The sequence below is a fragment of the Pelmatolapia mariae genome, linkage group LG13 (assembly GCF_036321145.2).
Source record: "Pelmatolapia mariae isolate MD_Pm_ZW linkage group LG13, Pm_UMD_F_2, whole genome shotgun sequence".
Taxonomy (NCBI): domain Eukaryota; kingdom Metazoa; phylum Chordata; class Actinopteri; order Cichliformes; family Cichlidae; genus Pelmatolapia; species Pelmatolapia mariae.
This window is the reverse complement of record NC_086238.1, coordinates 3173668-3235000: the sequence shown is the minus strand read 5'-3', so window position 1 is coordinate 3235000 and position 61333 is coordinate 3173668. Positions and strand designations below refer to the sequence as shown.

Genomic DNA, 61333 nt, shown 5'->3' with positions numbered 1-61333 from the left:
AGCTTGTTAGTGTCGGTAATCGTGGTTGTAGGTATCATCCGTAGTGCTGCATTAACATCATCTAGCAGATCTTCTGAGGGTACTTCACGTAATCTTGGTAACCGGCTACGGGTGATCCAGGTTTCAAGATTGGCCATGATCCTATCTTTCAGGTCAGTTCCTCTCGCACTCAACGATCCTTCTCCTATCGCACTTGGGGCTATGTACCCAATCTCGGGTGGGGGTGATGATATCTCCCCCCTGACCTGGCGTCCTGACTCCTCCTTGCCATAGCATTTATGTTGTACCTCGTCAATCTCTAGCTGTGAGAGCAGTCCCTTCTTTCGAATGTTGGAACACTGAGCTACTAGTTGTTTCGCCGTCATTGTGGATGTTGGGTATCGAAGAGTCCATAGGTCCCTCATCCTATTCATGTAACCCCTTCCGCCAGGGTTACTTGTGTAGTAGCATTCCAACAACGCCCTGTTTTCGTCTCTTGCCCACCGATGCCTTCTTGTTCCAGTAGCCCACTTGTCGTCAGGGTGCCCTGGTTCCTCAACACCTGACGCGGACCTTGTTGATCCGGGCGACGTCCGAGCCGGCATGCCTTAATATTTATCTGCCTATCCAGATAAATATGATCCAGCTGCATATATGTATGTGTGTGTGTGTGTGTGTGTGTGTGTGTGTGTGTGTGTGTGTGTGTGTGTGTAATGCTAACAAATATAGCAGTCATTTCTAGTTAGTGTTTGTTTTTCCTGGAAACTTTACCCTTGAAAACATCAAATTCACAACATGAGTTCATCATTCCCATCATTCAATATTTTCTAAGTCCAAAGTCCACAGAATTTTCTTTAATATGCACAGACATTTATATCAGCCTTGCAGGTTTTAGTAGACATAGACATATTACCATAATAGCTATTACACAATATACTGTACTTGGCAGTGAATACAAACAAGCTGCAGTAATCATGGTTGTTATATATAGAACAGCATGAAATTGTCTCTGCCATGGTCTTTCTTTATTCACTTTTTAATTTTCTTCTTTTTCTGTACAAAGTGGTATATTACTTATTCACTTCACCTTTAAGTTCAACTGAAATGTACAGCTGCAGGACAATTCAAATGTCTTCTGGAGAAAAATTTATGGTTAGTAAAGGCAAAGATTGAGCTCTGTGGCCACAATGACAAGTGGTATGTTTGGAGGGGTAAAGGTTAGGTTAGGTTTCCTACGATTCTTCTCTCTCTCTCTCTCTCTCTCTCTCTCTCTCACTCACACACACACACACACACACACACACACACACACACACACACACACACACACACACACACACACACACACACACACACACACACACACACACACATCATTGTATATGATGTAGGCAATCTAAGCACAACAGAAAAGAATCCATAGAGGTGAAAACACTGCATGCAAATGTAGCAAAACAAAGCACAAAGGACTAAGTGTCTCTACCACAGTAATTAACACAACCATATGAAAACTGAGAATATGAGAATGGCGAGCAGGAATGGATAGTCTGCTGGTAATGAGGCGATAAGCCACAGGTGTTTGTGCTGACAGGCACTCAGACGGAGAAGGGCGTGGCTCTCCTGTGACTCACACACGAAACGAAAAGAAAACAAGTGACAAAAGGAAAGGGAAAATGGAGGAAACAGGGGAGGAGGTTATGACTAGGGGCATGCTATTTATTAGTCCAAAATGGATTAATAAAATGTTGGTCATATTTGTACAATCTGTACATCTCTTTTCATGTGGAAGCCTTATACCAGCTTTATTCTATTGAATTTACCATAAAGCTATGAATTACACCTGACTCTTTATTTATTTTGATTTGTATTTATATATTTATGTATTTTCATGTATTTGGTTTTTTTTTAAAAGTTTGAGTGCTGCAGAAGTCCTAAAGAGTTTTCCTGCTGCACAGCATTAACCTAAGCAAGAAGAACTGTGAACTCTACACTGAAAGACCCTGCATGGAATCAAACCCAGAACCTGCTTGATATGAAGCAACAGTGGAAACCATTAATCTTTCTGCTGTTGAGCTCCCAGCAGGCCATGATCTAAATACTGAAAATCAATTCACTTTGTAGGCCAGATATTTGTTTTATTAACTATTTGTTGTCATGTCTGTGAAGATTCTCAGTCATCCAGGTCATCGTAGTCTAAGGAGCGTCTGGACTTCTTTAAGTTGCTTGAAGACGTTTCACCTCTCATCTGAGAAGTTTCTTCAGTTCACTTCGGATGAGAGGTGAAACATCTTCAAGCAACTTAAAGAAGTCCAGACGCTTTTAGACTATTTGTTGTAATGATCTCCACAAAAGCAATAATTATATAAAATAATAAAATAACAATAGTCACAATGTTATAATAACAGGTTTGAAGTATGTTTGGTATTTAATGTGGGCTGATTAAAAAACCCAAAAAGAGTATAGTTGCAAATGAACATGAAAAAACAAGAAGACCCCCTCCCCCCTAAAAAAAAAAAAAAAAAGTAGATCAACCCCTATTAAATGGGTTTAACATACCCAGGGTATCTTTCTTATTTGTGTACCCTGACATCAGCAATCAGGATATGCAGTCACATGAAGCTGGCAATGAACTTGATAAGATAACCCAGGGTTTCCCAATCCAGCAACGAGTCTGTTCATATAAAAGGGGTGGTACCGGCAGCATTTGACCAAAGTCAATTATCAGTAAGTATACTGGCAACAGAGCTGCTTATTTATTTATTTTTTTTACTTTTTACAAAGAGATTAAAATAAAATATGGGGAAAATATGAATGTCAAACATAATATACAGACTGAAAGCAACATAGCAGACAGACAGAGCACTGCTATGAGTGCCCTTAACAAGTAAAGCATTAGTTTATTATTAAAAGCACTGTATGAATGTGTGAGCACTTTAAGTGCTTTGCTCAGTATGACTGGAAAAGACCTGCTATATTAATAAAGCTTAAACATCATCCCTACAGTGAAGCACGATGGCCACAATGGTGGCAGCATCAGGCTGCTGGGATGTTTTTCAGCAGCAGGATCTTGGAGACTAGTCAGGGTTGAGGGAAAGATGAATGCACCAATGTAAATAAACATCCTTGACGATTACCTCCTCCAGACCTTGGACTGGGGCGAAGGTTCATCTTCAACAGGGCAATGATACTAAGCACACAGTCAAGATAGCAAAGAAGTGGCTTCGGGACCACTCTGTGAATGTCCTTGAGTGGCCCAGCCAGAATCCAAACTTGAATCCAATTCTGGATTGATGAGACTTGAGGCTGTAATTGCTGCCAGAGGTGCTTCAACAAAGTATGAAGCAAAGGTTATGAATACTGATTTATATGTCTTTTTTTTTAATAAATTTTGAAGAATTTCAAACAAACCTGTTTTATGTTTTAGTATAATACATTTTAGAATAAGGGTATGGGGATCTTGAGAAATTCTGTAAGAAATAAATTGCTGTGAATGCTTTCAGGGTGCACCTTAGATACAGTATGAGGTTTAGCATTGTCTTGCTGAAATATGCAAGACCTTCCCTGAAAAAGGGGTAATGTGTTTTGCTGTAAAGCCTGTATATACCTTTCAGGATTGTGCCTTTCTGTGATTCCTTTTCAGACGTACAAGCTGCCAGTTGCACAGGTAGTAATGTACCCCATACCATCATATATGAAGGTTGTTAAACTGAGGCCTGATAATAAGCTGGATTGACCCTCTCCTCTTAAGTTTGATGATGATGTAGTGTCTATGCTTTCCAAAAAAAATTTCAAATTTGATTAATCTGACCAGTTATCCGTTTTGCTGTATTATGCTGCTGAGAAAACTGCATGGTTTCTGGATCATGTCAACATCTAGCCCTTTCTTTGCATGACGGAGCTTTAACCTATATTTGTGGACACAAACTGTGTTCACAGATACTAATTTCTGGAAGTGTTCCTAAACCCATGACTGATTTCCATGACAGAATCACGCCTAGTCTTAATGCAGTGGCGCCCAAGGGCCCGAAGATAATGGATATGCATTACTGAATTTTGGTCTCATCCCTTGTGCACAGAGATTTTTCCGAGCTCAAGGGCTCTTTTGATGATATTATGTGCTGTAGATGATGAGATATTCAAATTCAGCTTTACACTGAGAAACATTAGTCTGTAGTTGTTACACTGAAACTGCAATTTGTGGATGTAGTTTTTTGTATCTTTACTTCTGAGAACCTTTGCCAGTCTAAGTTGCTCTGTCATGCTGCTGACCTGTTGTGAGTTAACCTAATTGGTAGAGCAAAGATTCTTCTAGCTGTTACTTTTCCAACCTTTTGTTGCCTCCTTCCCAACTTTTTTGAGATGTGTTGCTGCCAGGACAATTGAAAATGAGCTAATCTTTGCCATGAAATAGTAGGAATTTTATCTATGTTTTATTGTGGAAAAAATGTGGGTTAATGTGATTTTAGTTACATTTTTGACTTTTTTGGAACAGAATACAATCATGGGCTTAGTCTCTGCACAACTTTGATATAAGGTCAACATTTTCTTGTTTTAGGGTCACATATTAATGCTTATAAAACAATAAAATTGTTGTTAAATTGTTTGTTGCCAACAGGAAAAAAGTCAAGTAATAAAATTGTCATACTTATTTATCTAATCTCCAGAGCAGGTTAGGTTTGCAACAGGAGTTACTGTGGCGACTTACCCCAATATAAAGTGAACCAACAAAAAGCACTCAGTTAACTCTGAAGCAACCTGGATATGGTGAACGCCCTCTTTATAGTGCAGGCCTGAGAACAAAAAATGATTTTTTGTCTGGTCTGAAGCAGGCTAACTCTCAATTTCCATGTCTTCCACGAAACATTCTGCCAGAATAGTAAGAATATCCTCACTTAATCTACTTTAAGCTTTGTACTTTGTGTTTTTACTAGTCCCAAGAATGCACAACGGACACAGCAGAAGGGTAAACAATAAGAAACTCAAGGGAGTTGTTCCAAAATAAAAACAGGAAGCACAGCAGAAAATCTAAACCATTACAGAGTGTTTTGGCTGATTGGCTAGCTAGCTGCAGGCTAGTTGATTTGGTAACTGATATGATCTATTTGGTCTGCCTGTATTTCCATGGGGTTTTTTGTGTCCAGGTTGTGTAGCCTTTGTTTGATTTGGGTGTTTTGATCTGGATCCTGTTTGTGGACTTGCCGGGGCTGCTTTTGGTTTGATTTACTCTGACATGTTTTGTCCTGGGCTGGAGTATGTCGGACTGTTGTAATTAGTCTCATTACCCAGCATTATCACTCATGCGTACCAACTGCATGTTTCTGTTTGCCCTCTTACATGTCACTGTTTTTCTTTGCTGTGGGTTGTTTAAGTTGGTTTTATTTCCTTCACTTGTGTTCACTTGTGGTTTGTCCCCTCTTTAGCTTGGATTTGTTAGTTTGACTCTGGAGTGGCTAGCTTGATTTGCCTCAGTGAATCTGGTGGTACATGCTGGCTTGGACTATTCTAGAGTGGCATATCTTCCTCAGTGAAGCTGATGTAACACTGAGCCAAAGAGCTGCAACAGTGTGCCTGACACTGCGCTGCTCACATGTAAAGATGCTTTGATACATGACCAAAACAGCTCATATGCTGTATGTGCGTAGACATACACTGAGACAGAGAAAGATTCTCTTAGAAAGCCACATCCTTCTGAAGAGCAAAGTCTTTTTTTTTTTTTTGCAGTCATCAAAGGGAGAGCTTGTATAATAGGAAGCACTCTACATTTTAATGAGGAAACATGAATATGATGTTAAAAAGTAAAACTCTGCACAAGGAAACATGCCATGAATAGAATATAACAGGAAACAACAGCTTCCCTACAACTCACTGTTTTTAGCCACATTCTTCTCTTGAATGTTGTACATACTGTGGGGTATTTCCACTGATACCGGGTGCATATTGATGGGGCCCAAGAGAACAACTTCCTTAAAGTGGACTTGCCCTCACTCACCCTTACAGAGATAAAAAAAAAATCTTCCTTTTGTTCTCTCTGAATTTCTGTCCTGATGCTAGATATGGCTAACCAGTGTAGCAGTGTATTCTTCTTATATTTTTTTTTCCCATATGGCAAATACAACCACAAATCAAAAGTCATATGCCCATTTCTTTCTAAATTTTGTATCCGACATGTTAAAGTCACAAGCAAATAGGTGATTGATTGTGTGCATATTGGATTGGATGCATATACAAACAGGGTTAAAGACAAATTCATGTCTTCTTGTCTTGTTCTTGTGACTAATGCATAATTCTAATTGCACTCACCATGTATTTTGCTGTGATTCTTGAAAACCATTCAGGCATACATAAACTTAAGTTTAAAATAAATTATTTCAAACACACAAAACAAAACATACTATGCTAGTAGGCACCATAGGAATATTCATTAGAATTTGCTAAACCAAACAGCGGTCATATAGGCCTAGTGACTTCCCAGGAACCCTAATTCCTTGCCACTTCCAGCAATTTTGAAAAACTAAAATGAAAATATTAATTTGATAGGTGGTTGTTGCCGGGGAATACACATTTTTCTCTTGTGACCAATAGTTGCCAGGAGGTCACCGACTGCTCTCTAGGCCTGTGTGAATAGGGCTTAACCAAACTTACATCTGCAGTTCTCTTCCCTAGCTCTGTGGGCTTTCCAAACAGCAGCTTTACTGTTCTCCTTCAGACAGAAAAGGCTTTGATGAAACCTTTATGCTAATGCTGCCAAGCAACAAGGAATACTTAACCACTGAACAGCAGAAGCTTTAGCAGATAGATAACTAGATATTTCCTTCCAGAGATGATGGAAAGCAAAACCAGACCGAGCATAAGAATTAATATCGGACATGCATTCATCAGCTGGCTAGAGTTCAGGTTGTTGGAAATCTTGCTCAGTTACATCGTGTATTACAAGCAGGACTGAGTCATTTCTTTATCTTTTTAACTGCAGTTACTAAAGTGTGTAGATGCATCACAAAAAATGAATATTATTGCATTAAGCAGCAGCATCGCAGCCTAATGCTAACTAAAATTAATGTTGTTATGAGAATAAATATCCAGGTATATCTATTAAATAGTCTAGTAAATGTGCATAAATTCTAGGCATTGTCTGTGGAATTTTTTTACACAGCATATTTGCATTGTTTTATCATAAAATGTCTCAAAAGCATTCCAGAGTCAAAGATGAGCACATCTTGTGTCATTGTTGCTTATCTCTTTTAAGTACTTAACATTAAGATAAGACATTAGATGTATAATGCTCTAAGCATTATGTATGTAGTTTCTCTGCAGCTGGGACTAGCAAGGCCATTGTGTTTCCTTTTCCCAAGAGCACTGTTATGACAAACTGAGACTACCACACATAAACAAACCTCTTCATCATGTTTTCTGCTCTGTTTTGACCTCAAGTAACAGAAGATTACAGGAGACGTCATTAAAATTGAAGACCTAACTTACAATCACCCATGCTCATCTTCAGTTTTACCATGCTTGTCATGCTCTTTTCATGCCTATATTGTTTATTAGACTAATATATAAAGTATGTGTATGTATATTTATATGTACGCAGTATTTTTTGTGCTGCTGGCACTGAATTCAAATTTAACACATAAGAAGTATTTTTCACTCATCAATATTTGGTTCATGACTATTTGTAGCTGGGTCTGAAATTTTAAAAATGCTGCATTTTGTTTTTATCTCAACTCGACGTGTTGCATCGCATGTCTCTCTGAAGTTTGAGGTGTGCTGCAAGTACAAATGAGTGGTTTGCTGTAAATACCTATAAAGCTAGCATTTTCTCAAAAGGCAAAGGTGTAAAAAAGAATCAAAGCCTGATAACATTTTGATGATGGAAGTGAAAAAAAAAAATAGAAGTTATTGTCGTACTAGAAAACCCAACACTAAAGACTAAGAAGAATCTCTTTATAGCCAAAGGTTTGTTGTATTTAGAGGAAAGCTGGTCCTATCCTTTAAAGGTTTTGCATGCAAAGTATTTGCCCCTGAAGCTATATATATATATATATATATATATATATATATGTATGTGTGTGTGTGTGTGTGTGTGTGTGTGTGTGTGTGTGTGTGTGTGTGTGTGTGTGTGTGTGTGTATAATATATTAGTTACATTACATTACAACAACAAGTACTTTAATACTTATTCCACTTTCATCAGCAGTATCATCAGTCAGAATCAGGCAGATTTTCATGAAGTTAAATTTTGCCACAAGCATGAATCAGTTTTTGCATTTTACTCTTCCTACATGGACTTGGTTGTGTGCGTCAGCAGTCAAAACTGGGAAACAGATGTGTTCTGATATCTCTGTGATCCTCACTCATGTAGAGGGTTAGCTGCCACTGACTAATCCCGACTGAACCCACAAGCTTTGTGTACAGCTATCTTATGTAAAAAGAGAATATCCACTAGGAGATACTGATTATGAGTTCTGTTATGAAAAGATGGCTAATCTGTTTGTCGCTATAGCTGTACTGTGCATTGTGAGGCACAAGGAAGTCAGAGTCTTTGTGGGGAAATTTGTTATTGTGACATATCGCCTTTTACAGAAAGCTTTCTTGTATGTAATGTTTTAACCATCCATGTATGGTGTCTGTGTGTGTCTGTGTGTGTGACAACACACAATAAATGAATAGAGAAACACCAGAAAATGCTTTTCTTATTTTGTTTTTGTTGTTTTTTCTTATTAAGTAATTATGCTTAAAAAGATTTTCCAGATGTACTTTGCAATTTGTGAGTACAATGTGATGCAACAAAAAGAAAAAGTTATCATATATTTGAACATAATACAGTTTCTGAAAGATCTGTAGAGTATGTGGAGCGGTGGGATGATGCATAAAATAGTAGCTGAGGGTCAGCAGGATACTCTACTAGTGGGTGTAGTTTAAATCTATATTATAATAAAGCAGCAACTTTTACGGCTAAACAAACAAAAAATAAAAGCCTGTGTGAAAGTGCCAAAAAATACAGCTCCTGAAATAGAGACTATAGGCAAAGCAAGTCCATCTCCATGCCCACATTTCCATAAGAACATTAACTTTTGTACAGAATCACAGAAAAATGTCTTAGTTACTATAGCTTATTTCTGTCTACCAGTTCAAACGAAGACTTAAAATTTTCATTATTTGTGGTGTGGCTGTTTTAACTGACATGTTGCACCACTAAAGGCTACTATAGCTTCCTGAGACCCTTGATACTTATATGGAGACATTGAATTGTGGCTTTTCTACACCCTGTACTTCATTTTGCTCAGTAAAGGCTACATAATGAGATACTTTATTTTACGTTTTTAAAAAATTACTTTCTATTCAAATATTAAGGTTATTTTTTTGAACTTATCAGATTCAACTTTTGCCAAATAGAAGAAAAATTTAAAAAAAAATCCCAACCAAGAGTTTAGGTTTGTTTTGGTGAATGAAGAAATTCCAGCATTTTATTAGTTTGTTAAAAAGCACTAAACAACATGTTTACATGTCCTTGTTCATATACATTTCAAGATCTAGATTTTGCTCAGAGACATGAAGTTCACTAAAAGTGCTGCTGGAGTCATAAGTGTACATTATTTACACATGCAGGTGCTGTTGTGAAAACTTGAGTGTCTAATTCAGCAGAAATTCACCAGACTTAACAAGTTCACTTTTTCTTTTTAAGTTATGATTTACAGGAACATCTGTTTTTTTATACTGACAACTGCAAGTAGTTTCCATCTTTGTTCTACTTGAGTGTATACATTGTCTTGCACTTGTGGAAATGTAGTTATTTTGTACTCTATACTTAATATAAAAACTTATTATAGGTAAGCCAAAGTTTTACATCAATTAGATGTGAATACTTTTATGTATGCTCTTTGTCGATAACACTTGTATACTTGCCCCTTAAATGCAGGACTTTTTTTTTTCCTGTGGTTCACTTTTCACACAAACAGCACTCAATACAGGAAGAGAATAGACTGGAGGTCTCTGACCACAGCATCCTGAATATGTCTCCTCTTGGCCCTAATACAGAAAGAACTCTGTTACACTAGTTGTATGTGTGAAAAGCAGCAGTGAGGAAACTATGTGCACACCTGGTTCCTGCTGTGTTTTACACAGTAGGTAGTGTAGTCTGAAGGAGACAAACCACAAACCATTTTTATAAGTACTTCCTATATAATCATAGTGTGCCCAGCATGAGTGCCACTGTTGCCAAAAATCATAATCAAAATACTTTTTCAAATTTAGTGTTACATTTTTATTGTTGAAATTGCTTCTTATTAGCAGGAATTTCTGACAATTGGCCCTAAGTACTTTAGAAATGTCAACAAACTGTTGGTTAAATGACTGCAAATGCACCAAAATTGCAGTATGGTTCTTTGATTACGCAAACATTTTTAAGAATACGTCATGTAACGATGAAGTCCCTGACCTGCCTTATAAAACTGAGATGGGGCATAAAGAGATAATGAATCATGGCTGTTGATACTTGGACTTTAGTGATGCATAATCCAAATTTTAAAAACAAAAGCACACTTGTTTTCCCACAAACCAGTTGCTACTTGAACCATTAAAGTGACCGTCCTGAATCACTGTTGGCGCAGCCTAAGTAATTATCTTCAGACACTGTACCTTCATACTGAAGGTGACTGATAGCACTTTTATCAGGTCAGCTGCAATACACAAAATGCTACTTCCTTGTTAAAACTACTGAAACCAGCGTTACAAAAAGTGAAGCATTCCTTTACCACATTACACTCCGAGGAGCTAATTCATTCTCTTCTTTTAGAAACAAAAAATACAATCAAGACTTTGTTGATAAGTTAAGTCTGACCTGTCCTGATCCTGAAAGGGGCAGTGGTGTTCTTAGGCAAGGGAATAGTAGATGCAATAGAATCAACATGTGTCATGGTTGTGGATTAGGCTTTAAGGGTCTATGTCAGGGTTCCCCAATCCCAGTCCACGAGGGCCGGTGTCCCTGCAGGTTTTAGATGTGTCCTTGATCCATCACAGCTGATTTAAATGGATAAATAACCGTCTTTAAGTTCTCCAGAGGCCTGGTAATGAACTAATCATGTGATTCAGGTGTGTTGACCCAGGGTGAGATCTAAAACGTGCAGGGACACCGGCCCTCGTGGACTGGGATTGGGGACCCCTGGTCTATGTAAAACATTCAGGGAAAATAATTTCTCAAAAGAACAAAAGTCTGTAGTACTGATTATGAAACAGACTAAACACTAAATATACGACAATTCATTGACCTGTACATAGGACATTAGTGCAACTGAAGTGCATGTTGAACTTCTAAAGAGTGCACACCATATAATACTGAATTATGTTTACAAAGCAGATCTGTATGCTGTAGCAGAAAACAGTCATACATTTTCATTTTAGTTGAACTTTGAGCAACACAAACCTGCTATATGAAAGTCATTTTAGACACATTTTGTTCTCTTACCTTCAAACCACTAAGAGTTAAAACTGTTACTTCTCTCTTTCTCTACAGATGGAGGAATCCACCCCGGCTGGACTACAGTTCTGACTCACACACGTGTATGAATGTGTTTGTGTTGGTGTCTGTGTGTGTGTGTGCCTGCAGGCGTGCAGAAACCATTTGTGTGTGTGACCAAGTGTGCGTGTGTTAATGAGTTGTGTATGTGAGTCTGACTGTGGAAGACATATAATTATCTGAGCATGTGCTTTTGCCAAGTTGTGGAAGGCACCGTACTTTCCGTGTACTGCAGATGAGCACACGAACACACGCACGCACACAAACACAAAAGGAAAAGGAAAAAAAATATATATTCAAATTCTGCTAAAGGGAAACAACTTTATTTCATTTCTTTTTGAGGTTTTATGCCAATAAACAAACTGATGTTTGATCAAATACAGATCTCATGAAAATAAAATATATTTGCTAATAAAATATATTTTGCTTCTATAATTTCTTTTCTGAAAGATGTACATAAAGAGATTTTATATGCTTCACTTAGATGTTTCACTAATACTTCCAAATAAAGTGAGCGTATTGTATGTGTGTGGATGTGATATAAAAGCCTTCAGCTGAGTATGGCAAACAAGTATCTCCCAAAGTCATAGTCTTGAGGCATAAAATTCAGCTGAATGCAAATGGGCTACTGGGGAAAAATAGGGGGATTCTCTTTTCTTTTAAAAAAAGAAAACGCACACGTGACTGCCTCAAACAGAAATTCTGACCTTTACATTGGTTACACATTCACAGTTGTTCATAAAAGAACAGACGTATTAACAACTAAATTTTATTTAAATAAACAACTTTCTATAACCAAACATATGCAAATTAGAATAAAAAGATGGTTTCTATTGACAAATAATCACACTGCTCTGATTTTTTGATTAAATTGAATGTAAAAAGCTTTATTTAAAATTGAAGCAATAATTACAATATGTTCAGTGTACAGTTACAATATTAACAAAAGACAAATTTGCTACAATTTTACTGGGTCATTTGGAATTGTTTGTCTCAGTTCTTGTACAAACAACCTCCATCCAAGAGATGCATTTCTGTACAGCACTTGCAGCAAAAGCAAAATAAACCGCTATGTCTCTGGGTCCACTATACTGTGTGTTTTATCTTTTTAACAATTCCACTGATTTTTTTTATCTTATTTTCCTGTCATGAGAAGAGTCTTAATAGTCTGGCTTTTTTTTTTTTTTTGGCATATCTGCATTTCATAAAATGCCTATGGATAAATGTACTATGTAATTTTTCCATGTAAGTAATTTGAGTGGAAAAGGTGTTCGTCACACCTTCAAAAACCAGAAGATTTCAATCAGGGGTTAGAGCCACCTTAAATTCCAAATAAAGGCAGACTGATGCAAACTGAAGTTTTCATAAATCTAAAAGTTGTAATCACAAACTTTGAAGGTAGCGCCTATAATTGTTGGCATCAACATGTATGCATCACTGGACCTCAACTGTATTTATTCATTCATAAAAAAGCCTTTGCTGTTCCCAAACAAAACAAAACTCAAGACAACAAACAGAAACAGGGGAGATTTTAACTTCTCAGCCTATCCAATATCAATTCTGGAGTATAGTGGATAATAATTTTGCTGTTGATTTCCCACCTAGGTTATTGTCTAGCCTGCCTGTCTAGTCTTTGATTCAGCTCCAAATATGTTTACCTTTCAGCAGCCCAAATGTGCCATAAATTATGCCAGTCTACTAAGGAATGCCTCAAAAAGAACATGTTGAGGGTTATGGATTTGATTAACCATGAAAGGTCATATACAACAACCCAAATATGATCCCATTTAAAAGTTATGGGGGGATTAGAAAAGTGCAGCAATATCAGTAAAACCCTTAAAAACTTTTGCAACTTTAGACATTTAGCGAGGACAATTATAACAATTATACAAAACACCTGCTAAAAATGATTTCTGCCGAAGGGGACCAAGAGCAACGGTGACTCTCTTTCTCCACACATCATTACATCTGTTCATGTTTTTGTCAAATTCATGATTGAAAAATTCTTGTCACGTCGACCACCTTTATCAGTCGGCACTGAAGATATGCCAAAAAAGCCAACAATTTGCAACTTGCTTTTTCACATAACTGTATGTAGATAATAACTGTTATCTTAAAGCCCCAAAGAGCACAGCACAATATGCGAACGCAGCCCGAGCAGTGTTAAAGCGAGTCAGTAAAACCCTGAATGTAATACAAGTGTTTCTGTGCTCTAACACCTACAAATGATAGGCGGAGAATCTGCACATTGCCAGGTTTCCATATCAGTTTCATAAGCCGTTAATTCATCTTTCAGTTTCCTCCCTGCCATGCTCTTCTCTCACACTCCAGCTGTAATACAGTACTTCAAAATGAGGTTGTAGGTTTCACATGGCACGATATCAAAAATCAACACGCAGTTACAGCGATCTCAGTGTCACAGCAGAGACAAAGCAAAAGCACTTAGGTTTGGTGCACACGAACACACACCTGGAACATGTGCAATTCCAAACAGAGACAAATCAGAAAGGTTACATGGTATGCAATACATTACTCCAACAGGAAAAGATAGAACAATGAGGAAATACAACCAGAAACAGAAAGTAGTGTAAAACAACGTTTGCATTTTCTGTTTAGGTTGCGCTGTGGCAGTTTTGCTAATAGAAGGGGACAAATGTGGTTCTCGGAAATAAACAATACATTGGTAAGAGCTCTTTGTGGTTTTCTGTGGTTATGTTAAATCTCTTTGTATCTTTTATATGTATTTTTTATGGCCATTAATGTCTCTTTTTTGCGATTTTTTATTTTAATCTTGTAGTGGTATGTTTCTAGTAGCCCGTAATACCAATAAGCCAGATGTGTACGGTGATGTTTATATGACAAATATAATCTATATGACACTGCTGTCAGAAGTGGATTTTTAACAATACAAGTACAGATTATTCTAATGACTTTATCCACTACAAGTAATGCTAAATATCTTTAGATAACGCCTGCAAAACCTTCAATTAGTGAACAGTCCTAAACCATCTCATCATATCATAGGAGAAAGCTTGAAAATGATCACTTGTAGCTGATGAATAGCTAGAAAGATTACACAGTTGACAGAGTAGCTGAAATTCTTATGTAGCAGAGATAAATACCAGCACATTAATGTATCAGTGATTTTCAGTGGTGTTGACACAACTGTGCAAACGTACATTTGATTATTGCTGTGTTACAACAAACTTTTGGGCTAACCTCACAGGGAGTCGTCAACAGTGATTGAACTACGTTGTTTCTGAAGTTTTAAATCAAACACATGTATCACACATAATAGCACAGTACATCTCCAAGGTTGCTCACAGGGGCATAAAACATTCTTCCCTATTTTTGTTTGTGTCATGCTTAAACAAACATGCACACTAGGTAATGTCATTTTATTATTATTGGTACCGATCAAGTTAACGTATATTATGTCAATGAATTTGGGAATATTCAACTTGTACCATTCAAACCAACATGGAAAACATGAGTTGTACACAAATATAATTGGTCAGTGTTCACATTGGACCTTTGAAATACAGTGTTTAATGCTTACTACTCCAACCAAACCTAGTCAGTCTGCTTGCTTGGTAAAGTTTGTCAGAAAAGTTCAAGGAGTTGGCTGTGTACCATGCTTTAAAGGAGGTAGGGATGTTGTGATTATTCTCAAAAAAGCCAGTTAAACAGAGCAGGAATTCTATCTTTGTGTCTTTTTTCTCTAATTTTCATGAATCATGTCATAAGAAGTATTGGTTGATTTGGTTTCCCACCTCCAATAAACTGTAGTGCACAGTTTATCCTTCAACTTTCCTAGTAGAAGCATGCACTTTTGGTATTATAAAGTGCTTTGGACAAATGTATTTTTGCATAATCCTTTGACACCACATTATATTCAGATAGCAAACAATGTTCAAAGTCAAGAAAATGGACTGATGTATATTTACCCTCAACATTCAAATGGGAGTAAATTCTGATATTTGTAAACACAGACAAGAAGAGAACTTTTCGGAAAAAAGCCTCCTCTCTCAGTGTACTCAGTTGTTTGTATTTACTTCAGATTTAATCAGGATTAAGTGGTAACATTTATTTTCGTAACATAAACCAATATCTTTTTTTTTAAAGGATTATGAATTCTTACATTATAACACAACAAAAGTTTTCATTGGCATCAAGAGTTCAATGATACAAATACATGTTTTTAATCTGAAGCCTCTATTTCCGCTGTTCGCTAATCGCTTATTTAAGAGTCTTTGACTCGCACTATTCAGTGTTTGGTGTCTGTCCAAAACTCAAACTATTTAATGACCTGGCAAGCGTAAGGAGACTTGGCCAGGTCTGAATCACTGTGCTAATATACGGATATCGTGACCTTGTCAAGAAACCATTGCACTCTGCCTGCTAATGGTAAAACCAGATGCTTAACGAAGAAGGTGGAAGACAGTAATGGTTCATTCATTTAAATTTAAAGGTTGCATAATGCATAAACAAGACACTATGAAATGACACTATTTAATAGTTTTGTTGTTCACTTTGTTCATCAACACCACTCTGCTAACTGGATTTCAACTTAGTAACAATTCCTCCAATTTTGTTATTGAACAAAAATGGAACACTCACATTCAGATTTTGGTTATTAACACACTCTTTTTCTTTGCTTTAATGCTGAATACAAAATGACCAAAGAAGAAAACTGTTATTGCCTTTTGATGTCATCTTGTAGGAGGCCATGTACACAGATAGTATTTGATGGTATAACCCATTTTTGAGTTCTCTAGTGGAGACTGGAAGACTTGTATCTACTACTGCAGGAAGTTGGTTCAATATCATCTTGTGTTATGATTAAGGGTTTTTTGATAAAGTCTAAAAGATGCAGATGGTAAAATCTACTTGGGTGGGCTCAGTTCATTATCAGGTTGTGCTGTATATTATGTACCAATTGTTGTTAAAGTAGTCATGAAACACAGTGATAAAACATCAATTTTGCAGTTTTAGAAGCCAACAAATTTCTATGCTATATATGTTTAGAAAACAAATGAAGATTCATACAGATGTCTCCTGCTATATATCAGTAACTTAAAAGTACCTTTTAAGGGATAATAATCCAGATTATAGATTCAAGAAAAACATAATAACCAATTCATTTGAGTTCTAAAATGCTGGTGTGCTGTCAATCTGCCACAAGTATTTTTAAAAACAAGTTGGATACTAATGCAAGTCTGGTCCGGCTGATTCCTACAGAGGTGATGAGTCTGCTGCATGATGGCAATGAATGTGATGCAGGTGCAATTCCAAACCAAAGTCATCCATTTTGACAGATATTTTGACCTGGGGAGAACATAATCTTTGTACAAAAAAAAAATGTATAGAAAGCTAGCGAAGTAAACGAGAAACTGTTCAAGGCACATTTGAATTTCCACAGGCGTCATTTTGCAGAGGCATATTAAGGTATTGCGACTGCCCCTGCCCACAAAGAAGTGCAAAATCTTGCCTCTTTGGTAGCATCACAAAATCTTTGAGGCCATGACGGAAAAACATTGGTGCAAACACAAAAAAAGGATTAGAGTTCCAGGAGACAACAGGAGTCTTTTTTGCGAATGGAAAAGCAGAGAGTAGAGGGTAAAAATGAGTCCCCCCCCCACCAAAAAGTAGATCCAAAAACAGTTAGTAAAAAAATGCTACGTCTGCCGGGTTTCTAGGTCTACCACTCTCATTTTAAACCTGGGTGTCCTGGGTGTTTGTATTGCCTTGTATCCAAATCCATCGCCCAATCAGTATCAGCAGTAGGCCTACACAGATAAGGGTGACAGGCTCCTGGTGGATATGAGGCACTATGTTCGGCAGGAGAACAACCGGTCTTGGTGCCCTCTGGAACAGAAAGAACAGAGAGAAGAAGAGATATTTTAGTTAATGACAGTTGTGCTTCATAGAATACACATGTGGCTGCATTAAAATGTAACAAAAACTCAGTTATTGAAACAAAAGCTAACTCCTTGTTCTTACTAGAATATCTTGTTGTATATAGGTGGGCTTATATAAAATCAACCCAATGCTCCATGAGTTGGTTAACAAGTCTGGTGTTACTTAACTTTGCTTCTTACTGAGTTATTTGACAACAACAACTCTGTTTGACATGTCTTAAATATTCACTTTAGAGCTTCTTGATGTGGAACTATAGACTAATCATTGTCTAATCAAGAGAAAAAGGTAAGTATTTTAGGGTGAGGGTGCTTGATGCTAATCCTTGTGCAAGTAATTAACAAGAAAGTATTTATTGTATGTAGTTTTATATGCCTTAACTTAATAAAACTGTTAAACTGTTTTATTTAACAACATGTACAGTAAAAATATATATGTATATATATTTATATCTACATGAAGAATTTGCATTAGCATTTGCATAGTGTGTTGCCATATCGCAAAATGTTCTGAGTGTGCAGTGATGTAGATCAAAAGCTCATGTAAACACCCTGTGATCACTTGACGTTTTAAATCAAAGGGGCAGACACCTACTGTATGTTTACGTCTACAGGAAGCACGTAAGTATAGTTCTCAACATCCTGCCACAACTCTCTTTTTACTCTCTCCATCTCCAGGTGTGAGTGCATTTTTGAATGTACGTGTTTATATGTATATGTCTTTTTATATTTTGGGTTCGTATGAAAGCTTCTGATCTTTCTAGTTCTGACTTTTTTAAAATCTTTTTTTACATGTTGCATGACAGCAGAATTTATACAGTTGATCACACCCTGAGACTACCTTTACATGAGAGCATACATACACATTCCCGGAACAAGGAATGTGGTACTGTAACAAAAGCTGTCACGGTCCTTTCACTCCAGCACACACTTTTAATTAACAGCAGCTAACCTGAAAGTTTGCTGCAGCTGATATTAGCAGCACTTCAAAAGCCCCATCTACTGCCCAATACTGCCTGATAAACTCCATGTTACCGTTTGAGAAAAGCCCACAGCAGATGTCAAACATTAATGCTGTATGTATTCTACAGTGACAATGAAATGGTTCAGTACAGGAATGTATTAAAATGGTAATTTAATGTTGCACTTCCATACAGTAGTGGAAAACCAAGCAAGATACAAAGATGTGAAACAGGAAAACCTCTAAGGTTAAGTTTAGGAAATGCCAGATACATTGACTGAAACTCGACAGCAAGTGCCGAAATGCCAAGCATAACTGAAGATGATTGGTTTGATATAATCTGAGCACAGAAGATGTTTTTACAAACACATATTGTGTAAACTGTTAAAATAATAATAATAAAAAAATACTAATGAAATTAGTTATATTTGTCTTCTGCTACTGTTACATTTCATAGAGTTTCTCAACTTTTTTGTGAATGAGGGTGTGCTACTGTACTCCTAATTAGTTAATTGCTTTATAAACTGTTCAGTCAACTCTGCTAAAAAGAGAATTGTCAATACAGCGAGTAAATTAAGTACTGAACATGTCACCAATTTTCTATGTATTTGTGCTGCTGAACACATGAAGAAAGGGAGGTGCAACAAAGCATGCAAAGTCATGACACCAGCTGAAATCTATTAGTAATTAAAAAGCAATCCTGCCAATTTTTGCAAATTAAAATCAGCTGCTTCAGTCCCAACTGATTGGCCTATAAAAAGGTCTCATTACCAGGTGTTACACAAGAAACCTCTTGTGATCGGTAAAGTTACCGAGCATACCTTTGTAGCCTTGATGTTGCGAAACATTCTGATGGTGCTGGTTACAAAAGAATTTCTAAACTACTGAAGGTTCCAGTGAGCATTGTTGGGGCCATAATGTGAAGTTGGAAAGAACATAATTTCACCGTGACGACCACAACCAGGTGCTCCCAGCAAGAAGAATGAAAAGAGTTATCAGAATGTTATTTAAGAGCTAAGGAACATATGTGGGGAGCCACAGGAAGATCTGAAATCAGCAGGTATAATTGTTTCAAAGACAAAACAATAAGTAATGCATTCAGCCGCCATGGCCTGTGTGCTCGCACACCACGTGAGACTCCATTGCTGAAGAATAAGCATGTCGAAGCATGTTTAAAGTTTGCTGAACAACATTAAGACAAGCCTGTGAAATACTGGGAGAATGTAGTCTGGTCTGAGACCAACGTTAAACTCTTTGGATGCCATAATACACACAAAGTTTGGAGAAAATAGGGCACTGGATATCAACCCCAAAACACCAACAAAACAATTTCACTCATAACTGAAGTTTAGAGGTGGGAGCACCATGGTGTGGGGCTGTTTTTCAGCATACGGCACTGGCACATAATTGAAGGAAGGTGGAATGGAAAAATGTACCATGATATTGTGATTAAAAAAATCTGCAGCAATCTACCAGGATGATGATGATGTTGAAGCGAGGGTGGACCTTTTCAGAAGGACGATCGTCCCAAACACACTGCCAAGGAAACTCTCAGCTGTTATCAGGGATTCCCAGGGAATGGCTCCCAGTAGTCCAATTCCTTGGAATCGTTAATTTGCCTGCCTATTGATCCCGCTTATTGGTTCTTGCAGTCTCGTTACATTTAGCTGATTTTAGTTTGTGTGTAGGAGGAGGAAAATAGTGTTGCAGTCTGCAGCATGGATATGGACATTACTTTTATTTTTATTGCAGAAAAGGATGAGAGCGTGATGGTAAAGTGGAAACCGCTCCAGGACAGAAACAACTGCCTTATACTTTTAACATAACTTTGGCTCTTTGCAGGCACCTGTATAGATAGCATGCTAACGCTAAGCTAGCCAAGAGCCCAGGGTGATGTTAAAGCTGAGTAAATGCGGACCCCTGCACAGCACCGTGATAAAGTGAGCTATCATTTGTGGTGAAATCAGCCACTGCTGTTCAATTTTCTACAGTAGAATCACTGTGGCGATCACTCTTTGTGCTGATTTTAATATTTGATTTGTGTTGTCAGCTTTGTGTTCATACCTAAATACTAAGAGTAAGCTCACACGTGTCTTCATTAGGATAGAGATTTGTGCTGGTGTGCAGGGCTGTAGCCTCAGGTTAATGCTGTTAAATGGTAATTATGACACCTTTTAGAAATACATTTCCTGAGGAAACTGGTGATGTGTTCAATACTTATTTTACTTGCTGTAGCTCCAGTGACACATTCAAGCATTATCACAATGTCAGGCTGAATTTGCTCAAATTTTCTTTTTCAAATCATTAAAAAATAAAAGTTGAAGCAGACAAGCTGAAAGCTGAGTCTGGTTGGATTTTGGGTGCCCAGTCCTCTTGTCTGCATGTTGTAACAGAAATCACCTGCCTTGTTTCACACTCTGCCCCTCAGCTGTCTCAATTTGTAACTCCTTGCCTCAGTCATCTAGATACACTTGGCAGGCTTTGACTGAAACAGGTGTTTTCTTTTCTGTACAGTAACCCTGCAGCTGATAGCTCAGTGTCTTGGCCTCAGTCCATTTCTTCAGCAGCAGGAAGAGTAATAATCTCCCTGGTCAGTAGAAGAGGAACACATCCTCAGGGTGGATGCTCAAAAAAAAAAAAACTCTCTCCAGAAACAACAAGGTTCCTGTTACTGTGGAAGGGGATCCCCACAATGAAAATTATGTAGTAACTTGTGTACACAGAAAGCCATTTTAGACAACAACAACAGAAACTTTAGCTACTTCACTCAGACACAATGTTGTGCAAGTTACTGAATGTATTTTCTTCACCCAGTTTAAACCTATTTTAAGAATAAAACACCTGAGTAACTGAATCCTCTCTTATATAATTAACAGCTGTAAATTACAGCCACAACTACCTGGAGTAGCTAACAGTGGATGGCTTTGGTTGAACTGCAGCTTTCAGGTGTGAGTTTTAATGAGTTCCGTTCAAAATGTTTGCTTAATGCTTTTAAAGGAAACTGTCTGCCATACGTGAATCATTTAAAGAGCAGCTAAGGAATTTACAAGGGTAGGAAGAATTTTTTTTTCTCCCTCACGTTGTGGCATTAAGCCTTTCAAATTTATCCCGGATGGACGGACTGTGCAACATCATCCAGATATCCGCTGGCACAAAATAATGCTGCCTGCCCCAGGCCACACTGTACTCTGAAAAACAGGATCTTTACAGATGCAACAGGGATATAAAAGCTGTGTGGTTTAATTTGAAAAGTGAGCCAAAAGCCACAGAAGCCCCTAATGCCAGAGGAGGAAACAGGTGAGGGGAACACTAGTTAACCCTGAAATGAATCACAATGTGCTTCTAATTCCACATCTGGCTAAACAAACAAGCAAGTTAGATGACCAAAGAGCTAGCTTATTTGAAGAAGACATGACCCTGATTTTTACATTGAAACAGTTATGGCAGGTGAAGGTAATGGGGTATAACTTATCAACCGTAGGGTTAGTTCTGGCAGGCAAATCACCGGTACCAGCTGATAACATTCCTAGAGCAACTCTCATGCAGGTTGGTGTGCCATTTAAGACAGCGGTCCCCAACCTTTTTTGCGCCACGGACCGGTTTATGCCCGTCAATATTTTCACGGACCGGCCTTTAAGGTGTCGCGGATAAATACAACAAAATAAAACTAGTACCGGTACCGAAAAAAATAAGATTTATTCATAACACACGTGAAAAGACCCAGGAAAACCGAGTTAACGATAAAAACGATAACAAAATAACGCTGAAAACCGATAAAAACCCTGAAAACCATACATTTCACACCTGAGCCTCAACTCTCGCGGCCCGGTACCAAACGACTCACGGACCGGTACCGGTCCGAGGCCCGGGGACCGCTGATTTAAGATATCTATGCATATAGTTTCTGTAGTTGGGGTGGCTGTAGCTCAGCAGGTAATCTGCTAATCGGAAGGTTGGTAGTTTAATCCCTGGTGGCTCTAGTTTGTGTGCCAAATATCCGACAAGATACTAAGAGCCTGGATTGTTGGAGCACCCACGTTGCTCTCCAATGCATCCTTTGTGAATGTTCCTTAGATAGGAAGCACTTGTATAGAAAAAGGTGCTTATGCAAATGAGACAAGTTATATCAAGTGCTTTGACCTCTCAGGTACAGTAGAAAAGTGCTATAAAAGAACTGATCCATTTGCCACTTACATCCCAGCTAATGCTCTCCCCACTTGAGGCTTTCCGTGTGTGGGTATAGAAGGGTGGGAAGGCCACAGAACATAGCAGTGGTGCCAAATATAAATTGCTGTAGATGGAAATAACAATCCCACTTTACTAACTTCTCCTGACAGAAATGCTCTCAAATGGTAACGGCAATCTGGAGACAATCACTTGGAAGATGTTAACATTATATCTGTTAAATATTATCCTGTTAGCATTGTGGTGCTAGCATTTGGGTTGAAGTACCCTTGTGAATAGCTTCACAGAGCTGGTGGGACTGAAGACTTAGTTTTATTATCTGTCAGTGGTTTAAATCAAATTTACCATGACAGAGGGGAAAAAAATTGCACAAATCTCTGTAAGGCACATCTGGAAAAACACCTTATTCTGACAGGACATGTGATACTTTTTCTTCCTTTGTGGATTTTTCCTCTAGTAATCATCACTTTATGAACTTTTTAACTTTAAATCAACAATTCAGCTACACCAGTGTAGGAAGTAGCCGATCACCGGCAGAGAGTCAATACAGTAAGACTGATTTCTCTAAGGCTCAGTTTCCCTGAATGTCATCAAGGGACTGTTGTATTTGGCGGCAAAGTGAAGAGTAAATTCTCCACATGTTGATTTTTTTGGCAATTTAGTTTCATCTCCGCAACCTGAAAGTCTGCCATTACTATATATCAAGACTCTTGTCTTGAGTGAAGTTAATACCCATTAATTCAGCCTCCCCTTTCATTTGGCAGCACACAGGCATCAAAAATTGGCGTCTCACATCACACATTACCGTTAGAGCTTTGCCTTTGTTTATAGTAGAATATTACACTGGATTTCAACCCGAATAAGAACTTTTGTAAAAGCAATAAAGAGTTGCAATTTTCCTTCGGCAACTTATTTTCTCTAGGCCTTCAGAGATGTTATTATACCTTCTTGTTATGGAAACAGTGAGATTATTGTTATTATTGTTAATTTGCTTGCAGCAATGTTTATCATGTTGCACATTAGAGACTTGTCTCTCCTCAAAGCAGCGTTGGAACACAGACACAAGGTTTGTGGGTTTTTGTTTTGTTTTTTTGCTTTAGTTGGCAGCGTTTCTGCGCTCTTTCGTCACCTCACCAACCACTGTAATGATCTGACTGTCATGATGGTCTTCAGCTTGCAGAGCAAGGGAAGGGCTCCTGTTGGCAGATGTATGAGTCTCGAGACACAAAGCAATCTTACTGAAAGCTTTTTTCATTACAACGTTTTATTTAATGATCCATTGATGTCTAGATACTATTATAATATATTAGCTGTTTTTGGTACATTGAAGAACATGGGTTATGTGGTTTATCAAAACCAGTGCAATGAAAAACAGGGAAGCTCAACAGGAACTGCTTGGATTCACAGCATGTGAATTTATTCCAAATTAAGGATTTGGATTAATTTCATATCCTGACCAAAAAGGCCAAAATGCCACTTCTGAATGATCTTCCAAATCACAGTATGTGCTGATCTATAGTCATGCTTGGCTGCAAATGAAAGCTGAGAAACTATGAATGACAACATAACAGGAGGATGTGGTGTACCTGAGAGGAGCCTGTATGCAGACTATCTAAAACCACCTCTCATTGTTATCAAATTAACTGCATCTAAGCTATATTTAGAACTGGACTAATAATACTTTATTTGATAACATGCATGCTGGAAGTTTCTTTACTTTATAGAGTTCAAAGAAATAGTCTGCCGTTTTGGCAAACAGACTTGTTTGCTTTCTTGCTGGCAGTTTGATGAGAAGATCAATATCAGTGTCATGTCCATGCTTTGAGTATGAGAGCCGAACGTTTTTAGCTTTGCTTATGATAAAGAACAGCAAACAGTGCTTTACAATATCACATATCAACATGTTTTAACTACTTTCTTTTGCTGTTTTAACATTACTGTAAATCCAGGGATATACCAATAAACATCTTAAATCAGAAACACTGTGTAGACAACAGGGTTGATCTGTTACTCTGGACGATTGGTTGTATTTCACAGTCAGTATAAGAGGTTTGATTTGCACTGCAATCAGAAGCAGATGTATTCCTTTAGCTGGCAAACTGCAGGCTGAGAGACAGACATGAAGCCAAAACCAGTTTCCCAAAAAACTTTTCATTTTCAAGCTTACTGTATACCTCAGGATTACAGAAAGGAAACACACACATGCACACCCAGACACACATTGGTAATTCTCTAATAGTTTCCTCATTTGAACTCTTACCTCAAATAACCTCATCCATCATCTGAGAATAGAAAACCTGCTGCCACAAATCATTTTCCTGCTGTCACTGCAACTCTGCAGGCTCCTAACAAGTAATTCAAACAGCACGTGCAAACACACGAAGGTACCACCGTGTAGAGTGCATGCATTTGCCCACACACACCCACAGTAATTGCTAGCGGGATGTAACAGCAGGCAAAGTGTGACAAAGATGCCAAAGGACGAAAAGCCAAACTTTCACAAAAACAGATTCAGAAAGGCAGGAAGTCAGCCAATCATCGGCAATTCACCAGTCAGGCATTTAATCAGTAAAAAAACATAATTCAGCCCATCAGTCAAACAAGATGATACAATTCATCTACTTAGAGATAAAACAGTTTATCACAATTACTGCAGATTCTTTCATGTTTGCACAGGGAATTATTTTGGTCTGTTTGTTTTGGGAAGCCACAGGTAAATGAATCCTTTACTGTTAACATCGTGCCTTTTAAAAATGTTGCTTACATTTATGTTACTGTATAGTTTGATTTGATTTCAGCTTAAAGGAGCGACCAGTTTAAAAATTTTCATTGGTGATCTGAGACTCCAACATTGTTTTCCACTTTTGTATAACACTAGTCTTTTCTTTTTTCCCTTCAACATCAGCACAATTAGCAAACATGCATGAGTCAATCTGCCAGTTTTAGAGCACTAAAGGAGATTTGAAGTCGAGGATTCCCCACAGGCTCTTGAATGCAGCATATTTAAAAACCTTTGCAGTGTTACCATGACACTGAGAAATATTAAAAGTTGACCAGATGCACTTTTGATCCAGAAATCTAAAAATTGTGGATGCAAAAGGTGATCCGAATGAAAAGACAGCCAAGTTGTGCGCATTCTGCAAGTGATTGTTTCTGCCCAAAGTCTTTGAAGACAGACATCTCTGATGCAAGGGTTTTTAAGTTTCTCATCTTTCTATCTTGCTCTTCTTCTTGCCTCGTTCCTTTCACAGTGGAAACATTGAGTCAGCCACTTCCAAAGAGCTCGTGTGATTTTATTTGGTTACCACAACTTACTATGCTGCTTCTCAAAAATAGCTTTCAAAACAAGGCTACACTTTCAACCACACACATACACACACTGATGCACACAATGCAAAATGACTCAGGTTTTGCTACATTATTTTTCTATCTACTGTTACCATCTCTGTGGTGTCTGTGCCACTTTGAATTAAAGTGTTTTTCTTTTCTTTTTCAGTTGTTTCTCTTTTTTAAAAAAAAAGCTTTAAAACAAAAATATGCCATGGGTCTTACATGCATGCTATAGCTTCACTTAATCACATACCATCGCTAAAATAAATGTCAAATTTAAGTTCTGAATGCAAAAGTACTGCAACCAAGTATTAACAAGTTCCTTTTCCTGTAAAAAATGTCTTTACTGTCGGCTGGAACATCTACTCATTGATCTTGCACAATCTGTCCAAACTGACATTCATAGAGTTGCACTGGGAAATATGCATAATAACGGCTACAAATACTTGCATAACAATGCCCAACTCTTGCTACTGAGTTGAAAAATTTAATTTTTTTTCTGTGTGTACTTGAATAATGCGTGAAAGGTTGGGGTGTTCTGAATACCATTCTTTTGAGGGCTTTAGAGAGATGGTGGTATTCAGAAGCAAATAGTTATCATAACATTAATTCACAATTATTGCTATATTTACAAGTAAAATTATTCTTCTGAGAGAAAGCTCGAAGCACCAGATTGGGTGAACATCACAATGATGCAGTTCTCTGCTATCTCACTTGAGAAACAGAGGGAAAGCTGTGCTAGCATTGACCTAGAGATTTTATGTTATCCTGAGGGGGGTAAAAATTGATAAAAGGCCATGATAAGTTGCCAAATCTTGCAGTAATAAGGTAAACTGAGGTGTGGTGTTGACTGCCATGACTGAGAGAAATAGGTGATTATGCATTTATAAAGATTTATATTAGAAACCTGAAATTAGTCAATATTTCAAATGAGTCAATAGTGAAATATTTGAAGCACTCAAATAGAAAAAAATGTACTGATGCTGAAATAACTTTCCTCTCTCAGTGACTACTGTCCTAGTTTCTTTGAAACTTTGAGACATCAAAGTTCCTTCCGTTACAAGAGCTGACAGCAGAAATTTGTGTTAATGGTGATTAAGTTCAGAAAACGCCTTTAACAAAACAACTGTTCAGCTAGCAGGCCATAAACAGGCAGAACCTACAGCAGGCACTGTTTAGTCACAGAAACAGTGCTGTAGGCAAACCTAGATGGTTAAGCAAGGGTTAAAAATACTGTCCTGCACTTTGTCTTTCATACACATTCAATCACTCTCTCACACACACAAATACAAGCAGCCAGCCAGTGACACCCGACTGGTCCAGAGTGTTCCTCAGAGTTATTTCTGTCTTCAGGACAAAGGCTTTTACCTCTTACTGAAAGACAGTGTGTGTTGGGAGTTTCTGTGAGCGTCTGTGTGTCTGTGTGTGTGTGTGTGTGTGTGTGTGTGTGTGTGTGTGTGTGTGTGTGTGTGTGTGTTTGGACAGGATAATTAGACCTTGTGCTTTGCTCCCTTAGAGTTCTGTAACCGCAGGTTTGAGCCATAATGAATCTACACTGTCACGGACACTGGGCTGTCGCACCACACACACACACACAAACACACATGGGCATGGACACCATTTTGGGCATGTTCACAGAAGTCTGAAAACAAACATGCACACATTGTGTAAATGTTTGACAGAGAGAGAGAGAGAGACAGAGAGCAGACAGAGAGAGAGAGAGAGACAGATATAAAGACAGGGAGGAAGAGAGAGAGAGATACTGGATGGATTAACTGAGGGCAAAGGAGAAAAAGCACAACTGAGTGTGTGGAAGATTACTAAAAAAAACAAATGCTTACTCATTACATTTGAGATTATACACTGCTGCATATGTTTTCCAGAAAAATAATTAACCACCATAATATAGTATGGTTGTATGGTATGTTACAGTAGTAAGTGCTTTTCAAATTTCCCAGGCAGTAAAGTGAACTAAACCCAGAGTCTGTGTCAGTGTAGCGTCTATATGAGTCACTCTGCAGTCTGAAGTGAGGCAGACTGTTTCTTATCCTTTAGGCATCTCTTAGACTTCAGGCAATGAAGTCGAATAAAGCTCTTCTGTCAACCTTAGCAATGCTGGCAGCTAAGTGTTCAAAGGCAATGTGATACGGGCTGATAATAATGTTTTTCATTTTGAAGCTAAAAAGATAATAAATTCCCCTATTAAGTATAAAATTGTGCTAACTGGGTTCTGCTTTCATAGATATTTCAAGACACCTTTGGATCAGTGACTCGCAATCCTAAATTGAAGAGTGCCAAAGAAGAAGGGTTGTGAGATGAATCTAAACAGGGTGGTTGGATGTGTCATTAGTTTTCCTGATCATAACCCAGAGGTCTGAACAGCTTCAAGTTCAACTGTTGACCTGGTGGTAAGAGTTTAAGTTCATTCTAATCTTTCTTATAACTGTTATAATGTTTCACACATGACCAGAAACGTCATTCTAATAACTATAGAAGAAAAGAGCATATCAGCAAAGTCACATAAGGATAGATCATCTTGGAACCGTGATTTACCAAATGTGACAATCCGTGTACCATGTACCAAATTTTGTGGTGCAGGGTACATAGGAAATTTTGGTAAAAAACAAACAAACAAAATGTCAGCATTTTAGATCTGCTGGAAGAAAAGTTAGAGGACCATCAACATTAGTAGAAATCATTCTCTGTGGAGCACGTAAATGTGCAGAAAAGAAGACTGGTAATTTGATCTTATATTTTCAGATGGTTTTATTGGATCAGTAGAGATCCAAAAATGTATGTAAAATAATGCAACTTGAAGAAATGCTCACAGCCGGCTTGGCATTTTTGAGTTAAGGAGGCTGGAAGTGAAAACTGTTTTAGTTTTAAGGAACAACAGGTCAAAAGGGTGTAGGCTTTAGGTTGCAGGCAGTCACACCACATGCTTTAATCACCTCAGTTCAACCCTTGTCTAGCCCGGCTGTACTGGAGCCAGATGATTCATCATTTACTGCTGTGTCGGTTTGATTACGGTGTAAAGTTCATGGCAGTGCTGAAGACTTCTTGATATTTTCTTGTATTCAGAAAACTTCCTAAAGTTCAACTCTCCAGGTCACTTCAAGGATGCAGTCCCACCAGGATATCTCAACGCAGACACAGCCACTCACAAACACTCAGATAAGACATGGGTATTGAGGGATGTGAGAGAACATCTGTTGAGAATTTGCTTTCTGAATTACACGAGAATGAAGTGCCATTTGAGTTCACCGGGTTGAACAGGTGACTCATAATGCAATAAGGCTATTTTAGAGCCTGCATGTCTTCCCCCTGCTCTCTCTCCCAGCTTTCCTGTCATAATAAAGGCTTAAAAAAAAACCCATAAAAAGAATGCTAAATGTAAAACTTCAATATGTGAAGTGGTAATAATTCACATTATTCAGATAGATGGATTTAATTATCTTTAAAAAATGTCTTGTTGCTGACCTTCTGAAATTGTATGTATTTTGAGTGACCAGTAGGACATACTATGAAGCATGCTCAACATAGCCAGGATTTCTTTGTATCAGCTGGCTTGAAAAAGTCTAAAACCTAGTCAGAGAAAATTGGTATGGCAATGGTAGTTATCGGATTTGTTTGTTAACTCAGGCTTTCTGCTTTAGGCTCTTAGTGCGCTCACATAAAGCAAAGCTTCTGATGGGTCATTTGACTCTTCTGCACAAAATAGATCAACTGAGCACGAGGTGCTACAAGAGGAACGGGTGATAGATATCTATAAAGAACAGAAAAAATATAACAGTAAAATACAACCTTGCAGCTGCAAATTAGACAAGAGAGTAACGCTGCAGAAAATCATTAATTTTATCAATTAATTGTCATCACAAACTCACAGTGGTAGAAAAATATATCAACATAAGTTCATATGTTTATTTTACTTCTTGGTGCACTCAGATGTATATTTCTAATGTTGAAACGTGATGCATTTAAGGCTGATCAGTGTACTCTTATTTCAGCTACTGTTCTGTTTCATAAAGATGCATCCACAGATAGCACGATCTTTTTGTAAACCGCATATTTCTTGTAAGACTGCTTTCATACTCTCATCCTTGCAAAACTGCAAGATAACTATGATTAAAAACTGGAAAAAATGTCTCTGACAATCATTTCTCACCAGTTTCACTGAAACTTGAGCAGTTTCTCTTTCACTGTTTATTACAGCTGAATTTCCTTTTTCCTTTTTGTAGTTACCATCATATTACACTAAAATCAACATGACCTGTGGTTTTGCAATTGCATGCAATTTTTTAAATTAGCTATAGCTCAAGTAGATTAAACAGCACTTCACTCATGATCACCTCCTCCTATGCTTTCTTTAGTGGATAAAATCCAGACATCAGAAGTGTGCCTGTGTCACAGTCCTGGTTTTTGGAAACTAGAGCTAATCAAAATGAACACTGTTGTCTCAATATGTGGGATGAAAGGCGAGGGATTAAAACTCTGTGCAATCACCCATAAAGTGAGAAACCTGGTCAACCTTATGTGTAACCACACATGTGCATTTATACACTGCAGCATCAACACCTGGCAAGAGAACAAGGAACAAGTCTCCACGTTCCTCTTTTCTCCGTCTCATTATTGTTCTACAGCAAGAACAAACACACATGCACTCACTTTCTGGATGATTCTGCAACCAAGTTCACAGATGATTTCCCACTAAGACACACTGGAAAAAACACACGCACACCTATCTCTTCCTGTCTTCCCCAGCAGTGCGATAGTGTGACAAGGTGTTGAGTCACAGCCTTAACTCATTTTGTTCTCACATGTATCCAGCCTCTTTGTGTTTAAGTTTGTTTCGAAGCCGTTGAGGCCATGGCAGGCTCACGCCGCTGACTCTTATCACATACTAAATCCCAGCTCGTGGGACTGTTCACATATGGACTAAATTAAATACTTTCCCCGACGTTAGTGCACTGAGTTGTAATACTGTAATCTGTTAAGCTCTTGATTTCAACCAGTCTCGCCTACCTTAGTGAAAACAGCATAGTGAAATTATATTTTATTAAGGCAGATGGAGTTAATTCATCAAAAAAACCAAACAAATAAAGGTAAACTTTATCTCGTTAGCACTTACATTACAGGCTGGGTGCTGACATATTGTTTGGTGACGCTGGCTATAAAACTAAAGGGGCTGGAGGCCACTGTTCATGAGGAAGTACTTTTTGTATTATGTATGTTTCAGATGTTATGAAACAAAAACTGCAACATGGAAATGACAAAGCTAGTTCAGATACCATGAGCTCTGAGGAGAAATTAGTGAAGAATGAACCGGTAAAGCCATCCACAGTGTGTCTCTACTTTGCTGTAGAAATCTAGGGCAATTAATTCCTTTAGTAAATAATTTATATATCACACACACACATATCTCACACACACACACACACACACACACACACACACACACACACACACACACACAACACACAAACAACGTGAATGTTGCTTCTCTAAATCGTGGGTGTGTCAAGGCTATATACAGTCTGTCTTTTACCACAAGCACTGCATATTCCTTCATTCAACTATAAATCTCCACACATGTGCGGCATTAATATACGACTTAATGAACCGATCAGTCTTTCTAAAGTGGGCTATAGTAAGCTAATACTTTTGAGGAACATATAGAATCAATCCCACAAACTACAGCTCACTTTAACATCAGTAATTTAAAATGTTGATTAAATTGACTGATCAAAAAGTCAGTGTGTTTATTTCTTTAAGAGCAAAAAACCCCCTCCCAAACTGATAGTTATATCATAAGGGTATCTACATGCAATAGAACCGACATAGCCTATACTTTTTTTTTTAACATTAAAAAAGTACAACTTTATGTCACTTGCATTTATTTAAAAGTAAAATATATTCTGCCTCACTGTGTATCACATCCTGAGCTCCTTTGTTTGGGCCTTTTATCAGTCACAGCGCCTAACGTTTAACGTTTGACCTTCCTGTGCAAGCTACATAAGCTTCTGGCTTTCTTCAGTGCAACTGCCAGTTAGCCTAGTAGGTTAGGGTGAACGATCACAATGTCAGGGCAGTGGATAACATCCCCAGCCTATTTCTTTGTAAGTTTGTTAAGTTACCTAACACACATGCGCTCACTTTCTGGTTGGCTCTGCAATCAAGATAACGGAGGCACTAAAATACACACACGTTCCAAAATTGTGTGACAAGGTGCTGAGTCACAGCCTCTACTCTGTTTTCCTCACCATCTTCAACACTGAATAATGGAAATTGCTCACAGAGGATGTGAGAAACACCAGCTTTTTTACTGAAAACATTCAAGGTTATGGGTGGAACTAAAGAAAAGCAGTGTGGCATCTTCCAAAAAACATGACTCTCGTAGCTGAGTAACTGTATGGTCAGTGATTACAGCACTGACTAATTTAGGTTTGTTTAGTGTGTGGAGGATGAGACCTAAACATTACAATGCTGAGAAATATTAACAAAGGTTGAAAAATTTTTTAATCATCGATTTCTACATTTGTGCTGGTTTATATTACTAATGCATTAGCAGTTTACACGGCTGAATCTCTAATATGTAAGTGCAAGGTCACTAGAGATCAGATATATGTGTTGGTATGGCAAAAATGCAGAAGCAAAGTTGCAGAGAAGGTTCACTCTCTTCCTGTTTGCTGCTCATTAGTTACACAGACAAAAAAAAACTCAGTGAGTGAAGCAGATTTCTCATGCATCAAAAGACTCGAATGGAGACTTGCAGCTTTGTAACTGTTAAGCTTTTGACACTGAGGGAGTGTTTTAAGCTCCTTACTGAGATATAATAGGCCTGTCATGCATTTTTCTTGACTTCTATTTTTTAACCCATTTCTGTGATGAGATTAAAGTGAATTTAAACTAGATCATGTTTTCTCCTCGCTTCCTCTCTGTCTTCCCAAAGCTCCAGTCAGCTCTTTGATAGAGGAGTAAATAAAACCGCAGTGATGCAATATGCCGAAATATTGCCAAGGAAAAGAAGCCAAGAGGAAATTAAGTCTGATTACGACTTCACAACTGCACCATTCACAGGATTTATACTCCCAAGAATAATATGAACGTCTCTTTAGCAGAGCAATAGTCAGAATACTGCAACTGCAATCTCATGGCACAAGTACCGAAGCAAGTTAGGTGATAGGAATTTTCTTAAACCTGTATTTTTTGTGTGTGATTTGGCCTAAAGGGTATATAGTAGGAACTTTCAAGAATACTGTAACTGAAAGGCTAGAGCAGCATAGCATGCAGAAAATATTTAACATCTCAAATGCGATATATAGTAATAAACTAAAAAAGCTCTGATGAATTTCACCTTCGGCATTTACAAATACATCTATGTAACACATGTGTCTTTGTGTGCTGCATAATGAACTTCTTTCACTCTCCCCACATTAAAAAGTCAATTTGTACCACGAGGTTTTATTTTTGTTTCTTTTCAACTTCTGTAATCCTCGCTTTCCTCTCTCTACGCTTAACAGATCCATCACCTGCTCCTGCACTGTTGAGGTTTTTCTATCATTAGGCTGTTTTCCTGTTTTTTGGTATGTTTTTTAACTGCAGTGGTAACTGTGGCATCTGGATTTTCTGCAGATTCAGGCTGTCTGTTCGTGTAATACTTTGATCACAGGTCTTTTTATTTTTCTCAACCGAAGCAGAGTGGAAATGACCAGCTGCTAAGAGACTCTGATCTCTCTCACACACACACACACACATTTTGTCCTGTGTTTTTTTTTCCTTTCTTGTTTCCTGCCCTGCTAAACATGTGGTTCATTTCAGCAGCATCCAGCTGCAAATCTGGATTCACAGAGAAACACTGAATGAAAAAGGCAATTTTCCAACAGCCTATATATTTTTGAGTTTAGTTGCTGAGATGAGATGATTTGGCGAAAGTCGTTTATATCCTTTAGTTAAACGCAGTCTTGTCTGTCAGCTGATCAGCTTCACTACCACAGCTGCAGGGTGTTCAGCCTTCTGGTCAAGAGATGTAAAAATGTATCCTGCTGCAGGCTGGTTTTAACACACATATGACTTCTTTCTCTCTCTCACGCACACACAGGAATAGTGTCAGTGATCACTAACCCTTTGCAATAGGAGACGATTATACTCGTCTCCTATTCGTCTGAGCTGTTGTCCAAATGTCTCTGCCTGCATGTCCCCTGCTGCGTTTTGCTGCCACGTTCTAGAGGGGCTGGGTGACGGATCTGCAACACAAAGTAAAAAGAAAACATGCCATCTTTGCATATGATGATCAGGTAAACAACTGTTATACATCCCGTGTGTCAGTTCCAGGGTGCAACAGCATTAACTCACATGATCTTTCACTACATTTCTGAAGAGGTTAAATGCTCAAAACTTATCCACCGAGACAAAATATATGTTTATTTATGCTCCATATAAGTGAAGCATAACCAAAAAGTATTTGGAGCTTTATTTGTGGTTAGGGGTTCAGACTTGAAAACACTGTGAAACTTCAGCACAAAGATATTTGAAATATGACTTGTAAGATTAAGAGAAACCACAGAGGAACACAGAAACTGAGTGCATGTATTTAAATAGCTTTACATACGAGGTGTTTCAAAATGGCGGCTCTCTGATCGTAACTTATGTTAACAATAGGTTGCCCAGAAAGAAAATAAAGTCCTTTTGGGCATCACCGGGCACACGGCTCAGACTGTGGTTACACCAAATTCACTGCAGCCAAGCTAAGTTCCTTTGAGCTTGATTCACTTGTTGATGTTGAATCTTTAAAAAAAACGTGAACAGATGTAACAGAAAAGCACTCGGCACTGTAACTCAAACCTTCATCTTTTTTTTTTTTTTTTTTTTTTTTGGAGAAACTCATATGTAATGTGCATGTTCGGCTTTCCCGCCAATACATGACTGCTTTTATTAAAAAATCCCACCAATAAACTCCTTTTAATGGTAACATTTTGAAGAAACTATACGACAGACAAAGAAGAAAAACAATCAGAGTGTGATTCATAAAGTGAGACTCCTTTGGTTTTGACCCAGTTCAGTTTATTTGATGTTATAATCGATGCATGCTCACAGTGACATAATAAAAACCCCAGAGGAGATGTAAATCAGGGTGCTTATTCAACGAGGTGAGACAAAATAGGTAAATGACAAACATATTTGTTAATTATTAACAGTAGAGAAGGTTATCAGATACATTTAGTGCACTTTGAGTGCTTCATGGTGTTACAGTTGCCAGATGACCAGGATGAGGAAAAGTGCGAGTGTGTTCATGTGTCAGTGCGCGTGAATGTGTGTTTTCGTGGTTAATCTGTTAGATTTTCAGTCTGAACTACAGTACGATTATGAAAGGCTCTGACCTCTTACCGATCTCCGCTTATGACTCATGCACGCCATTATGAAACCCAGACTTAATATTTCTCACATCCTCTGATATTGACGAGACCAATACAGCAATGAATCCATCAAGCTGCTGACTGCAGCATCAGCAAGAGGGATTTTAATGGAGATATGGGCATGGAGCTACGCTACAATGCCTCGAAGTGTAATAAATGCTGAGTAATCACTGAATCTCACTGATTTATTCAGGTTTGGAAGCTACAAACGGTGCAGGTAGGCGATGCCAGGATGCTCAAGACATCAAATAATGAATTTTAAAACACAAAACAAGAACTCCTATGAAGTCTTGCATATGTTACTTGTTTCCTCCTTTCAAAGATTTCTGCACTGACGTCCAAGATGCTTTTAAGTAACACTGCATGTACGTAGCGGGTTAAATACTGTGTCATGCACGAGGACTTACTTTATCAGGATGTTCCTTTGACAATGACCACAATAACCAAAATGACAGTTATACATATTATACAATGATACTGATTTTGCATATTAGCAGTTCTAAGACATGAACCTGGCTGCTGTAATGCGATCTGCTGACAACCGATTTTGGCTCATAATCCGCAGTTTGCTTATGCCGAAGGGCATCCAGTTAAAAAGCAAAAAACAAATGCGAGCAAACAGTCGCATCTTAGGTCATCTTAGGTCAAAAGAGTACCAGAATAACCTGAATAAATAGTGAATTCCTCTAACAGACAGTAAGTCGGCTTTGTGCAGCTTAGTAACTTGAATTTCAGCTAAAGTTTATTTGTAAGATCAAAGCCTCAGGCAAAATCTATCTTTGTTCCATCCAGCCCTGAGGTTGTATTATAATTAGACTTTGTGTTAAGGACAAAAACTCACAAGAGGCATCTGTTTTGCTCTAAAACTGAAGAAACCTGACTGCACTGCGAGTGTCATCTTCCTGCTGCTGCAGGAGGAAGTACTGCGATGTCGAGCAGCAACAACAAGATAAACAGATCTTCCTTAAGCCCCTGCACTATATCTAACACACAAACAAGTTAGCAATCTTGATAAGTGAGACTTTTGTGTGTGATTGGGGGGACAATGTGTAACTTATTGCACAAGTCTGTTTGTGTTTATTGGTCCTATCTTGCAAATGCAGTGGACTGATTGAGATGCAAGTTACTGTCTGCATCTTACAAAAGACCTGCAGGCCTATTTTGGCTACTAAACACACATGCTGAGTCCTTTTTTGAGTGGCTTACTTAATAAACAACACGTAACCACACACATGGACTGCTCTGTTTTGACTGCTATCTTGTCTGTCTGGCTTCAGTGAAAGAGAATAAAAGAGACACAAGGCAATCAGCAAAGCTACTCGCTGCTATTATGAAAAAGAATAGCGACACATACAAAGCAGAGAATATGCTCAGGTTTTCGGAAGTTTTATTTCAGCCTTAGGAGATTACTTTGATATTTACAAAAAAATAAATAAAACCCCACTGTGTTTGGAAAAACAAATTGAAGGATTAAAGCTGAGATGTAAACAGAGGGTTGGACTGTAATGTAATGTAACCGCACAATTTTACCAGTCTGAGCAAAACAAATAGGTTTATTCTCATTAAGATGACAAAACAGCATTATTCCATAGAAGATTTATTTGCCTTCCACTGCAGCACTCTGTTAGTTCTTTTATCTGTTTTTTTTGCCAAGTTTTAACCTCCTGGCAAAGTTTTGTTTGTTACCAAGCAACAGGATGGGCAACTTTAGCCAACAGCATCACAACTAAAAGTATGAGCCTTCTGTTTTTAAGCTGTGCTGATGTAAACAAGCCCACTGGAGCACTATTTTAGACCAGTGATGCTGGAGGTGGCAGTTCTTTCATTTCTGTTTGGGATTGAAATAAACAGAAAACAATAAAAATAGGATCCAGGCTGTGATAACCGATAAAAAACATTTTGGGGAATCCCTCGATATGTGCTCAAAACCGTTGGTCATAAAAATGCTGTGGGAGTATACACTAAATATTTAACGTTTAATGAGCATCTAAATACAACGGTGGCACGAATGATTTGTAATGAGTTTGTGGTATAGAGATTATAAAACAATATTGGCACAACATTTTAATCTCCACATTTGAAAATAGTTTGTCATGATATAATCTAAGCTCATAACTTGCACTTCCTGTTTTATAATATTTAAAACTTTATCTGCTTTCATCTTTTATTTTGGCAATTTTAATTTCATTTTAAGCTCTTTGGATAAGTTAAACAGCTTCTACTTCTACTTTAGTACCAACTGAACATTCTAATTAACAGCTAACTGACATGTATTTACTTACTTTACACCTCAATCGATATATTAATTCCATAAAAGGGGAAATACATCAATTCTTAGTAACAACCTGCTAGCATCCTGAAGGCCTCAAATACTGCTGTTACCGGTATGTTTGTCAGAGGACATATGGATAAAGGTACTAGCAATAAGGGCCTCAATCCACACTCATCAGATATGCTATATGAACAAAAGTACCGGGCCACCTACTCAGTACACCTGCTGGAGCTGCTCGGCCATGGAAACCCATGCCGTGAAGCTGTGCAGTTATTGAGTCAGCAAAGAGTTGGTGACTTGTACACACTATGCACCACTGCCTCTGGTGACCCTGCTATGTAACTTTATGTGGCTGAATTGCTGTGGTTCCTGCACGCTTTCACTTTGCAATAATACCACTTACAGCTGATCGTGCAATATCTAGGAGGGAAGACATTTCACAAACTGACTTGTAGGGGTGGCATCAACGTAAGCTCTTTAAAACGACTCATTCTTCCACAAATGTTTGTAAAGGCAGGCTACATGGTTTGGTTAGGTGCATGCTTTTGTGCACCTGTACCAATGAGACAGAAAACACCTGGATTCAAAGATTAAGAGGTGTGGTCCAATACTTTTAGTGTCACGTTTAAACACACTAAGCCTTATGTTTCAGCATACTGAATTAATGTTGAGAAGGGACAAAGTTCTTCATCTTTTACTCAGTGTAACCGAGTAGTTTTGATGCCTAAACCTAACCAACAAGACTCCAACGCCAAATGGACACCTTTTCGGCGACAACAGCAGCATCTGAGGAGCAACAGTATTTCACACTGTGGAATGGTATAACCTGAGTCAGCATCAGTGCTGATGGAGGCTAAAGTATGACACGAAATTGGTGCAATTTGGAGAATCACCATGTAGTTCAGCTTATACACATTTTTTTTTTTGCAGAATGCAACCCTAGACTATCTAAAACACAACCTGACCTTAACCTTAGTTTATGAATCCTAGAACTGAGCATGTTCTTTGTCAACTTCTGCAATATAATGGGTGAGAGGTGGATCTGACTGTGAAACCCGGGGACACCACATGCTCGCTGTCATTCACACTTATGATTGACTTATTATTTATAATCAATGAGATTATCCAGGATGAACCCTTTTTTTTTACTCCAATAATGACAGTTTACAAAAACTAACTTTATTTTTTATTAAATGTGTCCTAAACTAGCAATTACCTCATTGGGTAAGTCTCTTCTGAGGTTGAAGAGCAAAAGAGCTGAGGCCTTTACAACTACAAGTTTATTGCCAACCTTCAGTTGCACCCCTACTGGCCATTAAACAGAATGCAGCTTTAAGGTACTTCTGTGTTGTTCACTTTTCAAAGCAGGAAACTTCGGCCATCTTTAATACTGTTAAAGCATGCAAACACAGCCCACTTAAATGTGACCAACCAATACTACTTGGACTACAAACTGAAACCAGAAAGATTCCATTACCAAATATCATGCTCAGCCATTGCTCAATGTTTGTGTGTTTCACATCTGCATTTCACCTGCAAGTTTGCTAAGTGATACTTAGCGAACGCTAAATAATGCTTACTTTGAGAAGTCAAGAGTCTTTAAGAGTACAGACTCAATTATCATTATGAAATACTGATACATTATGACTCTTTCACATCATTTTAAGTTTGACTAATAAAAGTGTTGGCAAGAATATAAATCTGACATCCATTAGGCGTGGCAGTAACGATGATGTCAGTAGAAATGTGTTTCTTTAGGTTCACTGACAGGTTCCTACATTGTGTGTGGAATAGTACACACATGCACACATTCCTGGGCATGGCCCTGTTAGTCTAGCCATGAGTCAGGACAACGTCTGAAACAAACCAACATCAGCAGGACTAACAACTCCTAACAGAAACATGGTACAGAATGGTCATCACTCATTACACCATTATGTGTTTGTCTCCCTCAAACCACCAATGCGAAGATGAAAATGACAAACCCTTACAGAGTAAGGGTGGGATTAAGACTTTGAAAACTAATGTGAATACAAGTTGTCACCGTTTCTGCTGTTTTTTTTTTTTTGGTTTTTTTTTTGTTTTGTTTTTTGCAAAACAAAATCACATCCAACCTATTGGATCCACATTTGTCCACAATGTTATAACCATCACTCACCCTTTGTATAAACAAGTCAACAGTTTCCTGTTAAATTAAACCTGAGAATGTTATTCAAATGTATCCTGCAGGTTTTAGAAAGGTTTTACACACTCGAAAGCAGCAGGCATTACTTGCCAGAAAACAAAGTACTACTACAGTGGAATGAAAACAGAGAAGCGGCAGAAGTGGATTTAGCAGCATGGAGGAGTCATTAGTGTGTTTTATATAAGCATGTTTCCACCTGGATTTGTTGGATTTCTCTTCAAGGGCCAACAGAGTAGCGCACAGAATATTAGTCAATAAACCAGAATCTCGAAAACAAAAAAGCAACAGCCTTACTCATGTGAGAATAGCAAGCATAGCACATCAGGGTAGTGGAAAAACGGCTCTCTTTCATGACTAAGCTCTAGAGTGAGAAAGGGGTGAAAACAAACACATCTTAAGTATGAAACTAGATAGAAAAACATCCTAAGTATGTTTTTGTTCATCTTTTCACTATCATTGGTAACACTCAACACCACCAACCGCCCAAAGCCCCGAATCTTTGATAGAGGAAACGTGAGGGAACTAGTTTTAGACTTCTATCTAGTTTCCTATTACGCTGCATACCCACACAGCCGTAGGAGCCAAGTTTTACGTCCAGGGTAGTCTTTATTGACTGAGTCAGGTCAAACTTTCCCCCACACCTATAACAGTATTAGCAGTGCTTTAGGCATTTAGGCAAATTCCTACACTTTAATTTGCATTCTTTATTGTGAGCATGAAAATTGTATTGTGTGCATGTCCTCTTTTACCATCTACAACAACAGCAACATCATGACGAAAGGCGCAAGGCGAGAAACACCTTTACCGTAATGGGAAGTACAGCCACCTTACATTACCAAATGGAGTTCCTGCATCTCAGTTTGTCACTCCATCACTTGGGAAATGACTTTACAAAAAGACACCTGAACCTCTTCCACGTGCGTGCACTCACATTAATGCGGTAGTTATACATGAAGAGTCTGTGCTCACCGTGTTGCGTGCCCGGTTCTTCACCGCGCACCTCACCCATGCGCTGCAGGGCGTGTATTAGAACCTGTCCGGTGAGGCTCGGGGTCTGTACCGCTTTGTCAGACATCACTGGCTTCGGGGAGAGCGGGGAGCTTGGCAACGAGTCGCAGTCAGACGAAAAATATCCACTGGAGGAACGGCGAGGGAAGCGGAATATCGTCCGGCTCTGAAAAACGTCAAAGCTCTTCGGGGTTCTGCACCAGGAAGGCGAATCCGGTTCTCCTCCTCCGGTAGAGCCGCGGTTTAAACGGGATGTTTGCGCTCCTGTGGCACCGACAGGTGGTAGATCTCCTCCGCTGGCCTCCGATGCTGTTACTGCGGTCGAGCCATCGGACGAATTTGGTGGTCTGTTGAATGAACAGAGCGGCACCGTCAGTTTGGCTGGTCATCCCTGTGCTCAAACAGCCAACAGCCTCTCGCTGTTGTTTCGTCTGGAGTTTCAGCCGCACGTATTCCAGCGATCCGCTGGCAGAACGTGACTCTGTTTCAAAATATCCCATCAGAACTGCGGGACTTCTGTCACTTAACTTAATTTTACACACGCGCGAACTTTTTTTTCTCCTTTTTTGCAAAATCATAGCAGATGTAACGTGCTAACAATAAGTGACTCTTATGAAACGGTACTGTATTGTAACTTACTTCTCTGTGTAGCTGAAACCCAGATAAGCACAGGGAGTTCAGGAGCGAGTGTTTGGCTGCGCGCTGAGCGTGTTCCTGCTCTGTGGCCCAGGTTTCCGGTCCAACTGGCTGCCCGGTGCGCCTCCATTGTTTGAAAATAAATTTGCTGATTGCGGCACATCTCTGTTTGCCTTATAGGAAAAGCATGAGGAAGCCCCAGAGTGACTTCAGCTGCGTCACAGAGAAACAGCCAGAAATAAATGCGCCGCAACAGACCGCAGTCAGCCTGCATATCAGCATTTTCAAATAAGTAAAATATAACAATCTTGAATTTCTGACATCGGTGCTTATTAACAGTTAATAAAGGAATTTGTGAAATCAAGTTCACTCAAGTAGTCTACTGGTTTCTGCAAAGTCAGTTTATTTAAGGTGATTTGCGCTGAGATAACAACGATTTACACGTGCCATTTTCCGTTTGGATTACTGAGCTTCAGACTCTCAATGTGACAGTCTTACAAAACAAAATCATGAAAATGATGTTTTGTTGCGGCGCTTCCTGTTTGTCCAGAATAAACTGCAGCTTCCTCGGCGCACGAATCCCCCGCTGTAATGACCTGTAGTGCAAGGCGTCTGCCAAAACGACCTGAAATTCTAGGCAGACATTTTTTTATTCGCCGGTATTCGCGCTTTTATTTCGCACATCTCTAATGTAAATATTCATCATAGCGTTGCTTTTAGAGGAGCAGAGGAGGAGCGACAACTGTGTGAACCGGGCGCGACGACCGTACTTCAACCATATGAAAATTTTTACTTTCCTTGTGGGTTTCAGTACAGATCCGAGCGCCTCCGGAGAGGCGACAGTTTGCGCACTAGAGAAATAACAGCGACACGTTCGTGCGGCTACTACGCCAAGAGGGAAAACAACACAGTGGGAAGGAAGCAAAATCCGCAAAGCCGGTACGAGAACACTAATTCGGTGTGTTTTATGTAGGTGCAACAGGGCAGAAGATGTAAGAAAATTCGCTCGACGACACGTCTGCACCGAAACTTTATGAACACAAAGAGGTTTCCGTGTCTTCGTGGGTGACGGCTGACAGTATCATCGGATAGAAGAAAGTGACCTCTCGGTTAACATATTAGGTTTCACTTAACTATTAAAACACAAACAGCAAAATAGCTGAGCGGCCGTGTGCGCGTACAGCATTACTCGCTATCCCTCGCATGGTTCTTCTGCAAAACCAAGTGGTGTCGTGCGCCATCTCCAGTCCTGGGAGTCTCATAGTAGCATGCCAAACATATCCATTAGTGTCCGTAATTGCCCATTATCACAAGAATTAATGGGAGAAAAGTTCAAGCCATCTAGCGGGAGTGGATAAAAATCTCCCACGCCGGCGTCATCGCCTGACAGTAGCCGGTAAGTAGAAACGCGGATGAACTCTTTAACCTCCCTTAACAAGGGAAAGATGAAACAAACAAACAAACAAAAAAAAAATCAGCTCTTCTGAGGAGTTTAAATGGAGAATTGTCGCTTAAATCCTCAACCCACTTAGCGTGTGCTTATTTCTTGAAAGAAGCTGTCGTCACTCTGTCGAGCAAATAAAACGCACGTTTTTCCCCTCTCTGCATCCCTGGGGACACCGGCATTCACAGCATCTCCTTTACAGTCAGCACAACCGATGTCGGGTGAAACGAGACGTTCACCCGTCTACAGAGTTAGCAGATTAATAAGCTGAAATCAAGCCAGCGCGCCGCGTTGCCAAATATACCGGCGGAGTCAGAGGATCGCTGCAAAATTCACACCCAAATCCAGATTAATGTAAAAGAAGAAAGTCCCATCAAACACGGGACGGTCGTTTCAAACACCCACTGCACTACTTTGGTAATTGCTTTAGTAACCACTTAGTAGACATGCGTGGGAAGAGCACCTTTGTTTAAAACACATTTTAAACAAAAATGTCTTCATGGTGACATTTCACAATAATATGAATAATTCAAATTTAGATCTACTGATTTCTAGATTTTTCCACAAATCTACCAATATACTAGGCAGGTGTCGGCTGTTTGCAACGTGACACCTGACACAGCGACTGAAACGTCTAAAGAGCACGTTTGTAAAGATTTGTGTATTTTTTTAAGTAACACACATATTTTTTGGAGCCCGTCTTTAAAACTCACCTTGAATGCATTTTAGGATCGTGCCTCTGATGGTAAGCCCTACTTCATAGTCCAAGTGAAGCTTAAAAAAGTAACATGAAAACACAACAAAAAAGAAGTGTTTTAATCAGTCTGCAAACCTGTAAACAAACTCAGCCCTTTGTTTGCTTCCTCTCCCTTTCTCTATGTCGCGTCAATAAGGCAAACTGTGCGTAACAGTACACTATCTATCTACTCCAACAGTCGGTCCGCCCAGTGGGAGGAACCAATGCTTTAAAGCCTGTTACAGCTCTTGAACGACCTCTGTATGTCAAGAGGAGCATTTCCAGTGGCTACCCATGAGGCTTTCTTTGTCCTCAATGTAAGGACACCGATTATTAAAAGTTACAGAAACAAAATTTGCAATGCAATTACAAAAAGTTTTGTTAAACCAAAATTGTCATTGCACCCATTATGCCACAGGCTATCTGGCCACAATTTTTTGTGTTTATAGCTTGGTTGGCACTACATACTGCAAATGATTGATTCCCAAATTTTAAACAAGTGCTGTATGCAAGCTGGAGCAATGACTGAAAACAGGGAGGGGGCACTCTGTGATCTCTCTGGCACTTTTACATCTGCCTACATTTATACACATTATTCAGTATTATAAGATTTAAGCCTATTGCTGGACTTTGACATTTTTTGGTTTTCCCTTTTTCCACTGCAGGCCATTAACAAGATGAAAAATAAATGATATAATACTTTACCTTCTTCTTTTTGCACCTTTTTAAAAGGTGCAAGTACAAGTTTGCTCATCCAAGTTTCATAAATCTGGTAAAGTGCACTGGCACAGTCAAGATTTAAGGATTTGTATACAAGATGAAAATGGCCTGCAGTGGAAAAAGGGAAAACCAAAAAATGTCAAAGTCCAGCAATAGTACTATGTAAAAGTCTCAGGGCATCCATCATTTCTTTGTATTTTGCTAGGAAAATGGGAAATGTGTGCAGCAGTCTTTTATGAAACATCGAAACATAAATGGAAATGCAGTATATAAGGCAAAAACAAAGTTTCTGCAACCACAATGAGCTTGAAATGCTATACCATAATTCTTCAATACAGTCTGAACTCTCATAGGTAAGCTTTCCTTTAATTTCTTTACATAGTCTCCAGGAATAGTTCTCAAGTCTTTGTGGAGGACATTCCAAAGCTTCTTTGGATGCATTTGTTGCACACTGCTTTAATAATGCTGAGGTCTGGGCTCTGAGGAGGACAGTCCATGAATAATAATATTCTATTGTGTGTTTTTCTGTCCAGGTATGCTTTTAGCACATTGGCAGTGTGCTTGGGATCATTATCATGCAGAGAAATTGAGCTCTTCAGATGATATTACATAGTGGAACAAAATCTGATGACACCTTCTGCATTCATAATTGAATCAATTATGAAAAGATCCTCAACACCACTGGCTGAGATGCAGTACCAAAGAGCCTCCATTGTGTTTTTCATATGGCTGTGGACACTCACTGTTATATTTCTCTCCTGACTTCCTCCCTGCATATTGATAATTTGAACTAAAAATTTCAACTTTGGATTCATCGCTTCATAAGATCGATTACCACTGATTTTCAGTTCAGTTTTTGTGTAATTTGGAATACCTAATCCTTTTCTCGCTGTTTCCCTTCCATAAGACAGTCACTTTCACTGAGACCATTTCTGATGAGGCTTCAGCTAACAGTAGATGGGTCATCTGAAAGCCCATATGCATTCTCAGGTTATGTGTCAGGTATCTGACACATAACCTGAGAATGCTCACATCTTGATATCTTCCTGTTTCCTAAAGACATGACTTTCAGATATGTTTATCTTTAAGTTTTTAAGCCTGCCACTTCTTCTTTTGTGCTCCACTTGTCCAATTTTCTACATTTTTTCCAAGATCGCACATTATGCTAATATATATCAAGTTTTCAGTTAACAGTTCTTTCAGAATCACCATGTTGGTGCAGAAATACAATTTCTTTACCTGTCAAACTGTGTTATCTTTGGCCTGCTATTTTCTAATCACATATTGTCAACACGTGAACATTCCCAAGTGTGTTTTGGTGTCTCAGCCGTGTGCTTTTAAACGTGCCAGGCCGCAGCTTTAGCCTTGCCTAGCGGCTAGTGTTTCTGGTTTGAGAGCTTTGAAGTGGCCCAAAAGGACTGGTTTGGTTTTAATGTAGTTACAATAACACAGAGTTATAAAGATACTTGAAAAAACAGGTCATTATTAAATTTGATATATAACCCTTTTGTAAATCATGTTCACTAAAGACTATTTATCAATATAAGTAAAGACATTACACATAAAAATCACACAGAAACATTGGAAATAAGTTTTTGGCAAACGATGACTTTTTGGCACAACACTGGAGGCAAAACAGGTATGATCCTTCATATCTGGAGTGTGAAGGTGCAGACACAAATTCAGACATCCCTGGGATGTTTAAGAGTTTAGAATTTCTCTGGTTCATTAGCTTTAGTCGGATAAGTCAGTAATCACTCAAGATTAGTTCCCAAGTCCTCCTGAATTCAAAGAAATATTCAGGGGAGTCGGCGCTGTGCTTTCCCACAGGTGAACTCAGGTGAAATGAAAGAAGTAGTGGATGGCCTTCTCCTCTGGTACAATGATAACTCAAAAAAACTCCTTTGACTAAAGAAACTGGAACAAAGTATCTCTTTTTGCAACACGCTACTAGTTACAAAGTGCTTAAAGATACAATTTAAAACTGATTCATTGCTAAGTTGTCTGGTATGTGTAGACAGTCCAGTGGTTCATCCCTTGAGTTAGGTGCCTTGAATGATTTATAGTAGTGTTAACTACCTTGTCAGGTATAAGGTCTCGATTAAAAATGAATGAAAAAGCAGCCAATTCTCAAAGAAAAACTCTAAAAGACATTCAGGAAACTTAAAGAAATATCGCTCAAGAGCACTTTAAAAAAATTAGAAGAAAATCTGGCACCTTGGAAGCAAAATATAAAGAAATGATTGGTCTCTCAAGGCTTTTGCACTCTGTCTAGTTAAAACTACAGAATGATTTGCAAAATTAACACCTGCCCCTGTGCACCCAACCCCCACACACTTCTTCAAGAAATTCATAAACTGAAATTACTACTATTTTTTCCTTTTAACTGCCATTTGGCCTCGTGCATCTTCTGCATTTGAAATTGAGACATTCACAATCTGGATGAAACTGACACCTACACATATGACTGCTAGCGTGAAAGTACACATGAGATAGGACTGCTGTTATGAATCATCGTTAAGGCCGTCTTAGTACCATAACTGTATTCCTTAAGATAGATATTAAAAAAAACACCTAAAGAAATGTAAGTTAGTTGGGGATGCAACAAAACATGGATTTTACAGTTTATATCTGCACTGCAGGAAGTTCATATGTCTGATTCTGATTAACAACATACAGTTAGATGAAAGAAAATTTCAAACACAGGTAAGAAAAGCTTAAATTCCTGTGTGCCATTCTCTAATTAAGATTATATTCCTTCACCACATGATCGCTTAACGATTTTGTTGAGCAAGATCCATAAAAGTCCAAAAGCGTACCTGTAAAAGTTATCCAATCTCATACTCAAGTTTATCTTCTCAGGTTTGACCAAGCAGCTTCTAGCATGGCTGCTGTATAATCTGCAATTTACTCTGAGAGTTCAAACTTGGGCAGAAAGCAAATATGATATGAAATATATTAATGAGAGCTTCATCTCTGACTACAAACAAGCAGTTTTCAGTTGCTGAGTCCACAGATTTCAAATCTGAAGGCAGAAACAAAACTGTATGGAAAAAAAAGAACATTGTGATACACTTACACTTTCAAATCAGGTGAGATGAAAGACCGAAAGAAATCTCATCATACTCATCACTATTTTGCATACAAGAGTGAGTTTGTCAGCACACAGTTTCTAACATCCTTTGATTTCTATTGAAAAAGATTCAGAAGACATTTTAGGAACTGTGGTGTGCTTACTACTAATAATAATGGATTGCATTTATATAGCGCTTTTCTAGGCACCCAAAGCACTTTACAATTCCACTATTCATTCACTCTCACATTCACACACTGGTGGAGGCAAGCTACGTTAGCTTCATAGCATAAGTGCCTAAGTCATTTTCTGGTCAAATTGAGATTTTTGCCTAACTTTACTCCCCTACCACTGCTGCAACATCCTGTCCGTCTGCCTATGTCATTGGCCAATCACAACACTCATAAGAGTCAAAAAACATACTTGCCTAAGTCATTCATTTGACTTAGGCAGTTTTACCATTGGACTTAGGCAGTTTTGCTACAATCAATTTGACTTAGGCAGTTTTGATGTATGCAAAATGGCTGATAAGAAGAAGAGGTTGACCGCAAGTGAAGCCCTTGCTCTTCTTTTTGATTCATTTACATCTGGTAAAAGTTCATATTTTTTTAGTTTTTTGGTCACTAAATGTATTTTCATTCAATCAAAGAGGTTATGACCATGTTAAAAGATTACTTTTTTGTTGCAAACAAAGTATGATGGCTAGCTAACATTAGCGTTAGTAGTGTAGCATTAGCATAGTAATGTAGTACAAGCTAGCAGCTAGCTAACAGCAGCATGCTACCAGAGTAAATCTTTGGCAATTTCAAAGGCAATTTGAGCATTTTCAGCAAGTTTGCAAATTATATTATGTTTCAAACATTTGCTTTTTATTAGGAGGGGAGTCTAAGGACGGGGGACGCCCTGGGTTCATTGTTAATTGTTAAATTGGACTTTATATTGACTGTGTTCAAATGACTGATACTGGTTGAACTCTATTGCCAGTAATATTCATGTAGCCCTTTGAGGCGACTGTTGTTGTGATTTTGGGCTATACAAAAATAAATTGATTTGATTTGATATTAATAGTACAAATTGATTTTTTTTTTTTTTTACATAGCAGACATTTTGACTACACAAGTAGATTTAGATGTCATCTTGATTTACCATTTTAAGATACTCCAACAGCATTTTATTTTCTGTTGTATCATCAGGAAAGGAAGTTGATGTGAACTTAGAGGAGTTGGTGGATATAGATGAGGGAGAAGGAGGAAATTATGTTGATATGGGGCAACAGACTGATAAGCAGCCAGAGGAAGGAGACGAAGATGAAGGAGAAGAAAAGGAAGGGGAAGGAGAGGAAAAGGAAGGAGAAGGAGAGGAAGATGAAGGAGAGGAAAAGAAAGGGGAAGGAGACGAAGATGAAGGAGAAGAAAAGGAAGGGGAAGGAGAGGAAAAGGAAGGAGAAGGAGAGGAAGATGAAGGAGAGGAAAAGAAAGGGGAAGGAGACGAAGATGAAGGGGAGGAAGAGGAAGGAGGGGAGGTGGAAGCAGAGGAAGAGGAAGCCAGTCCAACCCCCAGCACTTCTGCTGTTCGTCACAAGCGTCCACTGCCCCATACGTGGAAGAAAAATGTCATCAAAGAAAAGCGTCTGAAGGGAGAGAATTACAAGAATACAATGGGACAGGAGAGACCACCAAAGGCCATGGGCCCACCATGCACATCACAGCACTGCTTCAAGTCAACGACAAGAAGTTGTGAGCTACTGACTGAAGTTGAGAGAAGAGGAATCTTCAACAATTTCTGGTCCATGCCTTCCTGGGAGACACGCAAGGTGTATATCCAGACTGTTGTTGAAAATGTGCCCATAAAACAGAAGAAAGGTGGTGTTGATTCAAGGAGAACAACATCTCTGCTATACCACCTGCAACTCTCAGATAGATGCAAAATACCTGTGTGCAAAAATCTTTTCTGTTCCACACTTGGTATTGCCCTGAGAACCATTGGATCATGGTTAACTGCAGGCATGAAACCCAACACTCATACCCAGCCCAACCCCAAGATCAACAAGACTGGTCCTCATATGCCAATATCAGATGGAGACCAGGCCTTCCTGAAAGAGTGGCTCTCTGGAATACCTACAGTCCCATCCCATTACTGCCGCCAGGTTCCCTCTTATCAGAACAAGAAGTTCCTGGAGCCAGGAACAGTTTTGAGAGAGCTTCACAAGGAATACCAGAATGCTGCCAATGAGAATGGAAAGCGTGCTGTGAGTGAGACATACTTTCGGAAGGTTTTTGGAGAGCAGGATTACTCTGTGTTCATTCCAAAAAAAGACCAATGTGACATCTGTGTAAGCGCCAAGGTAGGAAATACAGATGAGGATGCTCTTGCTACACACTTGAGATTGAAGAGTCAGGCTCAAGCTGAAAAGGCTGCAGACAAAAATGAATCCAGTGACACACTTTCAGTGTGGACAATGGACCTTCAACGCGTTCTTCTTTGCCCCCAGACAAAAGCAAGTACAATGTACTACAAAACTAAATTACAGATGCACAACTTTACCTGCTTCAACATGAACAACAGAGATGGGTACTGTTATGCTTGGGAAGAACATGAAGGCTCCCTCAGCAGTGAGGTTTTTGCACATCTGCAGTCCAACCACTTTGAGTCTGTCCTACAGGCCAACAGAAACATTGAGAAAGTCATTGTCTGGAGTGATGGCTGCGGGTATCAGAACCGGTGTGCTACCATCAGCAACGCCTACCTTTACCTGGCCATGAAGCATGGTGTCAGCATTGAGCAGAAATTTCTAGTTGCAGGCCACACACAGATGGAGTGTGACTCCATGCACAGTCTAATTGAACGGCGCATTGTGCAAGACGTTTACACTCCACGAGATTACGTTGTCATCTTTGAGGCTGCACGCATTAATCCATCCCCATACAGGGTGACTCAACTATACCACAATGACTTCATGAAGTTATCTGGCACCTATGTCACCAATATTCGACCCGGCAAAAAAGTTGGGGACCCCACAGTCCATGACCTCCGGGCTTTGCAGTACTTGACTGATGGACGGATCAGGTACAAGCTGGATTTTGAATCTGACTGGGAAGACCTGCCTCGGCGCATCAGCATACCCGACAACAAGCCATTCAAGTGGATCCCACTCTTTCCTGCTCAGTTGCCCATCACCCTGAGGAAATACAGTGACTTACAGTCAATGAAAAATGTACTACCAAGAGTGGCCCACAAGTACTATGATGATCTTCCTCATCAGTAGTATACATAGCCTACCAAATAGTACACACACACACACGCACGCACACACACACACACACACACACACGCACACACACACACCCGCACACGAAGAGAAAGAGAGAGAAGTGAGAGACAAACACACACAGACAGATACAAACACACATAGACACACGCACACCTCTTTTATGAGCCTACAGGCCTCCTCTGCAAATTAATGGGTGGGTGAGGTGAAGTGAGTAAGTCTCCTTACTCTAGCTGCCATTTTGTGATTAAAATTGAAAAGTTACAGTGTGTTATGGTTACATTATAGTATGTCATGTTCATTTTATAGTTTGAAGAAAAACTGCCTAAGTCATAGGCATAATCTGCCTAAGTCACTTTTATTAGACAAAAGAAATGATGTTGGGTTTTGTTCTTTTTCCATACTTTTCCTCACATATACTTAAATGTTCTGTGAAAATATCAATTAAAAATATGCATGTGATATTTAGAAAATTAGTTTTTTCTTGTTTTCCGAAAACACAAAAAAATGACTTAGGCAATTATGCTATCAAGCTAACGAGTTGTAGCCACAGCTGCCCCGGGGCAGACTGACAGAAGTGAGGCTGCCAGCACCAGTAGGCAGTAGGGTAAAGTGTCTTGCCCAAGGACACAACGACCAGGACAGAGAGAGCAGGGGGATCGAACTGGCAACCTTCCGGTTACAGATGAGCTTCCCATTCCCCGAGCCACGGTCACCAACATATATCACATATACTAGCATATGCTGCCACAGTAGGCTTTAAAAATCTAGTAGTTTTATCCATTTCTCTATATCAACCTTTTTCACCAGATTTGTCAATTTCCTAAAAAAAAATTAATGTCATGTCGAAGGACCAGCATTTCGACACACTGGAAGAGATCAAGTGCTCATCACAGAAGCACATGCAAGAGAATATAACAAGACTTCAACTGAGAAATCATCAAATAGCAGCACAGATAATGGTCCAAAGGGGCATGAGGCGATGACCCTGAGTTGTAAGAATTTGTTTAAATTTGTTAAAACTTTCAGTTTTTATAGACTTGTTCTCAGAAACCTCTGATCACATATATACATATAATTTAATCAAACAGGTGACCATAAGTTTGTATTGTTTTCCTTCTTCAGCTAAGGTTCACACCGTATATGAGCAGACATTTGACATTCACACATTTCAGACAAGTCTCCCATCTTGTTGCGAGTGCCTGCTCTGTATTGTGCACAGTGAGGTGCCGAGGAGTTTTGCTGCAAAATGGAAAAGTTGCATTACAGTATCAACTGCCAAGAAACAATAAGGGAGGCCCAATCTACATAACTCCAGCAGCTGCAGTCATAAAGGACTAAGGGAAAAGTCGCACACATGTATGCACAAACACACACAGACAAATCAGTATGAACAGACAAGAGTGAGACACTCAGTACCATTTGCATGTAATCAATACCAATCAGTTGCTCAGAGTGTGGGAAAAATGTGTGTGAACTGCTCTACAACTCTGCCTTTTTGTGTTCATCGGGAGGCTTACAGCTCTGTTTATTGTGATGATGATGCAGGTGATATTGTCGATGGTGCCAGTGATGAGAAAGATAATATAAAGAACTACGAGACCAAAATAGCAAGAGTGGTAAACAACATAATAACCTTCATCTTCATCAAGTGTTTTACAAAACCCACCTGCTGATAACTGGTTATAAATCAAATTGAGCAAGATAAATAAAATATATCGATAAGAATATATTTATAAATATCTTATATCAGTGGTTTCCAGCACTATGTTCTAATATAATTGCCATTTATGCAGTGCTACAGAATTTATAATTTGTTGGTTTAGACACAAATCCCTTTGGAGTTGTGTCAGGAAGGGCATTCACCAGAAAAACTTTGCCAAAACATGAGGAGCTACCGGCGGTGGTGAATATGGGAGCTTTATCTAAATAAGCTGCTTTCAGTTGGTCCCTTAATCACAGGGGGTCACCACATGTTAGATTTTTATACCAGATGCCCTTTTTGACACAACCCCAAAGGGATTTGTGTGTCCTCTGGGGATCAAACCAGGAAACCTTTGCTTGTTAGGCAAATGCACAAATCACTACACTATGGAACCACTAAATACACACTGGCTAATGAGCATGAAATTAGGTAAATACTTTAATTTCGTGTAATAACTTTAACAATTCCTTGATTTGAATTTAAAATGGTTTTATTACTGCAACAATGCCATGGGCAGTAACTCCTGAATAAAAGAAAGTTAAAGTAAAATGTGTGTGTCCCTGATTTTGTTTGATATTAAAACACACTAATTATTTCCATTGGCTACTTTTGAATGGTTCAGATTCTTCAGACCGTATTAGAAACATGTCTAGATTTCTTAAATTGACAAAGGAATTTCTACAGACTGGAATCCATTCCCCAAAGGCCTATGTATTTTTATTCTGGCTCATGTTACATATACTCATGTCTGCTGAAAGCAATGAACAGCCATGACCCTGAAAACACACCATCATTGTATTTCTTTTAGCAAATGAGCAGAAAAAAATGTTTCCACCCTTCCTGATTTCTTAGTTTGTATATATTTGTTACACTACAATATTACAAAGATCCCCAGTAAATAAAAATAAAAATTTTAAATCATGATTTCATTTATCAATGGAAAAAAAGATATCTAAACCTAGACCTACCCTGTGTGGGGGGGAAAAAAAAACGAGTGACTCTTTAATCTAACAACTTTGCAGCAAGAAATGCAATCAAGCATTTGTGATATCTAGAAATGAGTGATTCACATCTCTGTAGAGGACTCTTCTTTGCAGAATTGTTTTAGTTCAGCCACACTAGAGGGTTTTTGAGCACGAAGAGCCTGTTTAAGCTCGTGAAAAGCATTTCGGTTGGATTTAAGTCTGATGTTTGACTGGGCCACTCCACTTCATTTTTCTGAGCCATTCAGAGGTGGACTTACTGGGGTTTTTTTGATGTCCTGTTGCATAACTGTCAGGATTATTTGTTAGAAAGCAGAACTAATGGTTCCATCACTTACAGCAAGTCATTCAGGTCCTCAAGCAGGAAAGCAGCCCCAGACCATCAGACCAACACCAACATTTTTGACTGCAGGTATGGCATTCTTGCCAAATGTGAGCTGAGCCATTGTCTTGTTTTTAGTTAGCAGTGGTTTCCACTTTGGAACTCTCCCATCGATGCCATTTTTGCTCAGCCTCTTTCTTATTGTTGAATTATGAACTGTGATCCTAACTGAGGCACGTGATATCTGCAGTTCTTTACTTGTTGTTTTGGGTTCTTTTGTGACCTCATGGATGAGCCGTTGTTGCGCTCTTGGAGTAATTTTGGTAGGCTGGCCAATCCTGGAAAGCATCACCACTGCACCACTGTTGCAGTTTGAGTCTCAGAGCCTTAGAAATGGCTTTGTAACCCTTTTAGACTGATAAATGACTTTGTTTCTCAGCTATTCTCGAGTTTCTTTTAAAACTGATGGCATGTTATGTTGCTTTTAGAGATCTTTTAGCCTGCTTCATTTTGCCAGACAGGTTCTACTTAAGTGATTTCTTGATTCCACAGGTCTGGCAGTAATCAGGCCTGGGTGTTGCCAGTAAAATTGATCTCAGCTTTCTAAAAACTATGGTTACTTCATTCATGATTTAACAATGAGCACAATTACATTTTTAAAATAGGGCTAGGTAGGTTTGGATGTAAGTGTGACAAAAATAAGAAATCAGAAAGGGAGAATAAAACTTACAAGTAAGTTTTATTATACAACCTCACCTGTACTTACAGGTGTCACCATGCTAACAAGCTAAACTTAGATAAGCACCTCGATAAGTAATGTACTTTCAAGGAACAGCATGATAGCATGATGACATTTTTTAAGGTGGTCATAGAAGCTGGGTGGAATTAACATACTATCAAGGTAATTGAAATACATGTGGCCTTTGTCACGCTATCACTTCTGCTGAGTTAACAGAGGGGCGAGATAAGAAAGAGAGACGTTCACGCATGGCTGATTTCATGGGTGTTAAAGTGCTTCCCGCTTTACAATGATGTGTGTGGCTGCCTGCGCTCTCCTTAGCAAATCTGTTTAAACAGGCAAATCATTGTTGGAGCTCAACACTGCAGGAACACTGAAACTTTCAGCTGCCCCCAGGGAATTTAACAGTAATTACAGATTATTCCCTACAGTAGACACAATATACACATAAATAGCTGTTAATTCTACTGCAGTGCCAACTCAGCAATTCTGTCATACAAACAAAATGATGGCCATAGGTCGCCTGTCTATATGACCTGATAAATAGTAGGTTGGGGGTGACAAATATTTCACAGTATGTCCACAAACTTTATCAGTGTTATAACAGTTATTATGGCAGTCCACTCCCCCAGGCATCAGTTCCCTATTGAGAAACAGGAGATATTAACAGCTGCACCCTCAGTAGTTGCTGGTAATGTTGGTAATAAACAAATTAAAGCTTATTTTACTGCTGTGATTATTGTCACTGCACTAAATATGTTGCCTCAGGACAGGCTTCATTACAGCTTATCGACCCAGGTGTTAGTCAATGAAGCATTGAAAATGTGAGTCAGGCTTCTCGCTGTTTACTCAGCAAGAAAGACACAACTTACAGTGTACAGACAGGACTCTTTTGGCCTTGAAAACCTATATATTCTATTTAAATATATGTACATTGAAGCTTTTTTTCTTTTTTTTAATCAGTTAAACATTAAGCAAATATACTTTAGAAATAGTCAAAAACAAAATAAACAACACACAGGCAGAACGTTAAAGCATTAAATAGGAGAAAAAAAGAGCTATGTTCAATAATATACAGTGATACACCACATTCTCTGAAACACATTAAGATTCACATGAACATATGCATCAGAGCTGTTTAGCAATAGGTGAGGTTGCAGCAGCAAACTGTTACGCCTCGCGAGCCTTGTAACCAGCTCTTTGAACCTCCATCTGTACGGCGTACACGGACATCGCAGCATCAGAGGCAGAAAACGATAACGCACTTTCATTTCAAAACTGCATTGCAGAACAAAAATGATCTCAGGTTACAAAATGCTTCGGCACCATTTGAGAAATAAGGACTATTACACAATGTTACATGACAATTCAAATTCACTGGGTATGCATGTGCCAGTGTAAACAGGAAGTAGAGGCTCTGTTGCTTTGTTTCAGCGCGATGAATCAAGGAAGGACAGTCACTGAGTGAGAAGGCCCAATCAGGAAGCAAACGTTCACCGAACGGTCACTGAAGAATCAGTTTCTCCCTCTGTGGACATCAATACTGCAAATGAACTCAAAGCTGGAAATTGTAGTTTTAAAATCAAAACTTGTATGTTTGTATGTGTGTGTGTGTGGGAAGAGGGCCACGTGCGTCATAAAATATCCATCCAAGCTTTACTCACTGCCTAAACCAGTTTAAAGAGAAAGTATGTAACTAGTGTCCTGTGTATCACCCATTACCTAAGCTCTACCAAACACTGCCCACTTGGTCCTGCCCTGTTCTCGACTGTTACAGAGCTACAAAAAAAAAAAAGAATTATCACTTCTGCCAAACATTGTAAACGAAGAAATCAGAAAGAATAACATGCAACACTTCTTATACTGGAAACTATACAGTCTAAGTTCAACTTTACTGCCACCTGCTGCCTATTTATTCAAATAATAAATATTAGAGCTGAAACTATTTGGTGATTCAGGGATTGACAGAAAATGAGTTTTCTGTCAATGCAAAATGATAATTAACGCTTTGAGTCCCTTCAGATTACACAAGAAATCATCTTGGGTGCTGAAAAGTTTTGATTACTATTTCTCACACTGAACATTCTTTTACTTTTCAATCACTTTTCTAGACAATGTGATTAATGATTAATTAGTTGAAAAATACATTAATAATGTAAACCATTATTAGAGGCATTCTGAGTTAAAATAAATTATTTAAAATGGAAGCGGAGCAACTGGCATATATTTAAGTCTGAGTTTTAAAAAAGTGTGTAGGTGGCGTGTATGTGTGCATACTGATTACCAGGCTATTGAGTGGTAATGGAAACTACCAGCTAGTGTTCATGCATTGAAGCAAAGCATCCCCCTCCCCCAAGAAGACAATACTGACCACCTGGACCAACAGTGTGTGTATGAGTGTGCGTTTGTGAGTGTCCAAGCATGCAAGTATTTCCATAATACTTAGTGTTGACCGGCTGTAATGTGAGAGGTCAGAACACAATAGCACTGTGACTCTGAAGACCTAACACCATGCTGAGAGAGGTCACATCTATGTGATAACCACCCCCACCTCCAAGCACACACACATACTCACATATACACACACACACACATACTCACGCATACACACTCACACATACACACTCACGCATACACATGTGCACACACATTTACGGGGTTTTTTTTTTTCTATTTTTTCATTAGGCATTGTGCCTCTACACACTCTCCTTGAAGTAAAATCATGGACTTTAAAAAAATATAATTCATAAACTTTGGCTTACCAGATTTGCAACATAGACAGAATTTTATGTGAGACAGGAAAAGGAATCAAAAGTAACTGATTGGTTGATTCTTAAATGTTTCTTAGCTCCTTGTGTATTGTTTCTTGTTATTTAAACCACACTTAATGATGAGAATAACATAAGATTTGTGAATTGCATGGTAAAGAAAACGCAGCAAGTCACAGTGTCCTTCAGGATATCAGCAATGTTGGGTCGTTACAAAGTAACATATTGTAATGTAAAGTAATGTTACAAAGAAACGCATTACTGTAGTCGCATTCCCTTTTTTGAGTAACAGTAATGCATTTCTTAAGAACATTCTTTTATTCATTCTTTCTGCATTACAAAGTTTCTTCTGTTGTCTGTACTCTGGGCACATAGAAAGAAAAAAAAACATCAGGCATGCTGTATTCTAGCACTTACACTATCATCAGCTAATTTCAGTTCGTGTGTGGGAGGAGGAAAATGGTGGAGCAATACAGCCACACAGCTTTTGAAGAGTGAAGACGTGGACATTACTTTTGTTTTTATTGAACCAAAAGGAAAAGAGCGCAGTGGTGAAGTGGAAACTTCATGCAGGACATAAACAACTGTTATACTGCTAACAAAATTTCGGCTCTTTGCAAACATTTGCAAAGACAGCATGCTAACACAAAGCTAGCCAAGAACCTAGAGTGATTTCAAAGCTAAGTCCAGCAGCCAGAACCTGATGTTGATCAGGTAACAGAAGCAGTGATGAGCAGAACATTTCTGCCTCTTTGTGTTTCTAAAACAGAATCACTTTAAAGTTTCTTATGGTCATATGATTGTTGGGTTTTTCTCTGTATCTACTGTACAATATAAAGCGCCTTGAGGCGACTTTTGTTGTGATTTGGCGTTATATAAATAAAATTGAATTGAATTAAGGCTGCTATGCTTTCAGCTGTCAGCTTTCTGATGATATATATAAAAACAAAAACAAAAGAAAGATTGTCCTCATTAGGATAGGAATTTGTGTTTTTATGTGGGACTTTAGTCTAAGATGTATATTGTCTCACATTGCATTAAGAGATAATGTGTTTCAGTTCATTTTTCAGACTAACAAGAAAACAGTGTAAAAAATACTGTAAGCAGTTACTTTCTCCAGTTAATAGTTGACTAACATGCTACCAATAATGTGTAATACATTGCTTTTCTGGACTCTACACTGGAAATCCACAAATATGTGTCCATGTTAATAATCAAGGTTTCACCTCAGAAAATTCAGCACAGGATGTGGAGCTCTACCAAGTTTCAAAATGAAAAAGATTTCAGTTCATAAAACAATTGAAACTATTTAAGCTTTGCAACAAAGTACTCTGGACTTTAGTTTTTCAGTTCATTTTTATCTGTATAGCTCTAAATCACTAAACAGTTATACAATAATACAAAGAAAAGAGAGAAAATCCCAATAATCATATGACACCCACTGAGCAAGCACTTTGGCGACAGTGGGAAGGAGAAACTCCCTCTTAACAGGAAGAAAACTCCAGCAGAACCAGGCTCAAGGACGGGTGACCGATTGGGGTGAGGGGAGGAAGACAAGACGAAGACACGCTGTGAAAGAAGCAACTCAGGACACTCACCTTATATCAAAATGATGAAAAGAGAAGAAAAAAAGGACAGTTTACTTCTACTATTTACTTCTGATCATCAAGAGCTCGGGCACTTTATGTGAAAGAGGCTGAACTGTTTCTTTTATCTTACAAAAAAGACTAAACAAACAGCGTGTTTGCTTATGTGAAAAATGTAAGTTTTTAATAGAAGCACAATATTTTCCGAAATATCACGATAATGTAACTTTTAAGATTTGTTGCTCAAACAGGATTTAGTTGTCTTAGGGACAACTAAAAAGGGAAACTGCAATTCTTCCAGTGGCCACTTGAGGCTGGCTCCAAAGCAAGTCAGTCCCATTAGACTTTTGTGAAAATTACTAGCATCAAAGCAGAAGCAAGAATGTTTACAGCCTGATACACAAAGCATTTTTGTGTAAAAGGGTTCATTTTTTCCCATAATTCTATTAATAAGTCTTTAACCTCTTAAGCCCCAAGGGGGTTTCTGAGCTTCCTGCTCGAAAATGTAATGCCCAAATTTAATTGATTATTTCTCTGCAATTACAAACTCTGTCCTTACAATCTTGGTATCAAAATAAAGCTAACACTTTCATCAGAGGTGTAAATATTGAAGCAGATATTACTGTGTCAAAGTTACTGAGACTGGAACACAGAAAAAGTAAGTAGATTTTATCCTCGCCTAATTTTTTTTTTTAACATTTAGCATATAACCCTTTTAAAAATATGCCTCAGGTCACATTTGGTTCCAGAAATTCAGTAACCAACATATAAACATCATCTGTGCAAAGATTTATGTTTCTAAAGTGAAACAGTGAAAAATTACAGCCCTCTCAATACATGAATATCCAGACGTTGTACAAAAATGTCCAATTTTGACACACAATTGGACACCATGCCAGTTGATTTTTTTCAGGTATTAAAGAGCAGAAATTAATAAATTTTAATAACAGGCCTAAAAATGCTTTTTTTTTTAAAAAATATATATTTTTGAAGAATTAACCATACATTTACATGGCAATGGCCCTTTTCTGCCGTGCGCATAGAGCGCTTGATTGGCCTCTGGCCCTTTAAACTCCGAGGGGCTGTAACTTTGGTTTCTTTTGGTCAATTTGCGTGATTGACACCTCTTTTTAATCGTTTGAGCCAATAGATTCACAGTAACGATGCCACGTTCACGTCACTTCAACCAATCAGACGTTGTAATGCCAAAACCCACGTGGACCCAAATTTACTGCATGTGGCGTCTGTCCAGTCACGTGTCTGTAGGTGGGTCTAAAATGGAGGTTGTTGACGGAAAATGGCTCTGATGCGGCTAGGTAGGCATGGTAACTAATGGTAATCACGTGGCTACTGGCTACCGGCGAAAATAACGGAGGAAATCGGGACTTAAGCCAATTTCTGTCTTAGCACATTTGCGCCGCTGTGTGTTTTTGTGGTCTTCTTTTGCGGCTCATTCAGTGAATTTTGGTCTGATCGTGGTGAAACGTGGTGTGTGGAGTCAGTGATAGCCCTGGAAGCTAACCAGCCTAGCTTAGCTGGTTACATGAAGTCTGAAGAATTTGTGGTTCGGTTTTGTTTGTTTAGCGCACTTCTGCGCATTTACGTAACTGCTCGTTTAATCACGGCTTGTTTTTGGTGTGTTTGGTGGTTGTAGAAATGGTTTATATGACATTTTAGCTGAGATTCTGAGGTTTCTGTGGATACCACACATGTCTGGACTTATATTTCTCAACCCGTGTTATAACCGATTAAACGTGAGGCTGTTACATTAGTAATATAATACCCTGCACTTGCACAGTAGATCATTTTATATTAAAGAAAAAAACACAAGCAACATCTGAATCCAGCTCATGTACTTGTGGTGATTGCCCGTAACATCTGTTTAAATTTAGATTATAATCAGTTACCAGGTGATCCAGTAGCTTCCGTCCTGTCTGCTGAAAAAGATGAGTGAAAAAGGTATGTTTTTTTTTCTTAATTCAGCCTTTGAAATTAAAGTAAAGCTTAAAATTAGGGGTGTGGCCACTTTGAATGACGGGTAAATGCTGATACAGAAGACTTTGTGGTGTTGGTGCCTTCCTGAGGTTTTGTTCATGTGCAGTGATTACACAGTCTTCTGTTTAACGCCACATAAGACTGTGTTTAAAGAATCTGTGATCCATTTTTGGTGAATGAAATTCTAGGCTCACCTCAGTATGCTCGTAGTATGTTGGTGGACTAATTATGTCTGTCCACTAGCTCATCCAAATATATTTTCAAACATATCCAAATAGTGAGTCTTCTGTACTGTCTCGTCTCTATGGTCCAGTTCATTTGGTAAATCTATGCCAGAGAGGCTTTGAATGCAGAGAAAATGTTGATTAAAAATAAATAAATAAATAAACAAGCCATAAAAATAGAACAAAATCATTTAAAATGTTTAAAACTTTGCTACACTGATATTTACTTTTAAAGATTTAGGGTTCAATTATTCCCCAAAATGCACTAACATACAAAAGAATCTAGATCCAGTCGAGGCAGCTTAAGATCATACATCTACGCATCTTGTCTTGGGAACTGAATAAGCTCATTTATTAAGCAATTCTACCCCC

General features: G+C 38.6%; 1 protein-coding gene across 1 annotated transcript; it reads right to left on the bottom strand.

The window, feature by feature from the left end:
- Positions 1-16648: 16648 nt before the first annotated feature.
- Positions 16649-43694, bottom strand: LOC134640286 (bcl-2-like protein 11). Its single transcript, XM_063491967.1, has 4 exons — positions 43556-43694; positions 40724-41109; positions 34006-34127; positions 16649-17358 (listed from the first exon to the last, which is right to left on the bottom strand). The coding sequence occupies exons 1-4, from the start codon at positions 43564-43566 to the stop codon at positions 17206-17208; spliced, it is 672 nt and encodes a 223-aa protein (XP_063348037.1). The 5' UTR covers positions 43567-43694; the 3' UTR covers positions 16649-17205.
- Between the last annotated feature and the right edge of the window lie 17639 nt (positions 43695-61333).

Excerpts from the sequence above, each read along its gene's own strand:
- LOC134640286 (XM_063491967.1), bottom strand. Across the intron at positions 34,128-40,723 it reads AGAACCGGGCACGCAACACG|ATCCGTCACCCAGCCCCTCT; the intron begins GTGAGCACAGAC and ends TTTGTGTTGCAG. Across the intron at positions 17,359-34,005 it reads ATCGTCTCCTATTGCAAAGG|AGGGCACCAAGACCGGTTGT; the intron begins GTTAGTGATCAC and ends TTTCTGTTCCAG.